Source organism: Macaca nemestrina, chromosome 14 (assembly GCF_043159975.1).
Source record: "Macaca nemestrina isolate mMacNem1 chromosome 14, mMacNem.hap1, whole genome shotgun sequence".
NCBI classification, from domain to species: Eukaryota; Metazoa; Chordata; class Mammalia; order Primates; family Cercopithecidae; genus Macaca; species Macaca nemestrina.
This window is the reverse complement of record NC_092138.1, coordinates 43,215,671-43,287,433: the sequence shown is the minus strand read 5'-3', so window position 1 is coordinate 43,287,433 and position 71,763 is coordinate 43,215,671. Positions and strand designations below refer to the sequence as shown.

The following is a 71,763-nucleotide window of genomic DNA, read 5'->3' as shown; positions in this document are numbered from 1 at the left end:
TATGTTCCTTTCCTTAAATTCACTCTGCAGTTTCTTGTCTGCTTACCTCTATTTATTCTATGCCTATATCGCCCATCTCTACCACTCTTACCTTTTGCATTTGTACATACACTGCAAAACCTGATCAATTACCAACTACTCTACAAATCATTGCTTTTTTTTTCTGCCAATTGGGATTAATCTCTCTTCCAGATTCCCTTTCCTTTGTACTTGTTCATCTAGTAGGAAATGCTTCAGTCAATTTGGATTTAAGTATATCTGTCCATTTTCACCTCTTTACTGAGATTTCCAAGAAGACAGAAACCATATTTTATCTAATCATAAGGGCTAGTTGCACTATAGGTTGCATAAAATGTTTGCTGAATTAACTACAGTGATTTTCTTAACTCCATAAAATAACTAACACTATTCCTCCCAGTAAAAATACATGAAAAAGATCACAGAATTCAGAATTGTCATTTTGGATAAACAGTGGAGCAGAAATCCCTGTGAGATGTTTCAATCACCAGAAGAAGGAGGAAGCACACATGATAAGTGAGAGGGTCTGGTTTCTAAACCCTACCATCCCCATCTCTCAAAAAACCTCACCTACAAACAACAAGAAAATTGCAACTAAAATACTTTCTTATTAACTGCTGGATAAGCACTGGTACTCCTTGTCTTAGCTCAGTTTTTCTAGGAAATATAAAACTAAAGCAAAGCTTAAGCGCTAATATTTTATGGAGAATTAAAATATTTGAATCAGGGCAGCCAAAGTGAGAAAAAAGTGAGGCAGAGAAGCATGAAAAGTACATACAAGATGGCCCTGTTCCACATAGGGACACAGCTGGTATCCCAGCTATATGGGACATCTCTGGTTAGGTTACTGAGCTTTGGAACCATATGTTAGAGTAGGACTGGACAGGGAATTTTTCTGTAAGGGTTTATTCATGGACTTCTAATTCTATCCTATTGATTTGTATGCTTTTCCTTATGTCAGTACCAAACAGTCAAGATTAATGTAGATTTGTAGTAAGTTTTGAAATTGACAAATGTGAGTCTTTTGACTTTATTCTCTTTCAAGATTGTTTTGACTATTCTGGATTTCTTCTATATCTACATGAAGTTTAGAATCAGTTTGCCAATTTCTGTAAAGAAGACACCAAGCATTTTGATAGAGATTGCATTGAATCTGTAGCCCAATTTGGGGATTATTGTCATCTTAACAATTTAAGTATTCCAATTAATGAACATAGGATGTCTTTTCATTTATTTAGGTCTTCTTAAATGTTTTCAGGAAGAAGATTTTATGGTTTTCTAAGTATAACTTTTGCACTTCTCCTGTTAAATTTATACCTAAATCCAAACCATTTTTATTAAAAACAAACCTACTAACATTTAGTTTTTAGTTTTTTATTTCCCCTCACAGTCTAATCTCTTCATGTTAGCATAGGAATTTGCAAAGAAATTGAACTAGTAGTAACATATATTTTCCTTACCAAAACCCAGAAAGGCTGCTCTTCAGATCTAGTGTGGAGAGAAAAGCCTGAGCTTTTATGTTTACTTTCCGATTTTGCCCCAAGTCTTAAGTGTATGACATGGGTTGTTTAATTTCAGAGCCTTGGTTTTCTTAATAGCAAAATAATAGTAGCTAACATAATGTAGTCCTTACTTTCTGGGCATTGTTTTAAGTGCTTTGTACATAGTACATAGTAACTAATTTAATCCTTACAGCCACTCAATGATGTAGGTTCTCTATTTTATCTCCATTTCATAGATGAGGAAACCAACACTCCAACTGGCTAAGTGATTTGTGTAATCACATGGTAAATGCTAGAACCATAAATCAGATGATTGAGGCTGTTTAGCCTCTGAGGTCATGCTCTTCACAAAAGTATATTAATTCCTTCCTTACAGGTGGTAAGGAAAATTAAATGAGAAAAAAATGCATATTGGCCCTGACAAAAGGTAGGCATTGTGTAAAAGTTGTTTTTTACTAGATAAAAATTTCCCCTATTTTGATGAAAGGCTATTGATCTTTTCACTTAATAAAAATGCTTTGCCTTAGTAAGTAATGTTTTAATAAACACGGAGGAAGGAGGATTAATCATGAAACTAATAAACCTTAGGCTTTAAGTTCATTCATCTGCTTGACCCCCTTCCAAGTCCCCATACCTAATTTACAAACTTGTAATCTTTTTAAAGAAGCTCTGTCAAATTGTATAAGTTTTAGATTCCACAAAAGCTGAATCTGCCCCTGAAAGTATATTATCAGGAGGATAAAAGATAACCCAAAGATTTCTAGTTTGGAAGAATGAAATGGGAGTGTCACCTATAACTGAGGCAAAAGGAAAAAAGGAAGAGGAAGAGATTTGGGGAAAGAAGAAAATTTATTTTATATGTCTTCAATTATGAATACGAGAGGAACAATGAGTTAGAGCTGTCCTATTGGACAGGCACTAGAACAAAGATCCCAGTCCAAAATGTCAGCAGTGTTGTGATTGGAAAACCTATGTTAGATTGGATCAAGGAAGAGACTGAAGAAAACATCATTGAGAAAAGGATGAGAATCAGCATTTCTGCAAGGAGAGAGAGTTGAACTGCATTCTAAAAGTATTATGCAGAAATACAAGAAGTACAAATTGGCTCGCATTATTTCCATTGTTTCAGGGCATACTAAAAAGGCCATCATACTGTCTTGCGAGTGGTGTCCACCATCTTTACTCTGCAACTGCCTTGTCAGGGTGATGATTCTCAGATGAAGTAACACAAGTAAATTATGTTCAGGATAATAGAGTTGTGAATAGCATGCAGATGCTCAACATCTGCTAATCCCAAATTGAATAACTCTTCAAATTAATGCCTTTTCGTAGGCCCTGGAAGAGTTGCTGACATATAGACACCCAAATGTCTATTCTGCAAATTTTGTTTTGCATCTAGTGTTAGGGTGTGTCCAGATTTACCGGTATGATTCCATGACACTTACGGTTTAAATTAGTTGCTTTAGAGAGAAATTGAAAATAAATTATTGCATTGTCAATTTTCAGAGATAACAGCAGGGACTATCCATGTGGGTATTGTGAATGGGTAGGTTGTGGGGAAAGCCACCTTATACCCCCCCACACACAGAAAATCTACATCTAAATAGCCCTTTTTCACTATTCCTGATCAGTTCCTTTAGTATTCCTCCTGCGGTGTACATTAAGCCCAAGAATGCATGTGTAGGGCAAGAGAGGGGTAGGGGTGAGATATAGGGAAGGATCCTGACACATTCTTTCTGTATGTAATCTTAAGTCATGATAAAACTTACAACTCTCTTCTCTTCTCTACAATTGCTCCAATTGTTTTTTTAGCATCTTGCCCTCCATATTTGACTAACACTATTGTCTTTCTTCTAACTATGATCTTGGATCTTCTCAATTATATCTCTGATCCCCACTGTATGGAGCTATCTTGTTGTTTTTGTTTCATTTTTTGTTTGTTTTCTACATTTGTTTTGTTTTCTACCTAGCATGCATTACTCTTCTCCTTCTTCTGGTAACACCACCTTGATTTTCTTTTAGGAAGTTACCTATTCAATCTGTATGGGTTGGGTAGGCAGCCCATTCTTCATACTCCAGAACTAGATCTTGGACCTATGCCTGGACAGTTTGTGTATTACATTCCCCTGGCCATAGTGATTAGCCCACAGGTAGCCTTACAGCCCAGGTTAATCCAGAATGATTTAATCCCGGGACATTTTCTAAATTTCTAGGATGCTTTATTTCTGCCAGATTTGTTCACCTGTGAAGATTTCAGTCTGATATGCCAGCAATCATTTATCTTAAAAGGGTCTGCTTGGAAATGAGACTGATAAAGCAGGGCATATCTACAGGATGGAAGGCGAGAGACAGGAGGAAGAGAAAGGCGAAGTAACAGAGAAAAAGACAAAGAATGATAGAGGGAGAGAATGACAGAATTCCGATAAATCATTTGTGCTTTAAGATTCAGGTGGACCTGAAGATCCATTTTCAGACTTTTTATTAGTTAAACAAATGGTTGAATTTTTACTAACTACAGGCAAAATCAACTTGACTAATGCCTTTCCTTGTTTAATAGATAATTCTTAGAGGCACTGGGAATAAACAGTGAAAAGGATGGAAGCAGTTCTCATAGTCTAGTCAGGAAGGTAAATTTCAAACAAGAGAACACAAGAGTACTAACTGCTAAGGAAAACTTACAGGGTGCTCTGGACACACAAAGCACGAGGACTAATCTGGTCAAAAGAGTTAGGGAAACAGTCTCCCAAGGGAAACCCCAATAATGCAGATTCATGCAATTGGCTTAGTTTATATACTCGTTATCTAGTGCCATAAACAATAGCTTAGGATCTGAAAACAGTGGATTTTTTTTTTCACGGTTATTGTGGGGCAGGAATCCAGGAGCAGCTTATGTGAGTGATTCTGGCTCAGTCATGAGGCTGCAATTAATGTGTTGGCTGAAGTGTGGTCATCTCAAGGCTAAGTGGGGAAAGGATCCACTTCTAAGCAGCCTCAGGAGGTTGGCTTCTAAGCTCACTTATCTGAGCTTCTCCACAGAGCTACCTAACAACAGAGCAGCTACCTTCCCTCAGGGTGAACGATTCCAAAGATCATGAGAGAGTGTTCCGAGACTGAAGCCACTGTCTTTTTATAACCTAAGGTTAGAAGTGACATATCTTTACTTCTGCCATATTCTGTTCACTGGACGCAAATCACCAAGTCATGTTTATATTCAAGGGGAAGGGATTATACTAGAGCATGCATACCAGGAAGTGGAGATCACTGGAGGCCGTCTTAGAGGTTGCCTCCCACAGTTAGTGTTATCCTGAAAGTACATCTTAAGACAAGGATGTAGGTGAAAGCAGTTTATTGGAAAACTGATCCCAAGCAATACTGTGAGGAAGTTGGGAGCAAGACAGGAAATGGAGGGCAAACAACACGTGGTCTTTAATGAGTGGATTACAGCTCTGGGCCACTGGGTTCCATCCTGCTGGGGTCTCTGTGAGAGACTGTATGAAACACTGCTCAGAATTGTCCCATCGGCCAGGTGTGGTGGCTCATGCCTGTAATTCCAGTACTTTGGGAGGCCGAGGCAGGCGGATCAAGAGGTCAGGAGATTGAGACCATCTCGGCGAACATGGTGAAACCTCGTCTCTACTAAAGTACAAAAAATTAGCCAGGCGTGGTAGTGCGTGCCTGTAATCCCAGCTACCCGGGAGGTTGAGGTAGGGAAATCGCTTGAACTGGGAGGCAGAGGTTGCAGTGAGCTGAGATCGTGCCACTGCACTCCAGCCTGGCGACAGAGCAAGACTCCGTTTCAAAAAAAAGAAAGGAAAAAAAAAAAAAGAATTGTCCCACCAAGGGGTTAAGAAAACTGGAGTATTTATTCGCCATATCCTGTCCCATGTATCTTTAGGATTACCTGGAGTTATCTGCAAGGATATGGACAAACACAAGCAATGTCTGCTCTAGTTGCCTTAAGGAGTACTCCTGTCTATTATTATTATTATTATTATTATTATTATTATAATTATATATTTTTTGAGACAGAGTCTCACCCTGTCTGCCAGGCTGGAGTGCAGTGGCATGATCTCGGCTCACTGAAACCTCTATCTCCCAGACTCAAGCAATTCTCCTGCCTCAGCCTCCTGAGCAGCTGGGATTACAGACATGTGCCATCACACCTGGCAAATTTTTGTATTTTTGTAGAGACAGGGTTTCGCTATGTTGGCCAGGCTGGTCTTGAACTCCTGACCTCAGGTAATCCACCCACCTCAGCCTCCCAAATTGCTGGGATTATAGGCATGAGCCACCACGCCTGGCCTACTCCTGTCTATTTAACCTGGCTCCTGGGACTTTCTTCCCTTAGCTGTCACATCCCACTCACACGAGGCCAGATCTCATTCAGCCTCATGTGAATGGAATGTGAGAATCAAGGAGGAAAAGTAGTTACCAAACTTGCTCGATCATAACAGTCACCTGGAGTTTTTATGGCCCAGACTCTCTCTATATATCTATATAAAAAGAGAGATTTGGCTCATTTGAAATTACAAAACTCTCCAAATAAAATCTCACCTGTTAAAACATTCTACTTTACTGGAGGAGATAAGGTAGGCACAAAATAGCCATTGCACAAGAGAGTCCAACATTAGCATCAAACATCATAGGAGAGAAATGGGATCCCTTTATGGATAAAGAATTATTTGACTGGATTTTGAACAGCAAGAATATGGTAATCTTTAGATAGAGGCAACTGTGTACCTTCTAGAAAGACCAGAAATATGCTTTGACAAGAGGCGTGATGTGCCAGAGAGATTTATGGGAGAAGAGGTTGGAAGTTGAGTCCAGATACAGGAAAGGTCTAAATGCCATGTTATGAATTAGATTTCACTGGCTGGTGGGGATTGATTAAAGTGTTTGAGATACTTGTCACATAGTCATACATGGTAAAGCAATAATATCTCATCGCAATGAGCACTCACACCTCATACTTAGGGACAATGAACAGGGTGAAAAATGGAATTTGTAAGATTGAATAAAAAGTTATGTTTGATATAAATCGTTTTGTAATTATTATTATATAGTATTATCCGTAAACTCTTTAGCATTCCATATACTCTAGATAAGAGGTTGAAAACTTATTCTATAGAGAGTGAGATAGTAAATATTTGAGGCTCCATGGGCCGTATTGACTCAGTTCTTCTCTTGTGGCATAAAAGCAGCCATGGACAATATATGAATAAATGGATGAGACTATATTCCAATAAAACTTTGTTTACAAGACAGGCCAGATTTGCCCCTTTGGGCATACTTTGCTGACCCTTGCTCTAGATCAATGCTTCTCAAATTTGAATGTGCAGAAATCACTGGGGATTGGTTAAAGTTAAGATTATGATTCGGTCGGTGTGAGGTGGACCTCTGCATTTCTAACAAGCTCCTAGGTGAGGCAGATGCTGCTGGTCCTTGGACCACACTCTGAGTTATAGGAGGGAACTATAGTGAATTTTCAACTACAAATGTTGTTTCTGTATTTGAACTTTGATGTATCTTCCCCCACTTACCTCTAGGACTTTATACCTTATATAGAGTGAAGATACAATAAGCCTGTTTCCCTCAAACTTGCCTGATGTTAAAAGTCATTGAGATACTTGCTTTTTATAGAGATTCTCAGGCTCTTTGCCATGGAGATTCTAACCTATCCAGGGGTCTGGGATGGAACTCAGAATCTGGATCATTAAAGCCCCAGACGACTGTTACGATCGAGCAAGTTTGGTAAGCACTGGGTTAACCATCACAGAGTCATTCTCCATCTCCTGCAATTTTCCTTCACACTCAGGAGTGGCCAGCACTGTGATATAGCCAGGAATAAGGAGCAGTACGAGGCATTGGCAACAGAAGGACGTACAGATGCTGTCTCTGCCTAAATGATCTTTCATCTCAGGCATCAGTGCTACAGGCAGTACTTTCCCTTAGAGAATTCAAAGGACCATACTCTTAAGCACATATTATTTATAGGAATATAGTCACTCAACCACTCCCCAGTGAATGTTGTTTTACTTTCTTCTTCAATTAAAGCCAACCTTGAAAGAATTGGGAGTGATATTTACACTCCTCTAAGGAAAATGGAGGTAAACACACCTAACACTTTCAGCGTAAAAAAAATACTTAACGAATACAACCAGAAATTACAGTACATCCTGGGTACTTCAGGCAGAGACTTTTTGATCCATGTCCAGAGAAAAAGCTCTTTTTAGAGACAGAAGTAATTTTTCTGACTAGTCAAAAATTAGCACTGAAAAAATACATGGGTTTTCTTTAAGACAGATCTTTCCAACCAAAATGCTGGGGTCTTGCAAAAAAGAAATGAATTATTTAAATTATCAGAAAATTATTTATTTAAATAAAAATATATGAATAATGGTGCTTTTGAACAATATAGGCTCAAACAGACCCTAAGAGAAGAAACACTATTGCTCAAGTGGTTTAGAATTGTTTGTCCTAGAATATTCTAAACTCCTGGGAGGAAGTGGGAATCCTCTGCTTTTCCTTGTGAGTATTTGTAATGCCTCTTCAAGATCCTCTTGTCCCTGCAGCTCCACCTAGTAATGGCTTTTTACATACTACAAAGGACAGCTCAAATTCCATGACTGGCCAGGCTCAGTGGTTCATGCCTGTAATCCTAGCACTTTGGGAGGCCAAGGTGGGTGGATAGCTTTAGGCTAGAAGTTTGAGACCAGCCTGGCTAACATGGTGAAACCCTGTCTCTACTAAAAATTCAAAAATTAGGCCTGGCCTGGTGGCTCACACCTGTAATTCCAGCACTTTGAGAGACCAAGGCGGTGGATCACCTGAGGTCAGGGGTTCGAGACCAGCCTGGTCAACATGGTAAAACCCCATCTCTACTAAAAATACAAAAATTAGCCGGGCGTGGTGGCAGGAGAATCACTTGAACCCGGGAGGCAGAGGTTGCAGTGAGGCAAGATCGTGCCACTGCACTCCAGCCTGGGTAACAGAGTGAGACTCCATCTCAAAATAATAGTAATAATAATAATACAAAAATTTGCCAGGCATGGTGGCACGTGCCTGTAGTCCCAGCTACCTGGGAGACTGAGACATGAGAGGTTGCAGTGAGCCGAGATCATATCACTGCACTCCAGCTTGGGCAACAGAGTGAGGCTCTGTCTCAAAAAAAAAAAAAAAAAAAAAAAAAAAAAAAAAAAAAAGGCCATGACTGCCCCTAGAAGACTCCTCAAACATTCAATTCATGGGACAATTACCAAATGACACACTTTCATGTACCTAACAGAGTCACAATTCCTAAGATCAGGCCTTTTCCTAACTTATGCAGCCTCACCTTTGACTAATACCCCACTCACCAGGGATACTTGACTATAGAGATTTCAACTTCTTTGAAGTCTCCTGAGCATGCAATGCTTGACCATTTCTCAGTTGCAGGTGTTCTCTCTGCCTAGAAACCTGCTCCTACATCACTCCTCCTCTCCCCTCTGTCTGCTCAACAAATTTCAACTAATACCTCAAAATCAACTCAAGCACAGCCTTCTCTGTGAAACCATCTCTGATTTAGGAGCATAGTACTATCTCTATGTTTCCACTGAGTCTTATACCTGCTCTCACCAATGCATTTATGAAATCATATTATTTCTATTCATTTGTTGCTTTAAATCTATTTCCAAAGAAAACTAAAAACTTGGGAATATGGATGATGCCGGTTCATCTTTCTAGTTCCAGTTCTGCTCCCCAATAGAGTACTCGACACAAAACAGGCTGGATGCATGTTTGAAAATGCTGATGGCAACGCAGGAATGAATGGATCAACAGGGTGAAGATATTTACACAGAATTAGCTGTCAGAGCTGATCTTGGCTAATTGGATGATGAACAATTAAGCTATTATCCTATAGTTCCTGAAATCACCTACTTAAGAACAAGGTCTGGTTTCCAGGCTTTTAATCCATTAAATCTATGCTTGTACCAAGCAGCTGGCATCTCATCAAAACAGGTTTCCAATACCCTCTGATCAGACACAATCTTAGTCTGAACCACTTGTCCTAACCTACCTTACACCTACACTTCATGTGTTTCTGACCACTCTGGCTCATAGCCTCATTACACATTCTCCTATTTACAAGCTCACTACATTCTTTATGCCTGAACTTGGTCCTGCTTTCTGACTAGTTTGGGTTCTTCTTCTTGACTATAGTGGGCAGCTCTTAGTATCCAGCCTGCCCTCAGAACTTCTTTGACTAGAGGTTTTGCTGGACTCACTCCCAGCCTTCTGAATGGGATGCAAATGCAGGGGGTTACCTTGACCCATTAGTTGAGACACTCTGTGACTCACCTCAATTTCCCAATGCGGGAAATTGACGCACATTGCAAATACTAGGAAAGAAAGGGAGGAAGTTGAGTCAAAAACAGTCTCTACACCATGTCAGCTGGTATATTTTGCTCCATTTTAGAGCCATTTGCATTTGTCCCCAAAAATGATTTTACCATTAGTATTCAGGTCTTTGAGAGAAAGATGCATTGAAATGAAGAAAGAGAAAACAATCTTAGAAGAGTATAGAGGTAGGTGATGAAGGGATGAGTGAAAAGGTGAAAGAAAACCAATTTGGTATAATCACCTATAGTGGCATATTTAGGGTAGAATAGTTTTGCACCTGATGCTGAATATATCTACTAAGCCTGGTCAAAGTCCTATTGCAGAGAAGGTGGAAAAAATGTGGTTAAAGAAAAACTACCGGCCAGGCACGGTGGCTCACGCCTATAATCTTAGCACTTTGTGAGGCTGAGGCAGGTGGATCGCTGGAGCTCAGGAGTTCAAGACCAGAGTGGGTAACATGGAGAAACCCCTTTCTACCAAAAATGCAAAAATTAGCCAGGAGTGGTTGCAGGCACCTGTGGTCCCAGCTATTTGGGAGGCTGAGATGGGAGGATTGCTTGAGGATCACTTGAGGCTGAAGTGAGCTGGGATCACATCACTGCACTCTAGCCTGGGCAACAGACTGAGACTCTGTCTCAAAACAAAACAAAACAAAACAACAACAACAACAACAACAACAAACTACCACAGCAACAAGACAGAAAGAGTCAAAGTTTCATTACTGTGAATCTATGGAATTCTTGCATTTCACTATTACAGGAGACAGAAATAAATTTCTATGTTAAAACCATGACAGAAAGAAACTGTCAGTCTCACCTAAGCTGGCAGAAGTTGAGCAGTTAAGGTTTGGAAGGCCGTTATGATAAAGATAGGAAGAAGACAAGGAGATCTGGTGGTCAGTAGGAAATACTAGTTGAGTCAGGAAGATGTGGGCTTGAATCTCAGATCTGTTCTTTTTAAGGCAGTGGGACTAGAGAAGTTACTTAGCTACAGTATTTGCCAATTTTATAATCTATAAAATTAGAATAAATATATCTAACTTTCAGATTGTTTTAAGGATTAACTATAATAATTCGTGAAGAGTGGTTGATGTAATAAGTGGTTATTATAAATATTATTGAAACTATATACTATATTATTTTAAAACTTGCTTCTATCATGCTGATGTCTGCTATGTCTTCAGAAAAGATGGTGGCTTGTTTAATTTCCACTATTCTGGGCAATGTACTTGTTTAGTTTATAGAATAAGAATAATACCTAACTCTCCAGTGGTCATAACTGTTAGACTGTTATTGATAAACCAGAATACAAATCAACATGTTTTGGTTTTCTTTTCTTAAAATCAGGTTTCATGTATTTTGCTAAGGAATTCTCTCATCAATAATTTCATTGGCAACCCCATTCATTTCAATTATTTAGAATGAATGGAAAAAAATTTTAGATACATCCTTAATTCCTCTCTTTCACTCCATATCCAATTCAAGGGTTAGTTCTCTCAGCTCATCACCTTCACTGCTACCAGCATAGTCCAAGTTGCCAGAATTACTACAAAAACCTCCTGAATAGTTTTGCTGATTTTACCCTTGCTCTCCTAAAGGAGCCAGGGTGATCCTTCAAAACCATCTTTCAGATTCATGCCCCTCCAATGCCCAATATACTCCACTGTCTTTCCATTTCACTCAGAGGAAAAGCCAGAATCTCTCTGATGGCCTTTCAAGCCTCGCACGAGCAGCATCCTGCTTCCTCTTGCACCGTATCCCCTGCCATGTTCATTCTTCCCCCATGCTTACTCCACACAAGCTACACCAGCCTGCACACTCATCCCTCAGCATGCCAAGCATATTCCTGTCTCACAGCATTTGTTCTTGTCTGGAACACTCTTCCTCAAGCTATGTGCATGACTTCCCCATGTCTCTGATGTCTCAACCAAACTGGGGATGGCTACTGTCCTGGCCCGGACAGTAGCACAGGCAAAGAAAATGCTTGAATTCAAGTGGTTTGGGAGGGACTTGATCCCAGGGAAATAAGTCAGGGATGAAGTAGAAAAACCTAAATCAAGGTACATTATGAAATCTGACCAATGTTGTAGGTAACCAGAGTTCAGTCTAGGTGGCTCCCTTCAAGAATCATGTAGAATGCTCCCCAGAATTATCTTCCCAGATGAGAAAAAAAGGAGCATCTATCCACCAGCCCCTCATCTCCAATTGGTCAAGGGTTGCCCCACGCCATGTTACCCTCCTTGAACAAGTGAGCATGTGCATGTACCAAGATGACTACGAGGGATAATCCTCAGAAGGGCAGAGAATCCCCTGTGCAGACTAGAGATGCGAAGTACAACTAAACTGAGGTGCTGTTAGACTGGAGATGCAAAGTAACTAAATTGAAATGTCATTAGTTGATGCCCATGTGAATCTGACTGCTGCAGGGAAGTATGAAATAAGAGCTAAGAAGATATGAGCTGGAACTCAAGAGCTACGTATACTTCCCTACCCACTTTATCCAAAATAGCACCCCATCCCTACCCTGTCACTCCCTACACTCCCTGCCCCATTATTAGCACCGCATGCATTCACTTGCTTATGGGCTCAAAGTTCTCCCCTATGAGATTATAAGCAGAATGACATCAGGGGCTTAGTGTATTTTGTTCATTACAGTATTCTGAATTTCTGCAATGGTGGCTAATGTATAGTAACAACTAATTATGGAAAGAATGTACAGTATCTACAGTATCTACAAACTGGGGTGTGTGTGTGTGTGTGTGTGTGTGTGACGGGGGTGTGGTAGGGAAGAAAAATAAAGAGAAGGAAAAATATCTAAGTATCAGGCTGTCCTTATACAGTCAAAATATAAGAGTGGTTTTCCCCATTGACTTATCTGCCCATCCAACTTTTCTTACAATTCAGAATGCTGTCTTTCCCCTAAAGTGAAGTTAAACTATGCTTACTTCAACAGGTGTCAACAGAAAGCCTGTTATGCACTAGATTAGTGGTTCTCCAGTGCTAGCATGCATCAGAAACACCTGAAGCACTTGCTAAAACACAGTGTGCTGAGCGCCCAGATTTGTCAGGGGCTTCAGAATGTGCATTTCTAACAAATGACACTGAAGCTGCTGGTCTAGGCACCACATTTTGGAAATGAATACATTAGACCATTCTTATAGCCTCTTGCAGTGGGTATCTTGCCCATTACATAGCCTGCCCCAGGACTGGTAAGACCCAAGGGAAGAAGCAGGTTTGTTTCACTTAGGCTGCTACAAAGTTCAGTACAGCTCTGCTTTGTTGGAGAATTTACAAGGTCACCATTCAACATGGGATTTACTTACTACATTCAGCTAATCCCAATGAAGAGTTCAGGCCTGTTTAAGAGCTCTCTTTACAGTCAATACTAGAACCATATTTTTTTAATAAACCATATCTTTCTTTAATTGGCGTGTCTGAGTAGAAGCAGAAAAACAGGATATGCAGACCAGAGTAACAACAGTGAAAATCTCAGAAAACATGAGGAAAATGAAAAAAGACAATCTCAATTTAGGGGCAGGGCTCTTTTATGCTTGACAACTTTGGAGGAATCAAACAGATTTCCTTTGAAGAGAGGAAGAAATCTCAAGACAAATAATTAGCTCTCCATTCTACAGGAAAAGGTAGTTCACTACTGGCAGCAGCCGGCTGCTACTATTGCTTTTAACACCATAGTTCTCAATCAAAACCAGCTGCCAGGCTGGGCGTGGTGGCTCACACCTGTAATCCCAGCACTTTGGGAGGCCAAGGTGGGTGGATCATGAGGTCAGGAGTTCGATACCAGCCTGGCCAACATGGTGAAACACTTCTCCACTAAAAATACAAAAATTAGCTGGGTGTGGTGGCGGGTGCCTGTAATCCCAGCTACTCAGGAGGCTGAGGCAGGGGAATCGTTTCAACCCGGAAGGCAGAGATTGCAGTGAGCTGAGATGGTGCCATTACACTCCAGCCTGGGTGACAGGATGAGACTCTGAAAAAAAAAAAATCCTGCCAGCTGTGCTGATTTCACTGGGTGATTTGGGGACAAAATCAGATGTGAGAGACAGCAACGCAGTATGTTAATGGTGGGTCTACGACATTGCTTTCCACAGTGGCCATTTAGGACGTGGAAGAGATACAGGATGTTATTCCAGAAAATTAAACATCTCATACCCTGCCATGCCCTCCCACACATTCCACCACCTTGGTTTTATTTTATTTTGGCTTTATTTTATTTTACCGTATTTTTTACTTAGCCTTGACATGAAACTCAATTAGCCATATTTTAATAGGGTCTATTTCTGGGTTAGGTTTCACTAGTGTTAGTATTTTTCAGCAACAAATGCTGTTTGTGATTCCATGAATAGAAAGTCTCTGATGGCACAAGATTAACAAAGCTAATTATTAGGGAATATAAAATTAATTTACTAGCGATTTAGCCCACTAGCTAATCTACCAGAGAGTTGAATCTCTCTCTAGCTAGGGCAGTTTTTATTCCTATTGGTTATGATAAACTTGGGAATTTCCTTCAAAGATTATTCTAATTCCAAAAACATCTTCTGAGCCTTTTTTATTCTGAAATTCTGGTGAAATTGTGTATCACTTTGTATACTAAGGGTTTGAAATTAGAGTTATTTACTGAGCCTTTTTAAGCAAAAATATACTTATAAGGTGCATATGTGAAGATATCTATATATAATATAGATATATAGGAACAATATACTAGATAGTTATAAATGCTATAAAGATGCAGCATAAAGATGCAATTCTCAACCAATGACCTTTCAGCCAAACTGGAACTTTTACATGTAGCCCTTGCAATTATCCTCTGAAATCTCTGTCAATTCTTTAAGGCATGTCTCACTTTCAGAATTTTATAAATAAGTATTATTACCCCATTTAAGTATAAAAAAAGCAAATAAAACTGTAAACTCGGTATATTTTTAGAATAATATCTAGAATTCTGTGTTAGGCTTTATCATGTGACAAATTCCCAGACAATCAAACTTAAAATTTTGCAAGACTTATACTTATTTTTTACCTATCTATTTACATTTTCCAACAAAATATTCTCTGGAGAAGTCTCTTTATGTCTCTTTATTTGTATTCTTTAATATAACAGTATTGCTTGATTTCATGTGATCATAGCCTTGCCTTAACAGAATTTGCCTATATGGGGACTGTCCAGTCTTCAGTTCTAGTGGCAGATGTGCCCTCACAAGCCCTTACTGCATTATTTTATTTCCTCCTGTTCCCACACTGAAACTGAGCTATTCAGTTGTTCCAAGCAGGGAATGACAAAATAAAATCTTCCTTAGTTAACTGCTGGAGAATGACTATCTTTAATTGAAAGTGCATTTATAAAATTGGAGACCTTTTGAAAACTCTGAGACCAGGCTTGGGTCAGCATGGTGGAATCCCCAGAGGTACTGCCAGAATTATGCCATGTGAAAATCTCACCAGGCAGCCCCTCCCAGGTGACACAGGGTCTAAAGGGTGCCCCCCCAACAAGCATTAGAATACATTGAGATGTGAAGAAAATAAAAGTATGCACTCTGAACACTAATGCAACCCTCTAGTTAAATATACACAAGATCTTTTTCAATATTAAGCAAAATACATGGACGTTTAGTCTACTTCAGTGTAAACCCCCACATCTCAGAACCATTAACACTGAAGTGGTGTCTAAGGACCTATACAAAACAACTCTGGAAAATGCTTCTTGTGCAAAAAAGCAACTCTCAAAGCAGGATAGCAGAGCTCTACCATTTCATTATTGTTGGTTTTGTGCTCACTTTGGCAATAAATAAGAAGCAAATTGCAAATTGAATACTTCTAGGACTCGATTTTTTCTGTGTGCTTGAAGAACCTAACCAGTTTACAATAAATAAAAACTCGTGTGTGTGTGTGTGTGTGTGTGTGTGTGTGTGTGTGTGTGTGTGAGATTTACTCATTAGATACATAAGGAGCTGGTGGCTTCTCATTGCACATTTAGAAGCCATAGGGTAATACTGCATCACCAACCACTGTAACACATCATGAGTCCTGTTGTTGCATTGCATTGCGAGCCCTCATTGCTTATATCCAATTCCACAGCACTGTGCATCTGGTTCACAGGGCCTCATAGCCTTCTTCTCTACCTCAGTGTGGCCAGGACTCTTTGGTGTGGGTGAGTCTCCTCTAACATAATGGATTCTGGAGAAGCAGTCAAGTGAATAAAAGGGGATACAAATCAGAAGTGGCTTTTGTCTACACACTACATAATCTTCATGGAGCCAATCAAAATTTTAAGAATAACTTTAGAAATGCCCCTTTCTTTGGGGTTCCTCTATATTCTTACGTAATTTCCAGAAAAATTAAGACTGCTATAATGTTTGTAGAAGGAAGAATTTTCAGCCATGGACAAAAATTAAAATTTCTGGTAACCAGAGAGAATTGGGTGGCACTGGGGAGTTTGGAAGTAGATGGAAGTTAAGTTTGGAGGTTTAATAAATTATCTAGATAGCAAAAACACACATAAACTTTGTTTTTACTTAATAACATATATTTGGCCTTAATGAGTCAATGGGGCGGATAAAGGAGACAAAAGTCGTAGGAATTGTGGCTTGGATTTCAGACTCTAGTTTCCGGAGATAACAAAGGGTAAATTTTCCAGGTCCTGAGTTTCTCGTCTTAGGATCTCAACTTAAGGAAAGTCGACCGGAAACCTCCAAGTTTCCTTCCAGCTTTCAGATTCCATAATTACAACTTAAATAAACTTATGATTCTGCTGCCACCATTTCAGGGCACCAACACTGATTTATCTGAGAATCAAAAGTAAGAGAATAGAAAACATGCGTTCTGCCTCATTTTTCTTTACTCCTTAATATTATAGCAGGTCCATGGCTCTAAGAATACTTACAGGATCTTCAGTTTACATGTCCATTCAACAGACAAGATACGTCTTGCAGAATAACTATTCTTTTTCTGTTACTGCATCATGTCACTATATCTATAAAATATTGTGGTAGAATCATGTCATACAATGAAATGCAGTGACACATGAAAATGTTCTTTGCTTAGTTTGGGTCACTCTAGCTATCCAGGTTGTTGCTATATAATCCCCCAAACCAACCGCATCATTACACCATCGTAGGCTTTAACCACTCATTAGGAACCTGGTCTTTGAATTTGAATACAAACTGTATAAACAGCAATAATGAAGAACAAAATGAGGCAGATTCATGGGCCTCATTAGTTGCTAATCCTGATCAATGACAGGCTCTACTATATGACTTAAATATTTCTTCTTCTAGATAGATGTTAATAGGAAAATAAATATTATTCTTGAGCAGTACAATAATTGTATATTTAAATGTGCATATATGGTCTGTATATACTAAGTGAATAAATATTAAATGCCTACTACATTCAAAGCATACCTGAATCTATTAAAATGTTACAACGTTTTTCTTCACCTTCTACAAAATATCATTCAATATCATTTAATCAACCAGCTACATGTCTATCTTAATTGCAGACAAAGACTTTCTGGACAAACTGTCATTTTCTTATTCTCTTGACACACATCAAGTGGGCTTTTCCCATGAATTGTGTCTAAACCTGCTGGGCCCATGGTGGAAATTGTGCTTAGAGGAGCACATGCTGTTGTTCAGAAGCATGAATACCTAATATTGCAAACTATTCTGCCATATACACACATAACACACACACCAAACAAAACTCAACATCTCACTCTGAACATTTTTACGTCATTGCCATGTTGCAGAACACATTCTGCTTCTCCACATTTTAATTCTGAACTACAGCTAATGAAGTGCCTGCTTTCTTCCTGGCAGCAGCAAAATCTAGATGTGCAGCCCCATGGAGGGAATTGCTCCAACAGTGTCATCTGGGGATCACCTTCCACTGTCTGGTTTCCCCAGTAGATCCCAATGTGGCGATGCTCTGTATCATGCCAGTTTCAATGACTTTCACACCATTCTCCCAGAAATGTGAGGAATTGGTTCCTTTATATGTCTCAAAACTGAGATGGAGCAAACCACAGGTACAATTAATTGTCGCTTTTAAATAATTGAGAAAAGGAAAAACGTTTTCCCTACTTTCGTGTGTGGTAGTATGTTCTATTCTTATTTCAAGGTTTGGGCTGAGTGCTTGTAGGCAGATGCATAAGCTGCTCTGGACTGAAGCCGAATTCTTAATTATTCTGCTCTAGGTTGAAATCACACAAGTTTGTGTGTAATAGCTCCACCACGGGTTCCTCTTAGACAAAAGAGCCATTGTTTGTGGTTTAGGCCCCTGAGTCTCTTGAGCTTCTGTGGTTCTAGGCAGAAATAGTAATTCAATCAGTTCAACTATACACAAAATAGGAACTGATTGTGTCAAATTTCTCTGTTTCAGACATATTCAACCCTTATTTGAAACCATTTTGCCCAGCTTTCATGGAGGCTGTATTTTAATGGCTTGCATTACTTGGATATTATATAAAGGCAAAGCCTTGATTTTCTCTAATAGGTTTGATATTAAAGAAGCAATTCCCATATGATCTTACCAAATCAATTGTCCTACATCTTCATGGCTGCTATAACTAATGGGCCATATTTACTCCAAACATCTTTGAAAATTCTTTGAAAAAGGAAATAAAAGAAGGGCAAAAGAAGGATGTTTCAGAACAAATTGGTGCAGTAACTGAATGACACTTCCTTAAAGGTACACTGGTATTATCCTTATGATCCCAGGAACAGCATCTCCTATACTTTCTCTTGTTGTCCTGGTGTCAAGTTGTTTCAAAACAGTGTGATGTTGCTACAGATGGGGTCTATCACTATTTTCTAATATTCTTCACCATACTGAACACTAAAGGTGTGCATAGTCTGGTGGGTAGATTCAATGGTGTGGTATTTCTCAGCTCTTCGATATTCACTGTTACATGTGATTTGGAGAAGATACTCACTATCCTAACAGTGAAAATGGGACAGATGTGATCAGGAGCTTTAAATTTTCCTTTTTCCCTGTCAATAGCTAATTCTAGGGTCTCAAGCAAGGTACTTAACTTCTCTTTGTCTCATAATTCTTGTCTGTTAAAGAGGTTAGTATTCACCATATTTTTTAACATCCAAATTCATTTACTAAATGGAAATGCTTACATATAAAGCAGATGAAAGTAATTGAGATATTAGTGCTCATTTTCTAAGTTCAAATTCATATGGTTGACTGGCCCTCCAGCAACTCCTAGGACCATATAGACAAGAAAGCCTCACTCTAGGTGTGATGAAATCTTCAAAGGATGCTGGATCTCTGAGGATTTTATACTACTGCCTTATCTGCACTGCATCTCCAACTTCTGAGATTTTTACAAGAGAATGAAACCTTTAGTTTTTAAGCCACAGTTATTTAGATTTTATTTCCATGCAGCTGAATCTAATCCTAATTAAACAAGTTGTGTTCCCCTGCAAAAAAGCTGAATTACCTTTCCTATTTTTATAAGAAGTATCAGGAAGGGAGTCCTGCATTTAAAGTAACTGAGACTAGAGGGATTAGATGATTTTCTGTGCAACCTTATCTTCCTTACGCTTCTTTTTGTCAACCGTACCACTGAAGGTCTTACATATTTGCAATGGTAAAAAAATCAAACTAATACTCACTTGTCCAGGGCTTAGAGAAGAAAGGGAAGATGTAGAATTGAGAAAAGAGAAGGAAGAGAGTGAATGCTTAAAAAGGAAACAAATTATATATCATTGATTGGGGACTTTCAAGGTCATACAATATATCCAATGCCTAATTCCCTGTAGACTTTTCACTCCACCCTAGTGTAGCAGGTAGGAAGTGTTAGATGTGTAGAAATATGTATTACTCATCTCATTTTACCCATGCTCAAAATAAATGTATAAGCCAGTGGGGTAGATAAGCTCAGAAATACATGCCAATACTTTATCCCTCCCAAATTGGTTAACCAGTCTCTACTGGAACATTTTCTGTGATCTGCTCTCATTAGCCTCTGCCTCAAATGTACAGGTAGTGTTGATTGGTTTCTCTATCCAAAATAGCACTCCACCACTTTATCCTTTTTTCTTTATAGCACTTAGCACCTCCTGACATATTGCATATTTTTGTTCCTCTATTTATTGACTCCATACTCCTCAGCTACCAATGAAAGCTCTATAAGAGCAAAAACTTTACTTTGTCCACTGCTTTATTTACTGTGCCTAGAAAAATACCTGGTACATAATAGGTGTACAATAAATATTTACTGAATAGTTCAATTTTTAAGAAATGCATTTTTACTATTGTGCCCAAACACGCCATGATTATTTAAGTCTATTTCACTTCAATTTATAGCTGGATTCATTTTGTGTTGTATTTCACTTTATAATAGTGAAAGAAAGCTATTTACGTCTCATGCTAATATCTTGACAGTGAAATCAGATGCCAAATGGCAACTTCTTTGTATTAATCCTTGATAAGTATGCTAAAATCACATCAAATATCTTTAATGCCTTTTCCATATGACAGTTTGTCAATTACTGGGAGACAGTTATCATATCCAACCGTACTATACCTCACCAATATTCTCTTATTCAAACTAAAAGTCTGCAGTTCCTTAAACCATTTTTCATATGGCTTATCATGTCTCTTCATTATTCTTGCTACTTCCATTCAGTTGTGCCCTAATTTGTCAAAACCCATTTTGAAACGTGGTGCTCAGTCTTGAATGTAATGCTCCAGTTGAATTTTGTGTAGCATAGTGTAGAACAAGATCTCAACTCCTTTCCCCACATTTCTATTAATGTCTCCTAAGAGACACTTACTTCTACTGTTAAGTCATGTTTTCCTCTTTTTTATATCTTAAATATTATAAAATATTTTTTGAGTATAAAAATGATAACAGTTGGTTCAGTCCAATCTCTACCAGCTAAGCCAGGAGGAGGCAGCTGAATCCTGAAGGGCAGAGAAAAGCAAGCCTGGGGGAAGCAGGAAATAACTAGCCAGCCTAGAAAGGTCTCCCGGTGGGAAGGAGGAAACTGTCTGCTGCACACGGTGTAATCGTTCGCAAATTATGATGTCTTCTACAAACACATCTTCCAATAAGAAATGAGGCTGTTCATTCAATACTGACAAGTGTTTAAGGCTATCTCCACAAGATACCAAAACATCTGGAAGAAGAGAGGTGGAAATCACCCAGATGTTTGAGGAATGATAGGGTTGATATTGCAGCTAGTTGCAGCTGCTGTAGTCCTTTTTGGCATTTTTACAAGATCTCGTTGAACTTCTTATGTTTCTTCAACATACCAGTTTTATAATATGTGTGCACATGCATGCATGCACACACACACACACACACACACACAGAGAAAGACAGAGAGAAGTTGTAAAAGATTTCCATAGCTTTTCTAACAGAAGGGAAGGATTTAGATGTATACCTTCAGGGTATATACATTAAGGAAACATATTAGCATGAAAATACTATTTACACTTGAAAGATGCAATACAATCTGGATTTTCATTTGTCAGTGTCTTTGAACGTTCAGAACTTCTCTTATACCAGAAACATGTTGGTTCCCATGATGACAAATATCAAGTGCCTATTTCTAGCACTTTCAGCTTTCGTTTTGTCAATTGTCTCATCTGCAGCTGCCTGATCTCTAAGGTTCTCTAAGCTGTGTTCCATGATTCTGGGAGTCCATAACACAGAATCATGATCTTTCACTACTGTGGTTATGGCTTTTTATATAAATCTAACACCTAGGGAGAGTTCATACAATGAAATATTAAATTAAATATTTAAATTATGTTCTTCCACAGCATTCCCATTAGTTGAAGAACTATGGGGAAAAAGAGAGACCACAAAGAATGATATATGGGTCTGTTTCCATAAATAAACTCTTCTGTCAAAAATCATATAGCTTCCCTTTATCTTACACTCTGAGTTATGGTGAGTTTTCTGTTGGAAAAGAGACAAATCACAGTGGCTAACTGCAGGATTTTTTTTTTTTTTTGGCCGTAAAAAATCATACTATGATAATAAGGAATATTTCTAATGCCACTGAGGAATGGAAAGTAAAATGAACATATTGCTTTGAATTAAAATGTGGAAATTTATAGCACCACCTATTGGTTTCAAAATAAATATTATTTTTTTCTAGTTTTAGTAATTATAAAGAACAGTATAAAGATGCATTATTATTATTTTGAGACATATGAAGATTAATTTTTTTTAGTTCCTTGTGAAGCTATGAAAATTTTTAAACCAAAACTCATATTCAGGAGATATGCCAACATGACTTTTTAAACTAATATAAATTAAAGCTGTTATATGCCAGGGAAGTAAAATAGAATTGGGATTTTTATGAACACATTACTTGTGCCATGTTACATAAAAATTTTCAAAACTCCTTTTGATTGCTGTTCCTAAACTGATGATGTGTGTTGGGCTCCGCTTTTTCTAGTGTCCAAGTGCAACAGAAGAGTTAAAATACATCTGGTCTTTAATTCCTCCATTCATGTCTTCTTCCCCTAAAATCTGGAGAAGATGCTGAAAATCTCTCACTAAAATAAACTCTCATGGCATTGGCTATTTTAGATTCTGATTCAGATAGTCCTTACCCTTTTATTTAATCCAACTTCTATAACCACGAAGGGGCTGGTGCAGGAATCTTGAAACAGTGTCATCTCCGCTGCGCTTTCAGCCTGTACCAGTCTGCATCTTTTTCCAGAATGCATGACCCCTCCTAGAGAACAGGGGAGGAAAGAGCCATTCTTTCCCTTTCCCACATGTTAGGAAGCATATGGACAATACTTTATGGAAACTCCCTTCCCCACCCTCGGGAGAATTGAGTTTATGAAAGGATCACTTTCTGTAATAGAGCTTATAAACACATTTGTCTTTCTGACCCTAATTCTTTTACATGGATTATTTTTAAAATCAAGTTGCCCTTTTTTCAAAACTTGAAGAGAAGTAGAGGCCTTGAGGCCATCAAACATGACATCCTGGCCCTAATATGTGCAGTAGCCAAATGATCTGGAAAACTGAGCGCTATACAGAGGCCCCCTGAATAGAAATTGAAGGGAAAACGATCTCCTTTAGAGCCCACATTAAACACAGGTTTCAAATGGTTTCTTTTCATTTAACCAAATACTCACTTCTCCAAAATGTTAGCAGGCATTAAAATACGAAAGATGACTAAATGTGAAAGCAGAGGAAAAGAAACAAAACCACATAAAAATAATACTGGACTCTAACAATCACAAGAAATTAGATTATCAGAATTGTTAGGCTGAACTATATAAATTACATTTTTGTAAGTCAAAAATGTCAAACTGTAAATGTCACACATAGTTCAATCTAATATTAAGTGAAGATAAAAAGAATTCAATTATGTTTAGAAACAAAAATGAAAGATACAGAGAAAAGAGCCAACAATGCTAAACATGATCATAGAGTGATAGTTAGCGTTTTAGGCTTTCTTAACCAAAACTGTCAATGTGGCTCACCTTAGTTCCCTCACGACCTGCCTGGTGCTAATTTCTAATCATGGGCACTTGGCTGGACTTTCACTCCAGTGCACTCCTTCTCACCCAGTTTCCGATGGGTAGTTCAAAAATTTCTGTGTTTAAGAACTACCTGTATTTAATGTAACAGAATTTCAAGATGGGATCTATGATCTTCTTTGGGGATTAAAAACAATTGCTTTGTATCTTTTTTTTTTTTTTTTTTTTTTTTTTTTAGATTCTAAGAAGGTTAGGAACATCCACAGCCTGATTAGACTCGGAATCCTTCAAGACCCATCTCATTTTATACTTCCCCATATTCTAAACAGGCTTCCCACTAAGCAGCCTTCACATCCTCCCTGCGGGTCTTACTCGCAGAGCAAGCCATAATAACAAGCTTCCATGCCCTGGCTGGCTTTTTGGCTCAATGGGACAGTTCTGTTGCCAAATCCTGCTTCTAGGGCTGCATGGGTTTATCCTTACATGCACCTTAGTGGCATGCTCTATTTTGTCTCATCTGAGCTCAGGTTCATTTTCCACATCCTCTGGTTGCTCTTCGGGTAACAAAATGTCTACATCTGGAAGGAAAGAAACCCCTAATATATTTTTGCTTTTGCCCTGAAAAATATCTTATTGTTGTGCACGTGGAAAGAAGCATGTTTAGTAATAAAAGAAGGAAATGATGGGTCAGTTGGGACTTTCAGAGACAGTCCAGATGAAATTCAAAGAGAGAACTGCCGCGACGGTTTTTGAGAAAACTGGATGATATTAGTTTCGAAACCTACAGCCCATAATCTGGACTCAGCTAAAACATACCAAAAAGCTTAGCTCAGACCTGCAAGGTTCACTTACTCTAAACATCAAACAAGGAAATGTACAAGATTTGCTCTTTCTTTCTCTTTAATAAAGTACATTTTATGAAGTAGAAACTGGGGAACACAAATCGTTTTATGGAGTAAGAACTAGTACTTTAAAATGAGAAATATGTGTGGGGATAGTATTTATTTTTGTATGCATAAATATAAACACATGCACTGATTATTAATATTTACATACACACACACGTATGGTAATAATTGTCTCTCTGAAAGTGGTTTCAATCTAGAAACAATTGGCAGACAAAGAAAGGAAAACTGAGAACGGTCCAGTCTACGAAACTATCCCAGAGGACAACCTTCCCAACAATAGGGAGACTGATAGCATAATAATCGCCATAAAAATAATGTGGGAGAGGGGAATTAGAAGATTCTTTAGCATGTTTATGGATTCATAGGAAAGATTTTAGAAACTTAATTCTTTGCAAATCAACGTTTATTTATGTGTGCAAAAATAGATTGATAGTTTCAAGTGAAGGTTACGTGGGTGTCAGAGTCTTGGCAACTAGTGATAACTGCAACTTTTGGGTGTGTGTTTGCTAGATGGGGAGAGAAAAAGACAGACAGAAAGCCCTCCCTCCTGAAAAGATATTCCCACCACAAACATGCCACTGTCCACTACAGAGTATGTTTTGTTATGTCTGTGAAGGATTCGGGTTGATTTCCATCCCCGTACAACACGCGCCATGGAATATTTACATGTTTGGGTACATCAACAAAGAAAAAACAAAACAAAACAAAACAAAAAGACGCACACACAACACACACACAAAATGGGATTGTGCCCCTTTGTTTTGCATTTTCTGTAACCCAGATTGCGGTAATTATCTCCCTGGCTTTAGAAGCCTTTTCTTTCATTCTAAAGGCAGTTTTTGGAATCACGTTACACTTAACTCAGTTTAACAAATAAGAGTAGTCTGGCAAAATGGCACCATGTGCTTTCCACAAATATTTGTGGTATAGGCAAGCTCTCAATGTTTTTATTATGCCCAAGGTTCTTTGGTTTTAAAGCAAGTGGAATAATGTAAAGAAGGAAGAGAAGCACGAATTTGGGAACTGGGTGTGTGTTGGATGCACTTTGCAAAGCTTTCTGTGCCAGAGAGCGAACGAGGGAAAAGATACATTTTAAAAATAACTAGGGGAATAAAAAGAGCAAAAAAGGTTTGGAGGCATTTAGCAGAGCACAGTTTACCCTGGCGTGAGCTACAGGCTAATGATAGAATAATAACATTTGGCGCTGGAGCCCCGAGAGGCTGACAATGCGCTCACTGTAGCCTGTGCGTTTCACACATTTGCCGGGTTCTGTAGTCAGGACAAAGAATTGTAGAACAGAGGCAAAGTAAAGAAGGGGGTGAAAGAGAGAGTCTGCACTCAAGTTTACTGTAATATAAATATACATACACTGTGCTACAGATGTTCCTCATTGGCAAAGGCTGGCACGTAATTATGCTATGCGCTTCATAATATTTTAATGAGCCTTTTCTCCAAATAGCAACGAAAATGAACAATAAGAAGCTCTTAGGGAGGGAAAGTTGGTGTTGTTTTTGTCCCTGGGAAAAAAAAAAATCTCATAATAGGTTCCATTAGAATGGCAGAAAAAAACACTGGTCTGGGTTTAAAAATATTGAATTGAATCTAAAATATGGTTTCTGAAGCTAGTTTTTTTTTTTTTTTTTTTCCTTTAACTTTAGCAGTTCATTAAGGCTAAAGGAATAACAAAACAGGGGTAACAGTGTAATACTGGTTGATTGCTTTTCTCCCTGTTCTTCTTTCTCTTTTTAGGAAAAAGAAAAAAATAAAACCTTAAGTGGAACCCCTGCAACAATGCTGTTAATATATTGTGCCAATTAAAGTCTTGAAATAAATAACAAACCACTTAATATGTGTTGTAAATGTCGTGCTGATTTAAGTATTGTTACGCATAGATTACATCTCTTCAGGGGATGGATGACTGGATCCTCAGTGTAAGTTTTCTCTTTGTGTATGTGTGCCCGTGTGTGTGTTCCCTATTGTTATTTTTTAGTTTGCTATAGGGTAAATTCCAAATACAGAATAGAGTCGAAGTTTGAGATCTGCAAGAATACAGCAAGTTTTTAGCATTACTACTCCTGCAAAGAAAATAATTATTTTTGACCATGCTCAGTATTTCACTTTTTAAAAAAACAATTCTATAGCAAAATTAGAGTATGCATCTTATTCTGATTTCTAAAGAACTCTTTCGATGGGATTTTTACACAGACATTTTTCATATTAGGATGAGCTGAATGAGAGTTTTGTATTTGGACATGTGAGTAAAAATATTACAATTACAACAATAACAAAGAAATAACAACCTCTGGATACTGTCTGAGGAAGGAAAACCAAATTTCCACATAGAAAATATTTTGTATTGGGGTATGGAGCATAAATATTATCTTACTAATTTGTGGATGATAAATGTTGGTTGTTATTCAGAAGTTTTAGCTCTCATGTGCAAATCCTATCATTTATGAAGTTTGATGTTTTTATTACTGAAACAATATCTCCTACTCTTCTCCCCTTTTTGTGAATCCCACTGTGGCATGTGAATAAAGTAAAGGTGCAGGTAAATTCTCATTTCAGGGTCTCCAACAGGTCACTAGGCTTAAATAACTCAAATTTGTTTCACCTTTTGCATTTTTAATGTGAGGAAGTGACAGATAGAAAAAGTGGACCCCCAGGATATAGCCATGTGAAATAATTCATAGAAAAGTTCCTGAAATATCATTTAAAGATTCCTGAAATATCATTTAAAGACAGTTTAATTGCCAACCTCTTCTGTATCCATCCTTCTTAGGAATGTAAAATTACATTAATAGGGAAGACTGGAGGCCATTACAAAACTCGCCATGCCCTCAAAATCAGAATTAAAATTAAGATGAATTATGATGAGTACAGTTGAGTGTCAAGTTTATTTCAACTTCAATATTTTTCAAAAGTGCATACTCTATGCATGACTGTTTTGTTAACTTAATTGGTCAGAATATGTTAATAAACTGAGTATTGCTCACTCCTTCCCAGAGAAATGCCCTCTATGTGGTAGTTTTAATGTATACACAGAAACGGATTCATTTTTTAAAAAAGATTTCTGTGTACATGGGTAACTACATGAAAGGCATAAAATGGGCATGTGCGGTTTTTGATGAATTTTTGGTTTCCAATCAATAATCTAAAGATGTAGACTTTTTTAAAAAGTAAAGCAGATTAACAGGAATAAGTTATACTATGTGTGGGCAGAATTAAATAACATGTAGCATATCTGTGTACTTAAAAGGATGGACTCAGTAGTTGGATTACATGAAATCAAATCCTAGTTATGCCCCTAATAGCTCTGTGAGCTTGGGCAAGTCACTCAATCTCACCCTATGTCTGTTTATCCAACTGTAAAATGGGAATAATGATAATACCTCCCTCATACTCTTATGAAAAGAACTATATGAACTCATAAATAAAAAGCACTTAAAACAATGGCTGGTATATAATAAGTACTCAAAAAATATTTACTACCATAATAATCAACATCATATTATTATCTAATACATCTAGTATGTTACTAGTAGATCTTTCTGCTTATCAGCTGACCCAGGATCTAGATGTCCTGGATTTCAGATGCAGCTTCCCCACTGATCAACTGGCTCTGTGATCTTCATTTAGTCACAGTTTCCTGCTTTCTCTACCTATAAAATTAGGGAAAGTTGAAAGATTATTTCTAAGTCTGGTTGTTTATTATAACATAAATATTTAAAAGTAATTCAAAAGTTCCCTGAAGACGTCTATTGATACTACAAAGAAAAAAGTGACATAGAGGAGCTGAAGACCAGGGCAGAAGAACTGAGAAGCATGAAAGTTGTTTCAACATCTCATGTTGGAGAGAATTTTGCCGTCTACATGTAGTGCCGCTATGTCCAGTCAAGGTGCCACAGCATGAAATACTGGGGCCACCATACAGCTGAGTGTCACTATGTTCCAAGGCTGAGTTTACAATCCCTAGTCGCAACTCTTCGCTCTCTCAGAGCAACTGTGACTAAGAGTTCTGCAGTTCCAACCCTGGTTTGTGACAGACCACAGATATGTGTTCAGGGATATATGACTTCCTCTCTCTAGACAATCAACGTTCTTGGCTCTCCAGAGTATTTTAATCCCTTCCATAGAATTAAATTAATCTTTTTTTTTTTTTTAAACCAAGGCACAGTAGTGTATGGAGTTTTCTCTTGGGAGCTGAAGTTATGCCTTTCCCCTGCCTACTGTCCTCAATATCAACACCATTCAGAGCGAAGTGCTTCTCAGCTGAAGTCTTTGCGGAAGTAAAATAGCAGGCACTACAAAGGTTCTCTAGCACCAAAGACTTTTATGGATGAGTGTTGAAAATATTTAATATTCTATCTGCTTAATGGTAAATAACACAGAACAAGTTCTGAGCACTTAGCCTGAGCCAGGCTACTTTCTAAGTGCTTTCCGTATATTAATTCATGTGCTCCTTACCAAACCCTATATGGGCATTTTTATCACATCTCAGACAGCAAACATGATAAAGCATTTAAGGTCACATTGTGAGGAAGCTTGTGAAGAATGTAAGCTTCCTCTAACTCGAGAACCCAGAGTCCTAGCAGCCACACCATGACCTAACTCCAGCAAAAAACACAAACAACACATTTTACAAGCAAAGCCAAAAAAGCTTCCCAACCAGATATTAGGATTTATGACTATTAAATCAGACTATAATATGCATCGATTTGTCACCAGCTAGTTTAATCCTTTACTATTTGAATTGTGATTTCACATCTTGTTCTGATTTGAATTTCCCAATGACCTTGAGAAATAAGAAAAACCTGGGTTTTTAAAAAGTACATGTTAGCCTTGTTAGCCTTTCCTTCTCTTGCCTGTAATTCCTATTTTAGATCATTTCTAAGGAAACTAACCTTCTAATACTTACATACTAACCCGCTATAATACTAGCAAGAAAATCCACTAGATCCTCTAAGAATAGTAAGCCCGGATCCTCCAAATTCGGTAATAATCTTCCCCTGGGATGGATCTCTTAGCCTCTATTTACGTTGTATTAGGTAAGTCTGTATTGGTCTACCACTGTCACCTGCTAGTTCAATTAATAAAAGGAAATCTAGCCCCCTCGAATGTGGCCAAGGAATGAGTAATTCCTTCACAGAGGAGACAGACCTGCTGGATCCACGTTATAGTTGCCCAATCTGGCCATCCTGCCTATATTTTAAATCTCTCTGCATTGCCAGCCTTAGAGGACTGACATTCTATTTTATTAAGGCAGGCAAAAAAGAACAGGCAAACACAGTATGCTTAGGCCCAAAAAAGAAAAGTGAAGCACATTGTGATTTGACACTGTGAATGACTTTTGAAATAGTAAATGGAGTTGAAGCTAAAGATTACCTCTGAATACAGCTCTATATTGTCTTCAACAAAAATAAACAGATATAAATGTGTATGTCCAAAATATATTTTAATATATATTTTAATGTTTTTTAAATATTTGCTACAAGAAAACAAATGATGATGCCAACAGCATTAAGCAGAATTAACAAAAATTAGGGTTCTCTGTTGCAAAATCAACTATAGCTCTACATATAAATGTCCTTGTCATCCAATCTAGAATGGTTTAAAGCAAGACATTTGTTACCAAAATCTTGATCACCATTATAACATCTTAGAAGTTCAATATTTAGCCAACGGAATTCCAGATTACACCAGAAATAATGTGATATATGCATGCACACTGCATCTTGTAGCATCATAAGATAGTATAAATCACATGCAGCCAAGTCCAAGTATTTCAAGACCAGAATTTTTTATTCATTTCTTCACTTAAAACATTAACTTCAGAAGTTAGGTCAAATGTCTTTGAATCCAACATACACCATTTAAAAGCAAGCTGAATTGAGGATAATTATGTAAATGTTTGGGGCCTCAGTTTACTTTTTACTTATCTTTAAAATGTATAATTTCTGCCTCCAAGTTGCAAGGCAGGATTAAAGAAAATGTATGCTTCATTCCCATCAGAGAGCGTGGCTCAGGGTAGGTGCTCTATAAATAGTCTGGCTTCTATTTTTATAATTAGTTCTACCTTACATTCTCTGAAATTCTGTATCCGTTGCTGATATCATCTCAATTCCAGTTAAGTCCTTCCTGATTAAACAGTTCTTCCTTGGCTAGGGATCAAATACTCAAGTGCAAAAAAAAAAAAAAATTGTACAAAGAAAATCAGATCATAAGAAGTGAGAAAGAGACGATCAAGGGAAAAAAACTGGGCAATCTCTTATTGTATTCCTGAAACTGATAGTCAAGGGCTAGGGAAGCACAATGCCATGGTTTTGGTTTCAGCATTAAGAGGCAGCATATTGCCATGCAACTCAAGAAAAGGAGACGTGATATTTAGTTCTTGGTTGTGGAAGAGGCCCTTGGTCAACATGACTCTCTGGAAAATATACAAATATGTACAATTCTAATTCCCTTTTAAGCAATGGATGTTTATGCTCGTGAAAAGAGCCTGTAGGCATTGACTTGATTTCCCTACAAAACAAACAAAAGTCATCCTGAAGATGATTTTCTTGTTATTATTGAGTAGATTAACTTGAACTTACCCATCTGAATGCATGATACTCCAGCATATCCTTGAAAAAAAACTCACTATAATTCAGGGGAAATCTTGCACAATAAGGCCTCTCTCAAAAATCGTGCAATGTGCCAATTTTCCCATTGTCAGGGTGGGTGGAAAATAGTGTGTGGGTGTGTCCCTAGACAAGCAACCTAAGAAGAGAGCGGGAGAAAGCTGAGACACAGATGGCAAATGTCTGGGCTATCCTTCCTGACACAAGTGTGTTTGTGACTGGCTCTGTCTCTCATGCAATGCCTTCAGCTGGATATGTGCCGGGTGCATTGCATATGACAGAGGGAATGGAGAAGTTGTTTCCCACAGAGAGTATGAAGTTTAGAAGACAAAATGAATCTGTGGGGGAAACTTCCAGGTCTGTGCTATCCTGGAAACATACCATAATCCTATTCAGCTAATAGGAGATTCTCAAACTACTCTAAGAAGCTTTCTTCAAAAGAAATCTTATACATGTTTTCTCACTGGAATGGGGCAGGGCAAAGAACATTTTCACTGTAATTAGAGAATATGTTTTGAATTTGCATAAGGAAGAAGAGTCAGGCTTAATCTGGGTGGTTCCAAAACACGTCTTGGTGAATGTTACAGAGAGGGCAAATTCAGCTCAACAGAAAGAAACTTTTGACAATCAAATCTACCCAGGCCGGGCTCAGTGGCTTACTCCTATAATCTCAGCACTTTGGGAGGTTGAGACAGGTGGATCACTTGAGGTCAGGAGTTCGAGACCAGCCTGGTCAACATGGCAAAACCCCGTATCTACTGAAAATACAAAAATTAGCCGGACATAGTGGCGCGCAACTGTGGTCCCAGCTACTTGGAAGGCTGAGGCAGGAGAATCAATTGAGCCCAGGAGGTGGAGGCTGCAGTGAGCCGAGATTGTGCCACTTCACTCCAGCCTTGATGACAGAGTAAGACTCTGTCTCAAAAAAAAAAAAAAAAAAAAAGCAAAACTGGAATGAACCAGAGGAGCACTTGTTGAGCACATTAAGGATTTTCACGCCTTGGAAAAGAGCTGAGCTAGAATCCTGAGATTCTATAAAACCATTTGATAAAAGAATGGGAGAAGTCATGGTCTATGGGAACACTGAGAAGCAGAGTTGCATAAATTCTAAAGTAATACATGGAAAGCAACTAAACTGCTCTACTTCTTCGCCCCACAGTCCCACTCAAAAGCACTACCATAAATACATGAGCTTGGTACCAAGAAGACAGGATTCTACACTGGGGACAGCTCATACTTCCAGTGACTTCAGGAGGAAGCTGGATGGAAGGAAGACCTAGATGACAGTTAAGTCATAAGTTTCTAGTGGCCTAAAAACACACCAGTTGTTTTTTTTTTTTTTTTTAGCACTGGTGGGATTGTGCCTATAGTTCTTGCAGGCCTCCTCTGTTGTTTTGCAGACTTCTAGACAGAGGGAGTTTTCTGCAATCTATAATCATAATTTAGTTGCTTTACCGCTCTTAAAGAGAATGACTCAGTGAAAATTATGCCAGAACTGAGCTTAATATCTCTCATAATAAGAACTGCTGATGGCTTCTGTTTCTAGGTTTTTATCATCTAAATGCCGTTTCCCCTTTTCTCCATGTGGCCACCTCTGCCTGATACTTTAATTCCTTGAATGCTTCCTTGGTCTTTGTATGAATCCCTACCTGGATGTTCTTCCTTCTCTGTACTTCTACTCTAGACCCCCACTTTAGAACATGGCACCAGGACCAGCTATGAAATTTGTGCAGCCAAAGCAAAATGAAAACGTGGAGCCCCTTGTTCATAAATTATTAAGAATTTCAAAATGGTGACACAGAACATTAAACAAAGTATGGGGCCTGCTAGGCATAGGGCCCTTTGTAATTGCAAAATCACATGTCTGTGGAGGCAACCCTACTCATGGCACTGTAATCAGTTTCTGTGTTACATAATATTTTGTGTTGACTTTGGGTTATTAATCACTCATCACTCTTTATTTTCTAGTGGCAGCCATAGTTCCCCCTTTCTCTGTCTCTGTCTGCCTTTTTCTCCTCTCCCCACTCTCTGACTTTCAATCTTGAGAACAAAAATAAAAAAAACAAGCAGGGAATTTTGAATGCATTTGTACACCAGCAGTGCCCTCCAAAACTGTTGAGAAGTTCCTGATACCCAAATCCTTAGATATGTGCCTAGTTCTTCCTCTCTTTTCAAGCCTGATTCTCCAGTGTTCTAGTCGATCCTCTGAGTTTCTGTTGCCTGCAATCAAAGAACCCTGTAAGTGACAGATGTATTGCATTCTCTCACTGGACTGTGATTCTTTGGTCTAATTAAAATTACAGCATGCGTGCATTAAATACTGCACACCAACCAAGTACAAAATACTTCATGTACAGTATTTCATTTCATTTTCACAATGAGCTTTCAAGGTAGTTAATATTCTCCCTGCTTTTCAGATGACAAAAATTATATTCTGAGACATCAGATAATTTTCTTTATGTCTTAGACACAGTTACTAGTTAGGGACCAAGATTTTCTGACTGAGTTTTTCTAATTTCCAAGACCACATTTTCCCACAATGACTTATTTTTTTCAGATCCTCATTGTCTAGCACATTGCTTGGCACATCATATTCCCAATAACTCTTCAGTGAGTGAGTGAATAAATAGAATAAGAAATATCCACGTCCATGTCTTCATCAGTTCATCACCAATATAAAATGGCCTACAATTACAAAGTCACATTTTTATCCTTTGTCTCTGTCATCATAAAATTTTATTTGCCATTTAGTACTATGCAAACATTGGCAGATCTATCATCTATTTCTAACATTGCCTTAGCATACCAATAATCTTGTTTATTTTATGATTGTTTCTGAGCTTAATTGTGACTGCCACTTTCAGATCAAAAGCACAATTACTAACATGCATATATATCAATTATTGATGCTCAAGGAATAAACTAAACAACTTGAATTATGTTTGCCTCTATTTAAATAGAGGCATTCTCAAACTATTGCCCTTTATCCAGAAAAATAAGTGGAAGGTATAAAGGTGCGTAGAGGTAAATACTTGGCCTAAAAATGTAATTGTGCCATCCTGCATAGCGTTGGCACAAGACATGCAGGTAGTAAGAGCAGTTGCAACTTCCATGTGGGGTCTATATAACCATAGCATAAACAGAGGAAATACACTTGGCATGTAAAAACAAAACCCATTATTTCTCCTGTTTAATGTGTCTAACAACTCAATGCAAATAAGATGTCACTGAGCAAAAGACTAATCTTTGCCATTCATCCATTCATTTACAGGTTCAGAGGTAAAAAAAAAAAAAAAAAAAAAAATCAATTAATCACAAAAGCTTCCAAACAATGCAAACAGCATTAAGCACAGTAATTATAAGATAAGCATTCAAGCAATTTTCAGTTGATTGGGTGTGGGTGTGCTGAAGTAAACCTACAGTTTGCCTGCTGGTGCAAGAATGGCTTATATACCAATTAGTGGTTATTGCTACTAATTATTAAAAACATTTTTAAGAGTAATTAAAAATTAAATGCACCTGTATGATGGCTCATAACTGTGTTGCGGTAAATCACTCAGATTTTCCATATCAATCACACAGGAAACGCTCAGTGAGATGGAGAAGCCTTAGGACACCAAATTTCAGAAGCCACACTACATATGCATTGCCCTCCATGTGGAAGCAGGGCTGAGATTTGTTTTTTCTGTTCAGAAGTTTCTATGAATGAATGCTACTAGGCCAAGATGAAGATGATAGTTAAAGGTTTAATCCTTCGTTTCTGACATTAGTTTCATCCTCATTGCCATAAAATACTGCTGAAAAGGAAAGATCAGCTTAGCCTCATCTGAGAACTCTTTCCCTGTTAAAAGGTGTGGTAGGAAGGAAAACTCTGAAATTCTAAAAGGAGTACTGGGATCCCAGTCTTAATGCCACCATTAACAATATGACCAGAGTCCACTAACCTCCTGGTTTCATCTTCTTTACCTTGAAAGCACAAAGATTTGAATTGACCTCGAGAATTTTTTCCAGTCATAAAAATCTGCATCCTTTTTAGGCTAATGTTCACACCACATCGACAAGGAAAGGTGGAAAATATTTAGTGAGTGCTCATTCAGTTTTAGACTTTTCCACCAGTTGTTGAAATCCTTGGTTGCACACTAGAATCACCTGGGGAGGTTTTAAAACCTGTAATGTGAAGGTCCATTCCCCAGAGACTTGAATGTAATTGGTCGGAGATGGTAACAGGGCATCAACAAATTGTCAAAGCTCTCCAGGTGATGTTAATGTCTTTAGAGGGTTACAGATTACCATGCATGCTTCAAAAATATTAGATCACTAGTTCTGAACTTTAACAAATATTCTATGTATTTCTGTCCCCATTTTACAGATAAGGACATATATTTAGGAAGGTTAAACATCAAGGTTAAATGTCACTGTAGCACAAATGTAGCAGAGACAGGATTCAAATCCAAGTGTCTGTGATCCAAAGATCCTGGGTTTTCTTAACTTTACATAGACTATCAATTTTATAAATTGTTGATTAATTTCCTGCTGATTCTTCTCTTTGATTGCTATTATAGCATATATCCTTAAATACTTTTTACTTAAATGTCCTTATAGTTCCCAGATAGTTATTTTATTTATTTATTTTGAGATGGAGTCTCGCTCTGTCTCCCAGACTGGAGTGCAGTGCCATGATCTCAGCTCACTGTAACCTCTGCCTTCCGGGTTCAAGCGATTCTCATGTCTCAGCTTCCCAAGTAGCTGGTATTATAGGCGCCCGCCACCGCACCCAGCTGATTTTTACATTTTTAGTAGAAGACAGGGTTTCACCATATTGCCCAGGCTGGTCTCAAACTACGACCCAAGTGATCCACCCACCTCAGCCTCCCAAAGTGCTGAGTTTGCAAGTGTGAGCCACCACGCCCAACCCTAGTTCTCAGATATATAAATGGAATAATATACATAATTAGAAACATGAATTTGCCTGTTATTCCCATAAAGGATTTTTTCCTATATACTAAAAACAAAATGTTGGAAGACCAAGTGATAATATTCCAGAAAATTATAGCAATATGGGCTCTTTCAATGACCAGCTGAAGCTGAAAAAGCATCCAGGCTGAGGGGAGGAAATATTATTAGCAACTTCTGCTGTCTCACACTAAAACAAAATACACAAGGAGGAAGTAGAAGTGATGCAAGCAGTGAATGGGAAATCAGGAAAATTTCCATTAACCTCTGCCTAAGTCCTTTAGGGCTCTGTCTCTGTTTTGTTCCTCTTAAGGCTGTCACCTCTATGCCCAATGATTATCTCATTGGTTCCAGGACATTGTTACCATTTATCTCCACTGGACATCTATTTTCTTTCCAAAAGGTAAGAAGCAATTTATGTCCTATTATAACTTTATTTACAATCTTAATTAATCCCACATGTCCAAGGTAAAGAAAGGTAATCATTACCTGTGTGTGTGTGTGTGTGTGTATCTTGTGTGTGTGTATATATATATCTCTTGGGTCTACTGTCTGGTACATTATTGGAGCTTAAGGAAACAAATAACAACAAAAAATCCAAACAACACCCATCATATAGCATTCGCTGCACTTCTTTTTACTGAAAATCCTACTACCTACCAATTCACACCCCAACTGCCAACTCCCTCACCTGAAAGCAAGAAGGAATTGTATTTTCATTCCAGCATATAATTGGCAGATCCATATTTTGTTTTTGCTTGTTTTTTTTTTTTTTTTTCAGCACAGTCAATGTGCCTTCTCCCTGATTTTCTCTGCCAAATATATCAGATTGTGGGAGGTTTATGGATACACAATGCTTCACGGGCAACCTGAAAGGTAGGGGGACTGCGAGGCGATACTGCAAAAAAAAAGTGTGATGGAGAAAGCGTGAGTGACTACTGGAAGACAGACCTGAGATAATTAGTGAAGAGGTGACAGTGAACATTACCATGATTTGTTTCACCAGGTTGTGTTTCAAAGATAATGAAGAACTATTAAATCATTTTCTTTTTTTTCTTTGAGATATTAAAGAATAAATGAAAGGAATGTGCAGATGCTAATTATAAATATCAATTATGATAAGTTTGAGTAGCTACCTACTTTATACCACGCTCCAGAAATATTTGTTATGCAAATGTATAAACTCGACCCAGTGGCTTTATAGATCACTGGCATCAGGTCTGGAGCTAATGTGCAGGAATAGGATGGTGGCTTAACTCAGTTGGGGGTCACTTTATTGCCAGTTTAACTGATGTTAAATTAGTGGGTATTTAACTGTCACTAAAACAATTTAGGGCTCAATTCGCCAAAGTATCATTTTTACTAATATTTTAGTGAAAGTGAAGAATCGTTTCTCTCGATGCCGTAGTATCATGCTGGAGGCACCACTGTTCTCTAGTTCACAGTAATGAAACTTGCATTAGCAAAAGTGAGCTGGATGCCTACTAAGGAAAAAAAATAATCTCCTTGAGAACTTGGTATCCTGCTGTAGTTTATTGCAGTGAAACCATTTTAACATCCTTTTTCACTGAATGAGATTTTTAAAATTTGTAAATCATGAGCCAAAATAGTACAATCCATCCAATATTTCATGGAAGACCTTTGCTCTAAGATTATTGTGTTGAAATCCCAAATTTTTGTTTTAGGGAAAAAACACACACACGGATGCGCGTGCGCGTGGGCGCGCGGGCGCGCGCGCGCACACACACACACACACACACACACACACACACACACACATATTTCCCCACCAACACAAGAAACATGATCAACTCCAAATTCAGAAAGATTTACAAATGCCACAACACAGTTATCTACCAGCAAACATATCATTTCTTTGTTTCATAGGACACTAAGGATGAATAATTCATGAACCCCATTTCACATGCTTATTGTGTCTGGTGGCAAAGACCCCGCCCGCTCAGCCCCAGGAAAGCTCAGGCGCTTTGCTGCAGGCACAGTGCTCTGTGCCATCCAGGGACCAGCCGTGTGCTCTCGAGTTACTGGAGCAGCGCAAGCAGCTCCAGTGGTCTCAGCTGTGGAGACAGCTGTTTGCCCACCGTCTGCGATGGCAGAAATGTGTGGTAGGCTTCCCCCTAACAGCATGGCCCCCCCTACACACCACACACACATGCAAACAACTCCCAGGCCGTGCATCATACACACACCACCACCAAAGGGGTGAAAGAAGCCCCATGATGTGGGGACCAGAATGAGCAGTGCATCACAGTTTAAAAACAACTCTTTATCTTGTATGCTAAACTACTGGAACAGAGGTGGTAGCCTCCGAACCTAAACCTTGTCATTTATGTATCAAAAGATTTGTGCATGCGTGAAATTCAAAATGATTTATTGTTTAGTTATTGCTTTATTTACTTACTTAATGGATTGATTGATGTGCTAGGATCCCACAGACAACAGAAGCTTTTTTTTTTTTTTTTTTTTTTTTTTTTAAGATTGTTTTAAAGGAACTAGATTGCAAGCAAAGTTTCAGTAACACAGTAAGTCAGCTCCTCCTTACTGGTTTGTATTCATAATGAGTTCCTTTTGGCTCTTGCCTGCTACCTGTCTCTGGCTATTCATTGACACGAAATACTGCACCTTGCACACTGTGAGAAGTGGCAGGGATGAAAGAATAAAATATTAAGCACGAAGGAGTAAAATATGCAGAAAAAAATCTGGATCCTGCAGCAGATTTTAGCCAATAGAAGCATCTATAGTAGGTAACTCCTGCATGGTGCTTGGGCTGGAAGCGATAGAGCTGCTTTAACAATGGGAGTTATTAGGATTCCATCTGGCATCATTTCTCCACAGAGGAGGGAGTTGCAGACAGAGGGGTGTCATGATTTCAATTCCTCTTGTAGACCTAGTATCATCTGTTTCTCTTATGGACATTGAACTCACTTTCATTTTATAGGGATATACTACATCCGAACTGGTTCATGTAATAAAATTATCTAAAAACACTGAAATAACTGTTACAAGAGAAGTTCCACAAACCTCTTACTAGCTTGCCTCTTGAATTTTATTTATTATTAGGAGCGCTAATTTTCTAATCACTCATAGTGAATAGGAGCAAAATCAAGGAAGGGGGTGCTTGATTTGTTTATAGGAATTTAGATGGCAAATTTGTGCACAACTCTTATTTGATCGATGTTCTATGCAAGCGACATTTACGTAGGGTCCCTGTAACCTCTTTTCCAAACCAACTCTAATTTGACATAATGCAGTGTAGAATGGCACCAGTCATCGGGCTTGCACCAGAAATGCATTTTATTTGGATTCAATTCAGACTCTTAACGAACTGGTTCCCACAAATGCAGCAGATGGGAATGAGGCAAATGGAAGAGTGTGTGGGGCCTCACACCCAGCACCCACTGCCGCTCCACTGTACTAAAGCCTTTCCTTAGTTAGTTGGTTAGTTAGTTAGCTAATTAGTTAGGCACATTCCAGCTGAAACTTTTAATTATAATTAACATATTTATCCTACCAATCCACCAAATTGAGGCATGACACACTACAGTCCAGCCAAGGCAAGGAGATTCTTTCCTTCTCTTTCTCTCTCCTACTGATTAATGTGGTGAATGCTGCCAGAAGATGGTCCAACGGTTTATAAACCTGGCAAAGCTGAAGCCAGACCTTCTTTTCTAAAGGTCAATTAAAAATGCTAGTTGCACTGTAAACAGAATTCTCCCTAGAAGAATACCACGCAGTGTCCAAAGTGGTCTCTTAATACAAAATATCAATTTGATTTTCCTCAGGAGATTCGCTCTCCTTTTGCAATGCAAATATTTTCAAGTGTACTAAACACGTTTTAGCACCTCAACATAGGCACTAAAACTATTTGCATGCAAAATTACCCAGAGTAGGCAGACAGGCACAAGCTTATGCTAGCACCATATGTGCTAAAGAATTTGAGCCAGGAAACAACTAGTATCTGGACGTTATTTACAATTTAAATTTAATTTTACATTATTATTCAAATGAGAGCTTATATATAAGTCTCTATTAAAATTAATGCTTCACATGGAATGAAATTTCACCTAAAATTATATTTTTAATAGTGCTGGGGGTTTTTGTTCCAGCTAGATTTAAACCATTCAAGAAGTATAATACAGCACTTTTGGTCCTTGTCTTTCAACTCTGTATGAGTGGTTCATTTTTCATTCTAAAAAGTTCTCTCAGAAAGAATAGCAAAATTAATTTTGATTGGAAGGCCCAGAAATCAACACAAAACACAGACCAGGTCCAACACATTAAAAAGCATAAGTAATTTGAGAAAATACACACTTCCTGGAAATAGCACAGAACACTGTCCCCACTCAGTTAAAAAACACCTTTTTTTCCTTTCCAAGAAGCTCCACATGTTTTGTGAACAGGGGAAGTGATTTTGGTTTAGCATTTAATGTGCAAATTGCAATGTGGCATACTGTCCCCAGAAAGTGGCACTTCTTTATGTACTCAGAACACAATTAACCCTATTATCTCTAGTATGCTTTCAGTGTAGCCTTAAGGAGTAATCTTCTTAAATCTATTGGTAACGATTGGGTAGAGTGCTTAATGTTCATTTGTTAATCTGTATCAAAACAGAACACTGCTTTCTTCTTTATCTTTTCAAGTAATTTTCTATTTCAAGTTTGGTAAGATTTCATGTCTGTAATATCATAGATTTAAATATGCAATAGTTTATTTTTATGTTTACATTAGCGAGGGGAAAAATTTAAGTGAATCAGAATGATTATTTCCAACTCTCTCTTCGACCTTTCTCTTACCTAGAGAGTTTACAACTGAATTCTGAGGCCGGTTGAGAAGTACTATTATCAGAGTAATCCTTTCCCTAGCTCTCTGCTAGGTTATCTGGAGATAGTTACAACTTTGTGTGTACATTACATATTAAGGTTTATTGAGATAAAGATAATACTTGGTGAAGTGCTTGGACCTGTCACTTATAATCCATTTTAGTTTAAATCTATTACAAAAAGGAGAAGTATCTTTTAAACACTAGGCTGTGAATAACTGCTTTTTAAACTATAACTGTGGAAATGAACTTGGGGTGAAGGGAATATAAGAAAAATCAATATGCTATATTTCACCACAAGGACGGCATCAAATATACCCAGAACCTTAACTGCAGAGGATTCTTCCTCCTGGATTAGAGATACTCAAACTTATTATCAACCTAATATATACATTTTTTTCTTTTGAAAACTTCAAGTATCATTCTAGGTCAAACATCTTTTTTTGCTTTCTTTTTTTATGAGCTGGAGAAAGAAGCTGCTTTCTTTCTCGACTTGCAATCAGTCTTAGAAATGTTGAATCATTGCCTGGGTACATGAACTCAATTCTGAGCAGCTTTAATTCACAGCAGCCAACATTTCTATAACATAAGCTCTCTAAAAAGGGCCCACAGAAGAACCAGAAATCTGTGGTTGTGTAGTAAGTTTAATGGGAATGGAAAATCTCCACGTTTACACATCTATTCTTGCATATTAATATCATTACATTTAAACTGTGGTTTGATTTCAAACATTGAATTAATTAAGGGAACTTCCAGGTCGAGTTATAATGCCAAATCAAATGCCAACAGCTCCCTCTACTGGTTGCTAGGGGAAAACATTTGATCTCTATCAATCAGAAATTTGTTGTTTACTTATTTAAAAAGCATCTTCACCAAATTAAATTTTGTTTAAAAAATGGCTAAGCTTCTCGGTAAACCTGAAAGATATTCACCTATAATGATAGCAACACAAATACTAAGAATTTTAAAAGTTGACAGTTACATGAATTTTCTCGAACTCTTGGCTTCAGGTGATCCGCCAGCCTCAGCCTCCCTAAGTGCTGGGATTACAGGCGTGAGCCACCTCGCCTGGCCAATTTATGTGAATTTTCTAACATCAGTAAACAACTTCTGCCCTCACTCAAAAATATCTAGTCATTCCCTTGCCTATTACCCTCTGTTACATAGAATTTGGGTTAGGGTTAAAATATAATGAAGGTTAGGTTTAGGGTTGCATTTTCTCTAACCTGACACAAATACCAAATTTGTTTTCCAGAAGCTGAGAAATCTCAATAGAAGTATCAAATTTCTACATGATGCTTCCTTGTCTCTTGATGAGCTCTAAAAAAGACAAGAAGAAAATAAAAAGAAGTATCTATTGTTATTTCATCGAGAATAAATAGATCACTTGTAAATTGTTTACAAGTTTTGAAGCAAAGAAACATTGGATTCTTGTATTTAAACTCTGATATTTGAGGTAACATGTAGTTTAGTGAGGGCAATAAATGTTAAGAAATGTAAAAAGCAAAATGCATTTTCTTCTCAAAGTCCTTGCCCAGTCCTTCATGGGGACTACCCTCCACCACCTGAAACAATCAGTCTCTTTGGTTTCACTCATTTAGAGCTGTCTCTCCCTCAAATCCACCACCCCCACAACTCTTGGCCTCCTTTTCACACAGCTATATTCCCTGAACATAAATGGAAAATGTAATAGCACACTCAGAAGTTTTCAAATCCCACTCATTTCAACAAGTGAGACTTGACAAGGTTGATATGATAGGCTCTTGTGAGAGGTTTTAGAATTTTGACGTAAATGCACTGTGAAGGAAAACCTTTCTTTTTTAGAAAGGAAGAAATATAACCCTACAGAGACAAGATCTTGCTCTATGGATGTTCTCTGCCTTAACGATGAGGTCTTTCTTCACCATACCCTCTTACCATATAAACTTTGAAAACAAACTTGTCATTTTGTTAAACATTACCTAGATAGAATATTTCACTCCTCTCTTTCCCTTTCTTCCTTCCCACCCCAGCCCCCCATACACTGCCTCAAAATATATGTATCCTTCATCTTTGAAAAGCAAATCACTTTTGTTTAAAGAACTATTCCTGCATCTTAAACTTTGTATCTTAATTTAGGAGATTACTGATTTCTTAAAGCATCCATAATTGGTATCATAGCCAAGGAGAATCTTTTTATGATGAGTTCTTCCTTGTTTAACAATGTAATTATTGTTGAATTACAGTATATCCTGGCATGCAATCTTTTTAGGAATTTTCTTATTTCACTAATTCTCTAAAAACACGAATTATCTTTTTAAAGTTGAATTTTTCATACATTATGTTAAAACTTTAGCTTTGGAGTCAGACAGGTCTTCTGGATTCAAACCTTACCTCTGTCATTTATACAATGAGTGACCTAAGGCAAACCATTTAAACTCAGTGATGCTCAATTTCCCCATTTGTGAAAAGGGAATAATGGGACACCTCTACCTCATTGTGTGGTTAATTAAGGTTGCCTTGAGATAATATATATAACATGCTTTAGCAGAATGCCTGGTACATAATAAACATCTAATGTTGCTATTTCTGCTCAATAAACAAGAGAAAGTCTTATGCAAATGAAACAATGTAACTGATTATTTTATTTCCTGGGGAAAAACATGCACCATAGTAATCCAGGGGATCTCTGAATACTGATGACTTTGATCAGAAAACTGAAAAGTAGACACTGTTTGAAATAAGGATTCAAGACCGAGTGCGGTGGCTTGTGCTTGTAATCCCAGCACTTTGGGAGGCCGAGGTGGGCCTCCCAAAAGTAAACTCCTTGATCACTTGAGGCCAGGAGTTCATAACCAGCCTGGCCAACATGGCAAAATCCTGTCTTACTAAAAATACAAAAAATATTAGCCAGGCAAGGTGGCACGCATCTGTAGTTCTAGCTACTTGGGAGGCTGAGGCATGAGAGCCTTGAACCTGGGAGGCAGAGGTTGCAGTGAACCAAGATGGTGCCGCTGCACTCCAGCCTGGGTGACAGAGTGAGATTCTGTCTTAAAAAAAAGAAAAAAAGAAAAAATAATAAGGTTTCAACTTTGAAGCAGACATAATTTTTACCTGGCAGCGCACAGCAGGATATCCTCCCTTTGGTACACTGTTTACAGGAGAGCAACGAGTTAGCCCAGGGAATAAAGTTGTCCCTAATGGGTCACCCGTGGGGAACATCTGCCGGACAATGCATCCATGTCAGATTGTGAAACCCTGGAAGATTCAATCAGTTCAAAATCCAGGCGCTGAAGTGTGCAGATAGATTTTATTCCAACCCCACCTCCAGCACCTACTGGCTCTGTGACCACAGGCCAGTTCCTCAGTTCTGAGCTTCATCTTGCTATTCTACAAAGTGAGAATATAGTCTAATTCACAGAGCTGGGTGAAAATTTGTGACCACGGATTTTTGTAAAAGATCTGCATGATCTGGCTCCTTCCTTCCTTGCAGTCTCTTCTGCTTTAACCCTGATTCTTGCTCTGTCTGATGTAATCAGACTGACCTTTTTGGAAGCCTGACCCTCACGCTTGCCTCCTTCCCTCACACTCTGTTAAGTATTTAATTCCCGTTCCTTCATCATATCTTAGCTCCGTCCGCACTTCCTTGTGGAACCTTCCTTGATCTTGCTAAGTAGATCCCTTCTGTGTGCTCTTCAACTACTGAAACAGAAGCAGTTCCCTTGTCCCCATCTCAGGGCAGGCGATGGGGATGTGGCTCACTTCTTCAGCACCCCACTGCTAAAACCCCTAAGGGAAGCAGGCAGACGGGCAGGTTGTGGGGCTGAGCCCACGGCAGTGTCTAGGAGTGAATGTTTACAGCTCCTGAGGCCCCAGTGGGAGTGTGTTACCAAGTCCTCTTTCAGTTCAGCTGTCCACAGTTGGCTTGTGTTTATCAGCGTAATTAGACTCCTGCCTTATCACAAGGACAGAGGGCTTTCTGTATCCCAGGGTTCTTGCCTTGGTGTACTGGAAGCATCGGATAACAAGTGGGCTTGGAGAGTGAGTGCAAGGTTTTATTAAGTGGAAGTAGCTCTCAGCAGATGGGGGACTCAGAAGGGAGATGGAGTGGGAAGTTGGTTTTCCCCTGGAGTCGGGCTGCTCAGCAGCCAGGCTCTCCTCCGACCGCCCCGGCCAAACTCCACGTTGTTCTCCCTGCTGACTTCTGCTGGCATGCTCATATGCCAGCGCATTCCTCTCAACGTCCAACTGCTTGAATCTTCTTCAACCGATGTGTTCCTCTCAACGTCCGGCCGCTTGTGTGCATGCCCGCTAGGGTCTCCAGGATTTTATAAGCACAGGATGGGGGCGTTAACAGGCCAGGGTGATCTTGGGAAATGCAACATTTGGGCAGGAAAACAGAAATGCCTGTCCTTACTTAGGTCTGTGGGCACAGGCCCCGGGGTGGAGCCCTACCCAGGGACCAGCCCTTGCCCTACCCAGCACTTCCTTGCCCTGCTCCCATATCACCACCATATACTTCTCCTGCACTGTGGCACAGATTTAATTGTATTTGATTGACCATTTATTTGATTGAGCATTTCTCTACCAGACTATGAGACACCTAAGGGCAAAGCGTGTCCGTTCTGTTCAGCATTGTATCCGCAATGCCTAGCAAAGATTAGATACCTGATAATTATCTGTTAAATAAGTACATGGAAATCCAGCGCATAATAGGTATTTGGAAAACGGTAGTAATTACTATAAAATCTTAGTATCACAGGGATGTTAGACATCTTCTAGAAGTTACTCCAAACCGCTTTTCCTTCAAAAATGTCTCCAGTAGGTTCACATGTTCTTAAGATCAGTGAGCAGGAAATCAAGGCCTCAAAATCAGTGGGTGCCTATTAAAATCCAGGCCTATTATCCAATGGCATCCTCGTTTCTCTTGGTTCTCCTGAATTGAACTCCTTTTTATAATTAAAACAATCTCTCAGCTGCAAAGAGCTACACATGTGATGACAGTAACTCTGAACTGTGCACTCCAACATGTGATTTCATACAGTGATTTACTTTGTGAAGAGAATCCTGTTGGGATTTCTGTGCAAGTCTTTGTATACTGTGAGAGGCTGTGTATCTTTGTGGGGGTGCGAGTTCCTAGAACTCAGATATTCCTTAGTTCTCTATTTGCATATTTACTCCACTATATACCTCCTTTAAAATTCTGTCACTGGATGGAAGTGGCAAAAATGTCTGGGAAATATTTTAATGCCATAACAAACATCGCTGGAAGTGTGGCAGCACAAGAAAGAAAGCGTAGTGGCAAACCTGGAGAACATTTCATTTTTTTTTCCCCATACATTAAAAAAAAAGAAAACCCTAGATGAAGGGTATGAAGTGTTGCCACTTTATTGGCCTTTTAGTCACATGCCTTTACGGACATATCCCTTAAACCTGTGTTAGTAATATTGATCCCTCAGGGCCCAACACAATTTCTGCTTCCTCCCTGTTCTGACTACCCCAGGATACTCTGACCATTTTTCTGAATTCCCATCATGCTTTTTGCTGTTTCATTCTTTTGCTAGTGATTTCAGAGATTTATTTTTCTCACTCAACTGCCTAGAAAGGTAGGGACACAGGGAATAGGGATCATGCCTTTGAGGAGGGGTAGGTAAGAAAAGTGGAGACCACTGATGCATGTTTAGATTTGGAAACAGCAAGACCCAATTGGAATTTCATTTCTTAACCCTTAACAACCAATGATAGCCTGGTCCAGGATCCAAGCCTCATTTATAAAAGCAGACAGGGAGCATTCCTTATCTTACCAAATTATTGTTAAAATTAAAATAGACTAAGGCTTGGCATGGTGGCTCATGCCTGTAAGTCCAACATTTTGGGAGACCGGGTCAGGAGGATCCCTTGTGCTCAGGAGTTCCAGACTAGTCTGGGGAATGTGGTAAACCCTGGTCTCCACAAAAAATACAACAATTAGCCAGGCGTGTTGGCTACTCAGGAGGCTGAGGTGGGAGGATAGCTTGAGCCCAGGAGGTCGAGGCTGCAGTAAGCCAAGATTATACCACTGCACTGCAGTATGATGGACAGAGTGAGACCCTGTCTCCGAAAAATTAAATAAATAAATAAAAATTAAATTAAGTTAAATTTAAAAGACTAAAATGTGGCAAACCAAAAAAGTTTGTCTTACCACACTTCCTCCTACCAACTCACTGGTTAAAAATTTAGCTAAATTAATTCTCTCACTTTTAAATACTTTTGTGGATTTATTTCTATTTTCTGATTATAAAACAAAAACAAAGTTTTTAGAAAATGTGAAAAGTGCAGAAAAGTATAAAAGAAAATTCAATTAACAGCTGCCATATTTGAAGAATTACTGTGTGCAATGACCATACTGTTTAATAGATTTTAATATTTACCCTCTTTAATTTTGGCAACAGTCCATGAGGTAGCTCCTAATATTAGTCCCATTTCATATGAAACAGTGAAGGCAAAGGGTACCTAAGGGAACACAACAAGTGATGGACTTCAGAGTCAAAGTCAGTTGTTCACTCCACAGCATAACTACATGCCAGCATAGCTCCCAAAATCATTCATAAATCAACTATGTCCCATCATAGAGCAAAAGCACACACTATTAAGATATTGTGGGTTCCAATATTTCCTTCCAATTGTATATTCTCACACACACACACAACTTACATATACACACACATACATACACAGAGCTATCAGGTATTTAGTTAAACAAAATTGGGATCATGCTATATATGTAGTTTTTTCCCATTGCCACTTTACTGGTATAAACATTCTTTGGATATATGCTTTTAGTGGTGACTACATATTGCATTTTTTCTCCTCATTGAACCATCCCCTTTGACTTTCAAATGATTCTCAATCCTTACTGTATAATTTTTCTTCAGGTTTAATTTACCACAAATGAGGATTATGCACATTATAATTTTCAACATGCAAATTATTTATTATCGTAAGGAGATAATTCTGTAATCTCTCAAATGTAACATTTGTGATTCAGACCTTGTAAGGAAAAGGCTTTCCTAATCCTCCTTCAGGTCCATTTTTTAATAATGTTTGAAAAAAATAGACAACTCTGTTAAATTAATTCAGCCCATGGTACCAAAATATATTAGCAAAACACCAAAAGGTCAAGAATGAACCCTCCTGTGTAATTTCAATGAGTTTTGTCACTGGTCTAAGAAAGACATGTGATCTAGCTGGACGAGGACACAAAAGGTCTGGGATCCTAACCATAGTCACTACTTACTACCATGTGACTCTGAGCAAGTAAATTGAACTCTGGGAGCCTCCGTTTCCTTATTGTAAATTATAATAGCAATATTTTCTCCACTGTAGGGTAGTGATGAGAATTAAATGCTAGAACACTTTGTACGTCACTATATTTTATTGTTATTATTACCTAGACTGGCCTAACTAAACGACTGTACATTTATCCAGAATGAAAAATCACAGAAAATTATTTACTTTATCCTTTTAAATGCATAGAAATGTCTACGAAAGTCACAGAGGTTCTCTCTGTTCTGGAATAAAATTAACAGATCATTTTTGTCTCACAGAAGGGAAGAACGTATGGAGAAAGGGAATTGACCTGTTATTAATTAGACATATCTGATGATGCTTGACTTTTTTTCCAGCATTGAATTCTATTTGAAATGTAAAATCGCTTCCGTGTTTTTAATCATTTTGACTTTTCCTTTTCTTGGCTCCATAACACAAAACCTCATCCTCCTTAGCATACAGAGTAGGCAAAACAGAACCATAGTTGCTCCCTTAAATGGAGGCTTGGTGTCTTCTGTGACTGTGGCTTATACAAGCCCTTTTGTGCCTAGCAGCAGAATGTCTTACCCAGAAAGCGGAAGACCTTCAGTAGGCTTTTGGCATGGATGAGTTGGGACCTAGCTCTCTACTCCATTGTCACTTTCTTGGTCCACATTCTCTTGGCACCTGTGTATTGGCCTACTGTGTAAATAGCCACATTACATAAAAATCCAGTAAAGGGTGAACTTAGTCATTTCTATTGGTTTTTGCCCTCCTTCTCATAAAAATCTCTGGTCAGAGAATCATATCCCAACTGATATTTTAGCTGCACTTTCTGTTCTCTTTTTTTCTGAAAATTTCCTTGTCACATTATTTTTGTTCTCTTACAGGTTTTAGGGGGATATATCCCTCCGGAAGTTGAAAATTCTTCTAGTGCTATCAGAATGCAAATCTGAGCCAACATAATATGATTTGGGTTTGATTGCTTTGTTTATTGAACTTTCCTTTGCTTTATTTCAGTTGAGTTCATATCACAGTGGCTATGGTTCCACCAGTCCCATATTTCCAAATGATAGATTCCTTAAAAAATCTTCCTTTTCTGCATCTTTTGTTCTTAAATATCTTATGTTTAGCTTTAGCAGTCTCCTGAAAAATGAATCTGGCTTTCTGGAGTCATAACTGTCAGCAGCATCTGTCCCTTCCCCACTATAATAATGAGACTGTTGTCTTATTTTTTAACCTGAGCTTGAAATCCCAGGAGTAACATTTTTCTTACACTTTGTGCTGCATGTGTGGTATTCCTGCACCATGAAGTAAACAATAATTATGGTATACCTCAGTAATATAAGTGTTTACATAAAAATTAAAAGTAAAAGAAGAAGGAGAAGGAGGAGAAAATCTCGTTAGAGTTGACTTTCCACTTGGTTCATAGTTTACATGCCCAATTGCAGGTTGTAACCCACCTCTTTAGGAGAATTTCAAATCCTGTGGTTACTTGCCTTCAAACATCAAAACATCACTATTCATTTATGTTTATAGCCTTCTATTATGTTTAAATGAGGAGAAAACATAATAGCCTTCTATTATGTTTAAATGAGGAGAAAGTCAAATACAAACTGTTAAGGCAATTTTATTTGAAAATCAGGTTTAAATATAATATACTGTCTATCTCTTCTCCTTCACTTTGGAAAGGTTCTCTAGACTGCCATGCATTCAGGACATAGGCATGGGCAAGGACTTCATGTCTAAAACACCAAAAGCAATGGCAACAAAAGCCAAAATTGACAAATGGGATCTAGTTAAACTAAAGAGCTTCTGCACAGCAAAAGAAACTACCATCAGAGTGAACAGGCAACCTACAGAATGGGAGAAAATTTTTGCAATCTACTCATCTGACAAAGGGCTAATATCCAGAACCTACAAAGAACTCAAACAAATTTACAAGAAAAAAACAAACAACCCCATCAAAAAGTGGGCAAAGGATATGAACAGACATTTCTCAAAAGAGGACATTCATACAGCCACATGAAAAAATGCTCATTATCACTGGCCATCAGAGAAATGCAAATCAAAACCACAATGAGATACCATCTCACACCAGTTAGAATGGCAATCATTAAAAAGTCAGGAAACAACAGGTGCTGGAGAGGATGTGGAGAAATAGGAACACTTTTACACTGTTGGTGGGATTGTAAACTAGTTCAACCATTATGGAAAACAGTATGGCGACTCCTCAAGGATCTAGAACTAGAAGTACCATATGACCCAGCCATCCCATTACTGGGTATATACCCAAAGGATTATAAATCATGCTGCTATAAAGACACATGCACACGTATGTTTATTGCAGCACTATTCACAATAGCAAAGACTTGGGATCAACCCAAATGTCCGTCAGTGACAGACTGGATTAAGAAAATGTGGCACATATATACCACAGAATACTATGCAGCCATAAAAAAGGATGAGTTTGTGTCCTTTGTAGGGACATGGATGCAACTGGAAACCATCATTCTCAGCAAACTATCGCAAGAACAGAAAACCAAACACCGCATGTTCTCACTTATAGGTGGGAACTGAACAATGAGATCACTTGGACTCGGGAAGGGGAACATCACACACCGGGGCCTATCACGGGGAGGGGGGAGGGGGGAGGGATTGCATTGGGAGTTATACCTGATGTAAATGATGAGTTGATGGGTGCTGGCGAGTTGATGGGTGCAGCACACCAACATGGCACAAGTATACATATGTAACAAACCTGCACGTTATGCACATGTACCCTAGGACTTAAAGTATAATAAAAAAATAAAAAAATAAAAAAAACAAACTTGGAGCAAGACATTCTTCTGTTATATGAAGGAGGAAAAATCAAAGTCTTATGACGGGGAAAAATAAGAGTTTTGCCAGCTGTAATCCATACTAGTGAAATGATTCTGAGCAAGATAAGTAATCTCTTGGAACCTCAGTTTCATCACTCATAGAGTGTGAATAATAGCAGGACCTGCTTCTGAGGGAGTTTGTGGGCATTGGCATGGTAGGTGAGCAGATCTCCCGGCCATGGACAGTTTCCCACTCCAGGCCTAGTAGTATATCTGAGAGTTTGCCATGGAGGGGGCTGCTTGGGCTAAGGTCCCCTGTGCTGAGCAATGGTGTAAGGGAATCAGAAAATGGAGGAAATCAGAAAAGTAAGGAGTTGAGGAAAATGGAAACGTAACTGTAAACCAGTACTTGCTGTTTCGTCACCTTTGGTGAAGTTGAACAAAGTGAAAGAGTGAAGGTAAAACAGAGCTTCCTGGCTATTGCCTTTATTAGTTGCAAGCATGGGAAGAGGACCTATAAGGAACTCACAAATAATTGATCAGACTTTTTTGAGCAGTTGCTTTTGAATATTTGATGATTAAATATTAACCCATATGATGTTTTTCCTCCTATCTTAGCTTAACAGAGTAGCTGGCAAATTGTGCACACTAAACAAAGTTTTTGAATAAATACATATTTTAAATATGTCGAGGAATCAGTCTTTTTTTTTAAGTACACTGCAATTCATTTAAAAAATAGAAATTAAGTTCTTATGTGTAAACACTGGAGTATAATACTCAGTCAAACACTGCTCTTGCACTAATACATTTTTTTTTTTTTTTTGAGACAGAGTTTTGCTCTTGTTGCCCAGACTGGAGTGCAATGGTGCAAATCAGCTCACTGCAACCTCTGATTCCCGGGTTCAAGCGATTCTACTGCCTCAGCCTCTCAAGTAGCTAGGATTACAGGCACCCGCCACCACGCCCAGCTAACTTTGTTTTTTCGTTTTTTTGTTTTTTGTTTTGTACTTTTAGTAGAGACAGGGTTTCACCATGTTGACCAGGCTGGTGTCGAACTCCTGACCTCAGGTGATCCACCTGCCTTGCCCTTCCAAAGTGCTGGGATTACAGGCATGAGCTACTGTGCCTCGCCTTGCGCTAATACATTTGGAGAAGAAAATGTGGATGCTACCAGAGTGTGCTAGAGCTGACTCATGCCCACTCGTGAAAGCCAATTGTTAAATTGTCAGAAATTTTGCAGGCCAGTTGCTAAAAACAGCCATTGTTAAATACTAAATATTAAATTAAATGTAGATCTAAAACAAAAGGCAATACTCAAACATCATCACTTCTCAATTATTTTACTACCCTCTACTATTATTTATGCTCTTGAGGAATTGACATCTACTGTATCTGTACAATGAAAACACTGCATAACAGTGTATTGCTGTGAATTCCAAGTCTGTATTCAATGATGTCTCTTTGGTATTTTAAAATCTGCCGTGTGGTATTTGCACCAAGGAAGTCAGCAAATGCTACAAATCAGAGCTATTTTTTCCTGGAGACCTGGTTGTTAAATGGGCACACCACTGGCTCTATCTCAATACAAGACTGAAATAATAGTTTGAGACCATATTACCTGGCCTATTTATAATATCTAAGTTCAAAAAATGTTTCATATGCTTTCATATGCATTATACCATTTCAAATAAAGAAATAGAAGCTTCCATTCACACAGCTCTTGAGAGATGCAGCCAGAAGCAAAACAGATGCTTCCAGATTCTGATTTGACTGCTCCATCATCTGCACCCACTCTGATTGGTAGTGGAATGCCACCTTGAGAAGTCTGCATGGTGTCTTGGCTCAGCAAAGAGTATGGGAGAGGTTGGTTATTAATGTCCTCAGGGACTATGGAGGGGTACGGAGGAACTCCCTTTCTGTTATTTGACTTTTTGGCTTACTCCTCACTGTCTTCTGTGAGACAACATAAATTTAAGTATTTGGTAAATTATATAAACAATAAGTCTAAGCTGAACTGTGGATGTATTTGATTTTGTCTATATTAAATGGAAGGAAATAAAGTTTTGATCAGTTCAGGGGAGAAAATGGAATTTGAATGGAATCCTGAAGAAAAGAAAGGATCCATTTGGGTGAGAGAAAAGGGCAAAACATCAACAGATACATACAGAGAAGGAAATACAATGACCATCCTGGAGAAAAATGAAGTATCCAGTTTGGGTGGAGGGCAGGATTTACAGATGGGAGTGCCAGAGAAAGGCACTGGCAAGATAGATGGAAACTGATTACCAATAATCCTAAATGACAGTAGTAAACTTTGAAGCTAAACCGGTACAGGTTTGCAGGAGAAGGGAAAAGTTGAAGAAGAAAAAGTATTTTAGTGATTGCTTTAAAAAGTTTATGTTTAAATAACGATGCTTACAGTATATACTTAATTGGTAATATATGTCATATAATTTACCTTGATCTATTCCAATTAGACCAAAAATAATACTGTTTTTAGTTTATTAGGAATGAAGAAAAGGTCCTCTCTCAAGTGCTCCTATATCAGGCATCAAGAACTTAATAAACTTACCTATGGCTTACTTCATAAAATATTAATAATATACATCTATTGTGCCATAAACACTTAAAATATGATGCAAAAATATAATGTTTCCATGCTAGTTTATAAAAATTCACTATCTGTAATATTGTCTTGGGGAAATAATGTGTATACGTCTGAAACAATTGTAAAAGATACTCAGATTCAGTTAATATTGCATGTGGATTGTAGATTTACACAAGCCAATATTCAATAAATTGAATCTGAGTGACACCATCAGCTCTGATAATCAGCTGAAATAAACAAGGAAATTCAACATACTGGTCATTGACTTTCTGATTTTTATATAAAATAAAATATTCAGTTTTATCTTTAACTACCCAGAATTGGCAACTATACTATATGGAGCACAGTGCTCTTTCTGCACTCAATGTATGTGAGGAAACATGTCATTGGCTTACCTGACTTTAAGTTGACAAGCACTCATTTACAATGTAGACCTTAAATACACTCAAGACAATCAAAACAATTCCAATGCAAAGGGACCTTACAGAAGAATTTAATGATGGAGAAGGTTTTTGATTTTGATTTTGTTTTGCATTTTTTTCCAAGGAGTTTTTAAAACAAGATGTAACATGATCAATCAGTGGCCATATTCAGAATGAGCTAGAATGGAGTAGTGAGAATAGAAGCAGGAAGATTAGCCAGGAAGGTCTGATTGTGTTCCTGTGTCCCAATTTTTGTGCAAAGGAAATTTTGCTGAGGGCAGGCACCAAGTACAAGTCAGATCTTATCATGCATGATGTGTGCATCTCATTAGTCACTATACCTCACTCCTTTTTTTTTTTTTTTTTTTTTTTTTTGACACAGAGTCTCACTCTGTCACCTAGGCTGGAGTACAGTGGTATGATCTTGGCTCACTGCAACCTCCGCCTCCCAGGTTCAAGCAATTCTCCTGCCTCAGCTTCTCAAGTAGCTGGAACTACAGGTCCGCACCACCATGCCCAGCTAATTTTTGTATTTTTAGTAGAGATGGGGTTTCACCATGCTGGCCAGGCTGGTCTCGAACTCCTGACCTCGTGATCCACCTGCTTCAGCATCCCAAAGTGCTGGGAATAAGGCATGAGCCACCACACCTGGCACCTCATTCTTTTTAATACAAACTGGTTGGGACATAGCTAAAGAAGAATACAGTAGAATGACATAGAGCTCAGGCTCTATTGTCAAGCTATCTGGATTGAAATATGGGCTTATGCTCCTCTTTTCTGTAAGATATTGATAATAATACCCACTTTGAACAGTCAGTGAGAGGAGTAACTTCAGTGATTAATGTATTTAGCATATATTCAGGCACATAGTGAGAAAATTGACTATTAGTAATATTATTTAACTGATGCTGGTGGCCAAAGAAAGTATGCTATAAACAATTTGACCTGACCACAATAAACAATTACAGAAATAATTACAGAAATTAAAGACATCTGGAGCTGCATTTGATGGGTGTTGGGGGAGAAGGGTATGGCAGCAAATAAATGCTTGTTTCCTTGGTGCACCCACCCCAATGCATAGACTGCAATGGTCATGTAACTCTTCTTCTTTTATTCAATTTCTCCCAATCCTGCTGATTCCCTACCTTTCTAAGATGGTTTTTGTTTTCTGTCACAAAGGTCCCAATTTGGGCCCTGACTCTGCTGGAGAGAAGAGAAAGACCGAGAAGCAGCCTACCCTACCTGTAGCTCTGGGTCTGAGGATGACCAGGAGACCAGAGAGCAAAGCAGAGTCAATGCAAGACCGAAGGGTAAGAAGCCAAAGGGTAAGAACAGAGAGAAACCCTGGAGAACAATCTTGCATAGAGTTTATCTAATAGTGACAGAAAAAAAGGAGGCTGTAACTGAAGCCCTCCTGAAAGAAGGTAATTATTTTTCTACTCCACCTTACTTCCACCTTAGATGCTGTATTGACAAACTAAAGCATTCTTTTGCCTCCAGAGAATTTGGCTGGATCAGAGTTTTTAATTTGGCTGGATCAGAGTTTTCAAAAAATGAGCTTTCCTACAGTGTTTGATCCAGTAAAGCTTCATGAGAAGGTAGATGAAATGTGAAATATTTAGATTGGTATTCACCTGCATATTGTACAAGAACTCACAGAGGATGCCTCCTACCAAGATCAAAGCATTGCTATTTATACTAAAAATTGAAATACTGTGGAAATCAACATTACTCGACACAAACTTCAAAGAGAAGTAAAGCCTTCATTTGAAAAATGTTTATTTGGAGATATTTTCCTAATTTTACCTCTCTTATGTCACAACTGTTGAATTTGCTCATTTACATTTGTGTTGAGGATACCATAAGGAGAGGTTTGTTTGTTGTTGTGTTTTTAAAGTCCCACAACTTCATAGTTCCTAGACTTTTATGTTACTTATAAACAGCAAATAAATGATAGTTATTATTACTTATGACTCTACTCTGACCAGTCACTATATACACATTGTTTCTAAACTTTATAGCAATTCTCCAAATATATTATTTTTCTCACGCTACATATGAGGACTCTGAGGATCAAAGTTTAAATTATTTTCCCATATTCATTTGGATAGTAACCAATAGAATTGGAGATCTTCAACCTGTGTTGAATGAATGCTTCATAGACACCACATGCCTGTCATTCTGATTATCTTATAGCTCAGCAACCAGGAACCCATGACTGACTCTAATGATGAAAATCTAGTAAAATATTTTTAAAAACCAAACCCAAGAGAATCATTTTGTTAAAAATGTTGGCTTATGAGAACAGAAGGCAGCAAGGCAAAGGGTTCTGCCCTATATTTATGTAATAAGGACTGTAAGCTTGTGCATATTGCTTAGCTTCTCTGACTCAGTTTCATCATACCCAGTAGGTGCTGACACTGGTATCCTCAACATTAGTCAACAAGTGCACCTTTGATGGACATTCAGGTTCCAGAGCAAATATTCTTTCCAAAGATATCACTTTACCTATGGTGTCTGCAAAGCATTCATTCTGTCCCTGCTCATTCCCTCAATGTGTATTAAGCACTTACCAGAGGCAAAGCAGCATGTTGAGTACAATAAAAGCCATATTATGCAGTGGGCATTTGAATGACATCTTTGACATGAACTTACAGAAAACTCTCATTCCTTATTGCACCACCTAATATTTCCATTCCTGACTCCACATTTCCTATGTTTCCAAAAAGAAATTTTTCAGATGGCAGCAAGATGTGGGAATCTTACTGGAACTCAAAGGCGATATGAGATTTGAGCAGCTCAGATGGTTCATTCCTGTAGTGTAAAGTATTTATCTTCTCAATTTGAAGAGCAAATGTTAACATATTTCCAAGTTGTTGTTATTGAACTGTAGTTACTTAACCATAATCACCTAAAAAAAATCTACAGTAATTGATGTGTGTTTTATACTTGTAGTTGTTATTCAACTTCTGTAATAATCCTTTTTATTTATTTTTACTTTAGTAAATTAGGTAAAATTTAACAGTTTAAATGGTAATCAAAAACCTAAAGCTTACTCCCAGAAAATAGGGTTTTGGGTTTTTTTATTTTTCATTTACTATATTTATATGACTAGGCCCATATCCCATCCCCACCTCCCACATGGTTCCTATATTCACTGCCAATATTTTTAGGAGTAAATATATGATGTAATTTTTCTCCTAACAAGCTGCTGTGACTGTTGGCAGTAGAAAAAAATAGGAGTTGGACACAAAGGAAATAAATGGAAGAACAGTTGAAGAGGCCCAGTGACTCCTATTGGGTAAAAATCAAAGAAAGAGTGTTAGATCACAAACCATATCTCTGAGGTTGCTTCTCCAAATATTGTGAATGCAAAATAATTTCATTCAAAAGCAAATATGAGTTTTGGGATATTTTATTTTACCTGAGGAAATCAAAAGGAATAAAGACAGAAAAACTAATGATTATCAGTACCTATGTTACACAAGGGCACAAAGTACTAGGCCAGAAAGCATCAGGTCGGAGAGCAATTCTTTACCACCTGCCTCCATTTCGTCTAAACCAGCATTTCTTCCAATTGATTGATGCCAGTTTATATGGATTGTTAAATATTTTGAATAGCACAGCTGGCTAGTGCTCTGTAAATGCTGTTTGACTTAATTCTCACCACAAGCCACTAAGGTTAAGTATTATTATCCCAATATACAGATAAAGGGATTGGGAAATGAGGAGGAACATTCATGTCTACACTAGTTTGAGACTCTTCCTCTGGGATCAACTCTTATTTCTAAACAAGTACAGAGCTGTACCTTTTGCATCTCTGTCTCTAGTGTCTAGGAGAGTCCTGCCATGTACTTGGTGCTCAAAAATGGTTTACCCAATTGAATTGAACAGACAATTGTTCAGTTTGCTAGGATGAAGAATATCTCCCCTATGTGTACAAGTTTCACATACAGGTGAAACTTGGTTCACATGTGGGGTCCAACTCAGGATTTTGCAGTCCCACCTTCTCTTTCAGGCTATAACTATAGGAATTTAAGAGTTCTACCAGTTTACCCTATCAATAAATACATTGCAGAAAATGTATTTACATTAATCGTTCTCCTTCTTTATAATGCATTTCTTCTCAAGAAAGAGGCAAATAATGCTACAACTCTACCCTAAGTGAATGTGATACAGATGAATATTTAATACCAATGTATTTACAGCAGTGTTATTTGTATTAGACACTGAAAACAAACTAAATGTCTAAGGATGGCAGAATGGCCTAATTAATCATTGTTGAGATGTATGATAGAATGTTATGCAGTTATGGTGAATCACGTTTTAATTAATTTGAGATTTTGTGTTTAATAAGCTTTTTATTGAAGTGTAATATACAGAACAAAAAGTGCACAAATTATAATTATAAATAATTATCATTAATTTAAAAATAATTAGTAATGAGGCAACTACTTAATGGTGTCTCCCAAAAACTAACTTCTTTTCTCCTCAAAGAGATTCATTATTTTAACATCAAATAGGATATAGGGAAATAGCTATTATCACATAAGTGAAAAAGGATGAAGCAAATTGTGCAGTATTCTCTAATTATGTGATTATTGATATGTAACTAAATGTGCAGAAAAATGCTAGAAGGAAATAGCTAAAATGTTATCAGTGGTTTTATCTTAGCAATCAGAATAGGGGTATTTTTATTTTCTTCTTACAGAAAATATACACGGCACTAATGAATACTTTTCAGGATAAATATTATTTTAAGGAAATAAAATATGTTAAAATCCATTGTAAACATGATTTTTCATATTTGTCAGATGCTGGCACTATTTTTCTAGTCCTAAAATGTAGAAGAGCTCAAAAAGTGGCCTAGAAAATTAGGCTATTACATACAATTATATTTAAAGCAATATATCTCCCATTAGAACATGGATAAAATTATGATATGCTTTTGGTTATACCATGGACATTAATTACTGAGTACTCTAAGTACCTACCATGAAACTACACATGGTATGGTTAATTCTCCTAGCCAGTGTGATTTTTGTGTTGCTGCCAGCACAAACCTTATAAGGTTCTCATTGTGCCAGTTTTGTCACATTCCAGAGAATTTTCTTCCCATCCTTATGGCTTTGCTTGGAAAAGAATGACTAGAAAATGATGCTGGAGATCATAAGGTCAGTCTAGCAGAAATTGTACTGACAAAGCAGCAGAAGTTTCTGGAAACAGATCTAGAGTTCTGGAAATCGGCCGAGGTCCAGGGGTATGTAGATGACATGTTCTGCATTTTGATTAAAATTAACTAGAAAAAAAATGGTATCTGTTTGCCTTTGTTTTTACAGAAGTCAGATAATATATTGATGTGAGGGTAGAGCTGTGGAGGAAGATTTAGCTCCTAAATAAGCTTTAAATATATAATAAAGATTAGCTGGATTCTTTCCTTTCTGTCCTTCCTCCTAATATTTCTTTCTTTGATTGCATGTTTATTTTGAAAACAGATTAGAATTTACTATTCAGAGGGATGTATGAGAACTACAGGGAATGAAACAAGAACTAAATAGAAAACAAATGGAAAGGAATTCAACAAAATAATTCACAATATGATTTATCTAGGAAAAGGGAATCTGAAAAACTTTCCTAATCAGAAAGCTTCCCTCTTGGGAAGCCCATTTTCCCAGAAGGAGCTGGAGAAAGGAACAAATACTTCATCGCTGATGGTAAAAGCCTGTCCTCTATGCACGCAGAGGGTCCTGGTTCTGCTCTGCACTGTGGAGAATTTGCCAGTCTGAGTTGCCCAGGTTGCGGAGAGATTGCAAACACTGAGTGCGGAGAAAAGGAGTGGAAATTGTTAGGAGTAACTATGGCTCAAACTTCATAAATAGTAATGATGTTTGCAAATTTTAAGCTTCAAACTGCTCTCCTTATGGTTCAGAAAGATACATTTTTTTTCCTGGAAAGAAAAGCCCAGAAAAGCAAATGTCTTAAAAAAAAAAATCACTGCTTTAATAGTCAGACTGTAGAATTTAGTGGCCAGCAGTGACCCAAAGTGGTAATTTTTCAAGCCCTGACATTTATTTAATGCCTTTAGTATGGTTATATAAAAGTGTTTCACATATACACTATTAATATTTAGGTGCCAGGTGGCTGCTATGCATAGTGTTTTATTATTTATGAGTCTGTTTCTCTGGTTCACAGGGAGATGAGTGGCTGTCATTGACCCAAGAAGGATTCTTTTAACATCATACATTAATTTCTTCACAGAAAGAATAACATTACCTTATAGTTTGGTGGTAGAGCAAAACATTAATTTTCTAGATAGGGTTAAGAGAATCATATGGCAATTGTGCATCTGTAGCTAGTGAGGACTATAAGCTTGTGCATATTGCTTAGCGTCTCTGAGACTCGGTTTCATCATCTGTCCAATGGGAATGTTAATGATATTTTTTGAAGGAACACATGCCAAATACCTGTCAGAGTACTTTGAAAACAGAACACGCTTAGAATTAGTTTCCTACCTTCTTCCATGAGTCTCTTTTCTCATCTGAAAAGCCAGTGGGTTAAGTGTGGAATGTCAAATAGTTTCATTCCATGTGATAACTCCAAGCAATTGATATGAACTGCTTACAGCGTTCATGAAAAAGGTTTGAAACCCAATGTGGGAATATCATGAAAACGCTAAGTAGTTGATTCTTGTCTACCTTGGATAAAGGAAAAAAGTGGCTGCACATGTGCTGCTGCCCGTTTCTCAACCCTCCCAGATACAAAAGCCTCTGGTTTTGAACTTGACCTTTGTGTTCATGAACTACCTTGGGTAGAATTAAGGAAACCTAATTAGGATCTTTGTTGCTAGCACTTTAAAGCATTACTAATAACATTCAAATACAGCCTGGCAATTTCCCTAGTCGGTTTAGTCAGTTTAGGGACTCTTATTCACAGACATTGCACAGAAGCTTACCTTGCCAACTTGTGACCAGTGAAGCTCTAACTCAAAGGCTGGTATTTGAATATTTGCCAGTAAAAACAACTGTATGGAGTTTTATTACCTTATATATTCCAAAGGAGCCAGGATAAGATCTCTGCTTATCTTATTTCTATAAACCATTCCACGCACCTCACTTCACTCCTCTGAATTTCTTAGGAAGAGAACAGAGAACAATATAGTTGGAAGATATTAGATGTCAACAATCCAATTGTTAATAAATATAACTAAGGGTAGAATTTCAGAAATTAAATGTATTATTAGATATAATTGCTAAATTTGTTGAAACTTATTTTTTAAATATTAAGTTCTATTTTCATGTTGTTTTTTACTTTTATTATTAAAAATAACAAATACTTTGAAAACATAATTTTTAATTGGCTCCAAATCTCACAACTTTAACCTAGCCATCATGATTGGGATTCATTCCATTCTAGTTTTTGTGTATTAGAATATGTACAGGTACCTTTAGTGGTTGTAAATACAATACATGTATAATTTTGAATTGTAATCATTCAGAAAGAATTATATTCTCTCACATTTCCCATCTTCATTATAAACAAATGAGGTTATTTAAATTACAATATAGTAGGTCACTGGTGGTTGGGTAATAATTAGTTAGCATTTTACTTCTGATAGGGATTTTATATTGTCAAGGCCAAATCATGATTTCAACTTAGATCTGTTTTCTACACAATCCAACATGGGAAATCACACAGACTGACAAAACTGTCTTCTCATTCTGTTGAAAAAAACCAATTTGTAAGAAAAATAAAAATAAAAGTCCCATATCCCATTTTAAAACAAAGAATTGAGAATATGTCCTAGCTAAAACGTTTTAAATATATCATATTTTATAATAAATGCAATTTCAGTGCTTCCAAATATTTCATGGATTTTGAATAGTATACTGAATGTGCCATGATAAAATGACAAGATGACATCTGAGATTATTATTATCATCTTAATGTTTGTCAACAACATGAGAGCAGACACTGGGTCGTATCCTATAGAAATGCACCTTGACTGGGCATAAATGGAAAGCAAATGGAATGTGGCCACTAGGGTTCTGCTTATGTGAATGTCTAAGGAACTGCCAAAAGGAATTTTTTTTTTAAGAGTTGAAATAGAGAGGGAAATATCACACACCAGGGCCTGTTGGGGGTTGGGGAACAAGGGAGGGTAAACTTTAGGACAAATGCCTAATGCACGCAGGGCTTAAAACTTAGATGATGAGTTGATACGTGCAACAAACCACCATGGCACATGTATACCTAGGTAACAAACCTGCACATTCACAGAACTTAAAGTAAATTTTTAAAAAAGTCAAAATATAGTTAAGAAGTATAATATAGACTGGTTTCTAAAGAAGACAGCCTGGATGACCTTTTTGTGTGACCACGGCAGAGTCTCTTAACCTGTCTGTTTCTCAGTTTTTTCATCACATGGCTGATTTATTCAACAGAATAAATATGTACAGCTCTTTAAACAGTGGCTGGGATATAAGTACTCCCTCAGTGGGTTTTAGCTATTATACTACAAATGTGGTTCAAAGACATGAAGCGGAACTGGAGCAGACTCTGGATAAGGCATGATGCCTGTCATTCTGATTATCTTCTAGCTCGGCAACTAGGAACTCATGACTGACTCTAAGTATGGAAATCTAGTAAAATTTTTAAAAATCAACCCCAAAAGAATTGTTTTGTTAAAAAGTTTGGTTCTTGAGAAGAAAAGCAGCACGGCAAAGCATTCTGCCCAGTAGATGCTGACACTGGTATCCTCAACATTAGTCAAGTTCATCTTTGATGCTGTCTTTGTCTAAAATCATCAACAGCAGTGCCTTGAGGTAACAACTAGTGACATATATGCCAGTTTGCCACTGACAGAAAAAATGGCACATTCCCAATGAAGCTGGAGAGAAGAAAAAATATGAGATGAAGCACAAAAGAATGTTCCCAAAGTTCTCAAAGGAGAGGGACTATTTCTGAAGGTAGAGTCAGAGCTAGAGGGAAATCATGTTTTGTCGTGCTTATTTTTACCCACAGGCAATTATGATATATCAAAACCAAGTTTCAGGTGGTGTGCACAATGATTTGCTACAAAAGTATAAAAATTGATTCATTCAACAGATACTTACTGAATACCTACAAAATGCCAGGTCTTATGCACTTGCACGAGTAAGTCAGATAGATTATATTGTAGTAACAAAGGACAACAAAATCTCACTCATTAACAACAAATGTTATTCCTCATTTATGCTATAGGTCTCTCACAGGTCAACGCTGGATCTACTCCATCATCATCTTCACTAGGACACCCAGTTCGATTGAGGAGCCTTGACATGGTATATTGACAGAATATTGAGAGAAAAGAGAAATGGTGAATCAAGCACTAATCTCAAAGCTTCTGCACAGAACTACTTACATGTCACTTCCTCCCATGACTATTCCTAAATTCAGCCAAAAGGGGACACATAATCTCTTATGGGGGAGGGCACCACGGGGAGAGAAACCCGAATATTTGGTGAATAGTAACACAATCTACTTTGTTATAGAATCTGTCCTCAATGGTCTTACAGTCCAAGAGCGTTATGTTTAGTTATAGTAGTCTTAAATATGATACTAAATGAATTGAATAGCCAGACATCTGTGAAAGTGAAACTGTGATAATACAAAGTCAGTGTGCTTTTAAGTTTCAGTTGCTTAAGGCTGTTTGGAAGTAAGGATCAAATGAGTTCAGAGCCCTAGGATTCAAAAATAACTCCAGAATCTTTTATCATTCCCCAAAGGAAAAGCAATAATAAGTAAGTTACCAGACGTTCATGTACTCTCTCTGAAACTGTAAGACTAACAAAGGAAAATTTTCAAAAGGCAAAAATACTCTATCATTTATTTGCAATAGAAATTATTCAGCCGGGCACGGTGGCTCATGCCTGTAATCCCAGTACTTTGGGAGGTCGAGGTGGACCTGAGGTCAGGAGGTCGAGACCAGACTAATCAACATGGAGAAATCCTGTCTTTACTAAAAATACAAAATTAGCCAGGCATGGTGGCACATGCCTACAATCCCAGCTACTCAGGACGCTAAGGCAGGAGAATCTCTGGAACCCGGGAAGTGGAGGTTGAGGTGAGCCAAGATTGCACCATTGCACTCCAGCCTGGGCAACAGAGCGAGACTTGAAAGAAAGAAAGAAAGAAAGAAAGAAAGAAAGAAAGAAAGAAAGAAAGAAAGAAAAAGAAAGAAAGAAAGAAAGAAAGAAAGAAAGAAAGAAAGAAAGAAAGAAAGAAAGAAAGAAAGAAAGAAAGAAGAAGGAAGGAAGGAAGGAAGGAAGGAAGGAAGGAAGGAAGGAAGGAAGGAAGGAAGGAAGGAAGGAAGGAGGGAGGGAGGGAGGGAGGGAGGGAGGGAGGGAGGGAGGGAAGGAGGGAGGGAAGGAAGGAAGGAAGGAAGGAAGGAAGGAAGGAAGGAAGGAAGGAAGGAAGGAAGGAGGGAAGGAAGGAAGGAAGGAAGGAAGGAAGGAAGGAAAGAAGGAAAGAAGGAAGGAGGGAGGGAGGGAAGGAGGGAAGGAAGAAAGGAAGGAAGGAAGGAAAGAAGGAAAGAAGGAAGGAGGGAGGGAGGGAAGGAGGGAAGGAAGGAAGGAAGGAAGGAAGGAAGGAAGGAAGGAAGGAAGGAAGGAAGGAAGGAAGGGAGGGAGGAAGGAAGGAAGGAAGGAAAGAAGGAAAGAAGGAAGGAAAGGAGGGAGGGAGGGAGGGAAGGAGGGAAGGAAGGAAGAAAGGAAGGAAGGAAGGAAGGAAGGAAAGAAGGAAGGAAGGAAAGAAGGAAGGAAGGAAAGAAAGGAGGGAGGGAGGGAGGGAAGGAGGGAAGGAAGGAAGGAAGGAAAGGAGGGAGGGAGGGAGGGAAGGAAGGAAGGAAGGAAGGAAGGCAGGAAGGAAGGAAGGAGAGAGAGAAAAAAAGAAAAGAAAAGAAACAAAATTTTCAGCAAATACACACAACAGCATTGATGGCCTGGAGACATACCACCTTCAGTTGTGATCCTGGCAGATGTCAGATGTGATAGATTCTACAAGGTTGAACAGGTTAAATTCTTGCAAGTAAGTCCTTTCTGGAACACCCAAGAATTACAGAAAGTTTAGCTATCTTTCAAATGAGATTTCATTCTCAGTTTTGCTTGTTCCGTGACCCTTCCAAATTACACACAGGATTCTTTTCATTCAGTTGCCTTGGCCAACATTTTATCTCCAACAATCCAATTTTATGTAACTGAGTTTGCCTTGCCCTTTACTGCATTTAGGTAAATGGAATGGTCTTTTTTAGACTTCTGAAACTATTTGTAGACCTTTGCCTTCACAAGTTTGAAATAAATGTGAGGCATTAATTTTATTCAGACAACACTGAGCCCAATTCACTTGGGAAAATGCATCTCGATGTGTAATTCATCATCCAGACCCTGTCCACTATATATTCTGTTCCTCCCTGAGAGTAAATTAGGCACTTTGAAAGGTGCATTAAACTCTTCCTGGCTACTAGGTACCATTTAGAACTGTGGGGCAATAATTTACTTAATAGTACCTTGGTGACCTCAAAAAGTTTATGTTGTTTTGAAAGTTCTTAATTTTCTCCCACTAAATAATTTATGCATTCAGAGGTTGGGTATGCTTATAAATATGTTTTTAGAAAGACAACAGCTATTGAATAGAATAAGATAAAATTGTCATGCTAGTGCAGAAACTAAATGTTCACAAATGTGTTATCTAGCCTATCCATAGAATAAAAGTATAGCTCATAAAACAGTTATTGCTTTGGATTTCACTTTTTAAATTTACAAGACTGTGTTACATTTTATTGTAATTAGTAATGCTTCATAGCTGTAAGGATTTCCAGATCCATATCACTGCATTTTTCCATAGTGCAAAACACATTTATCCAATGTTAAAATAGTGTGCTAAACATTCTGGAGGTTCTGACAGACGCTTATATTTCTCTTCATTCTTTCATTCACAGCGGAGTTTCATCCATATTAAGTGAATTGGTTAAGTTTTGATACCTCCTACTTTAATCACTCATCTTATGTACTAAATATGAATCAAATTAAGCTTGATCCAACAAATAAAAGTGATATGCTTTGAGTTTTGCTGTCATTTGGGATAATTAATAATAAAAATAAATATTGCATTCATCAGTTCTAAGAAGCAAAGATTTTCACATTTTAATGTCTCTAAAATAAGAAGATGTCGTATAATTGATGGTGTTCCTGAGCTTTTTTGGCAGCATTTTTTCTCTCATTGTCACAAAATGATATTACATTTTAGTATTGATGGCATCTTCAATTTTTGAAATATAGCAGGACAACTTATTTTGAAATATTGAAAATAAAGTTCTATGTGAAAATGCAGAATGACTCCAAGAATATGACCATATCATCATTTAGGTGGCAGAAGTTGATAATGTTTTCATATCCATTTCAGTCACCACTGTCCCTCTGAAAATGAGTTTATCACCACTAACCAGTTTTGAAAATGTTTGAATGGGACAGACACTGATCATTTTATGGAAGTAAAACCTATGAGAAATTTTAAGAGAATGTATATGTAGGCTATAACAAAGCAGTGGAGATATTTGTTTTAAAATAATAATAATAAAAGATTATTCTTTCTACTCTCCAAGTGATGGAGATGAAATAGAGAATCACTATTTCACCAATGAAGCATAGCTTTGGGAAGAAGAAATGACTCAATAACGCTTTTACAATGTTGGTGGGAGCGTAAATTAGTTCAACCACTGTGGAAGACAGTGTGGCGACTCCTCAAGGATCTAGAACCAGAAATACAATTTGACTCAGCAACTCCCATTACTGGGTATATACCCAAAGGATTATAAATCGTTCTACTATAAAGACACATGCACACATATGTTTATTGCAGCACTATTTACAATAGTAAAGACTTGGAACCAATCCAAATGCCCACCAATAATGGACTGGATAAAGAAAATGTGACACACATACACCATGGAATACTATGAAGCCATAAAAAAGGATGAGTTAATGTCCTTTGCAGGGACATAGATGAAGCTGGAAACCATTCTCAGCAAACTAACACAGGAACAGAAAACCAAACACACACCAGATGTTCTCACTCATAAGTGGGAGTTGAAAGCAAGAAAACATGGACACAGGGAGGGGAACATCACACACTGGGGCCTGTCGGGGGGTTGGGGGCAAGGCGAGGAAGAGCATTAGGACAAATACCTAATGCATGTGGGGCTTAAAACCTAGATGACGAATTTATAGGTGCAGGAAACCACCTTGGCACATGTGTACCTATGTAACAAACCTGCACGTTCTGCAGATGTATCCCAGAACTTAAAGTTAAAAAAAAAAAAAAAAGTTTTTAACTTTTATCAGAGGAACTTATAAGAGAATGCCTTTATCAGAATAACTTTTATATGCAGCCACTCAGATAGGTTCAATCATATCTAGTATTAATCTCTGGATGTAACACCAACTCCACACCTCAAAGACAACAGGGGGGGAGACAAAGGCAGAACAACAACAACAACAAAATGAAGTAAATTTTACAATATATCAAGATATAAAATTCAGAACCTATGCCCTTGATGTTATCCTGAATGATAAGAAGATATTTACTTGGCCTAAATATTTTTATTATCAAATAATAATAAATGGGATAAATATCCTTTGTTCTTTCAGTAAAATGTGATGCCTAGCAGAATCGTCTGGCTATATTATCCCCAAATACCAACACACGACTGGGAGTCCCACTTCTAATTTATAAAACATGGAAATTTAAAAATGTGATTACATGATTATATAAGACTAATCTCCCAGAATGGGGCACTTTTGGGAGGGATTTGTTTTAAGTTTAAACAATTTATGTAAAAAGTCACAATTAAATATTAACATGGAACATACACAGTTCAATACCATTTGAATTCAAGATTTGGAATCCAACAAATCTGCAAGCTATCGTAGAATAAGAATTGTTGATATATATATATACCTCTCTATAGAATAAACTCCGTTTTCTATGTCTGTGAAGGTAGGAGTTAAGGTAAGGGATAGAATTTGGTAGATGAAGCTGCTTCTGTACCATTTCTAGCCAACAGCACAACACATCTGAATTTGTGTCTATTAAATGTCCAACATATGTTCAGACTCCAAAAACTTCAATAATATTTGTACATCTACAAGTTCCACATTTACCTGATATTACTCTTCAGATTATCTTATTTTCATAATCTTTATAATTAAACAAAAAATAGCATAATTAAGAAATTCTCAATTTCGTTGGAAATTAGGGAAAACAATGTAACTAATGTTTTCCTTAGGGTTCACCTCCATTAACTATAGTAATGTTTGCCTCTTACAAAGATAGCCAGGGGTCTCGTGACATGCAGGAAAGATGATTAAGTCTGAAAAGACAACATTTGAACTCTCGTTTGCTACATATTACTTCTCTAACATCTGGCAAGTTACGCTTCCTTGAGCCTCAGCTTCAGCATCCATAAAATAATAATAATAGTACTTACTTTCATATAGTTTGATGAGATTAAACAAGTTAATGTATGTAAAGCACCTGACATATAAAATATGTTCAATCTTTGATTGTTTAAAATAAATCCTAGAGTAACTTAAAAAGTAGTGATAGCTCATCCTTTTAGTTCTATGTGACTTGAATACACTGGGTAGTTTAGCTCTAATGTCTCAGTATGTTTCATAACATCAGTTTCAAAAGCCTTCAGCAATTCAAGAAAATAAACATTTATTGAATACTGCGATAGGTATAGAGAGGAGGGAAATGATAAAATGCCTCCCGTGGGAGGGTTCACAGAGCAGGCTGACATGTCAATAAACATTCATAATAGAAGACCCTCAAACCCTTTCTGCAGAGTCTTAGCAGGCAGCATGAAACTCCTTGTGACAAAACTGTGGTGTGGAAGATTAATGATAGCAGGTGTCATGAAACCACTGGTAAGAAACATCCAGAAGTTGAGCTTGAAAATACTACCTGAAAAAACTGAAACACCACCCATAAAAAGATTGGAAAATTTGGGAGAAAACCGTGCAATGACATGTTAACACCTAGATAACTTTTAAAATAGATTGCAGACAAGAGGAATCAGCAAACATATCCAGCAGAAATAAAACAGAATGAGACCCTTGGTCACCTTGCTAATTTGGAAGATTAAAAGAAAAGTTAAAATTCCTAAGTCTTTACTGCAAATGACAGATGCCAAATTGACATTTAGCTCATATATTAAAGCCAGTGGATCTTTTGGGGTGAGAAATCACTGTTTCTTGCTTAAAGTCTAGCATTTATAAGGCATGGGATGATTTATTTTATTGATAAAGAAATGTGGGATGAGCTGAAAGGAAACAAAAGTGATCCAAGAATTTATGAATCATGAAAGAGACTCTGATCACATCCTTTCAGTAACCCCAAACCCCCACTTTCTACATTTCTGCCCTCCAGAATCACCAAGTCTTCCTGTCATCTCATACAAAACAGATGATTGATAATTCGCATCTGGCTCCTTTAAAGTTGTAGCTTCTAATCCAAGCAGGCATATCAATAACTTCTCAAATAAATCAGTTTTTTCATGTAAAATAAATTTTTGTGCAACCTGTTAATAGAATATTGTGTTCTTTATTTTAACGCGAAGAATACATTAGCAGTTCTAGTGATTCTCATAGGTTCCTCTCTCTACTTTGATAATAAAAAAGCTTTAGAAAGTAGGGTGTGAGAGGCAATTGAAACTCAGCCATGAATCTTGTGGCCATCAATAATCACCTTGTTAGATATTACTTGTTTTTTAAAATGTAGAAAGAAAAATTTTACCAGGACTCTAGAAAGAATTCAAGAAGACAGAAAGCTAACATTTACCACTCTTCCCCCCCAAAAGAAAGCAGTCGATACAAAGCGCTCTCTCTCTCTCTCTCTCTCTCTGTCTCTTTTAAGAGACGAGGTCTTCCTCTGTTGCCCAGGCTTAGTGCAGTGGTAGTGCACTGTAACCTCTGACTCCTGACTCAAGCGATCCCCTCAACTCAGCCTCCCAAATAGCTGGATCTACAAGAGTGTGCCATCACAAATAGCTAATGTTTGTGCATTTATGTATTTATTTATTTATTTTGGTAGAAATGGAGTCTTGTTGTGTTGGCCAGGATGGTCTCGAACTCGTGATCTCAAGTGATCCTCCAACCTCAGCTACCCAAAGTGCTAAGATTACAGGCATAAACCCCTGTGCCTGGCCTCTACCCCACTGCCCTACTTCCTGTCTTCCTTCCTTTTTTCTCTCTTTCTTGCTTTCTTTTTCTTTCTTCTTTTTCCTTTTTTTTTTCATTAAAAAAATACAACAGAGAAGATGGTGATGAAGTAGGACCATGGTAATGAGGAGGCTGTGTGGATGAGAGAAAGATGAAAAGATTTAGTGCCATCTATAAATAAGAAATTTTAAAAGAGGAAATATTTCTAATAGATATGTATACTGTATAAAACTCCTTTAAGGAATGTTCAAGATTGAAGTTTTCTTCAAAGAGCCAGTAGATACTGCTGTTTTTTATATGTTACACCACATAGAGATTGGACCATCTGGAACCTCAGGTGTTATATGTGATGTAAATTTACATATAAGGAACATATATATATGTAAATGTAAGTTTCTTTGAAGGCCAAACTCTTGTTTATCTTCACACCTTCCACAACACTAAGCATAGCATTTTGCACATGGCAGGCACTCAACAAATATTCAGTAAAGCCAAACAAAGGAATGTGGTTCCCAAATCAGCGTTTACTAAGGTGGAAACATTGTGAAATATTGGAAAGAGTACAGGGCTGTATGACGTGAAAATCTCAGTTATATTCATGGCTTGTTAAACTCAATAGCTTTGGAATCTTCAGCAAGGTTCTTTTCTTCCTTGGTCATCAGATTTCTTCTCAGCATCATAAGGGCCTTGTCTGGGTCATCTCTCCCTGCCATCCAAGACTCTTAAGTCTAATGCTTTAATACTGCAAATTCCCAGATGGTTTTATTTGGCGTGGATGGGTTTAGCACTGTTAGCCAACAATTCGATCAGCTCTGCTCTGGGGTTCTTTAAGATTATGTCTGGTTTTCTACTGTTGTTATAGGTATAAGATAAATACCTGAGAGAATACTCTCAAAGAAGGATGACAGCAAGCACTTGTTTACAACTCCCGTCACTATTGTCTAAACTACTAAAGATGATAAAGTGGCCCTCGTAATAATCATAGACACTGTACTTACTGTGTGTTCCAGGCACTGTGCTCGTCATTTAACAAGCATTTTCTCTCTTGCTTATAGTAACCCTCATGAGTAGACCTCCTTGTCTTAGCTGCATAGAGTATCTCTCCTAGACAACACTTCTTAAAATCACTGTAACAATCACAAGCAAAAATGGTGCAGGTCAGTTGGGATTGAGGATTCAGGACCAACTGAATAACCGCTAATATCCCAGAACAGATTTTGCACAAATTTGCATTTGTAATATGCTATTATCAGCAGGTGTTTTTTTTAATGGAATTGACATCTCTAAAGGAGAGATTTTAGGAATATTTGAATGGATCCTACTTGTACTAATGAATTTTCCTAGAAATTTCCTTTTTCCTGTTTTTAGCCAGTTCTATTGGAACTGCGTCTTCCTTACAAGTAGATGAAGTAAAGATTTATGGTCCTTAGAACATGTGGAAATTAGAAAATGGACTAATGGAATCCATTAACATCCTCTCACCAATTAGATGAATTGTAGATCAATATAGTGTATTAATAGAGTCAAACATATATATATATATATATCCCATTGGGACAGCCTCAGGAAGATAGGACTAATTTTAATTGTCTTGAATCAGACAAAAAAAAAAAATCATACTTACAACACAAAGACCTCCTTTCTGCCTTGTATTTTAATGATTTTGAAATTAAAATGTTAGTCTATAT

General features: G+C 37.8%; 1 long non-coding RNA gene across 1 annotated transcript; it reads left to right on the top strand.

The window, feature by feature from the left end:
- Positions 1-36,145: 36,145 nt before the first annotated feature.
- Positions 36,146-63,713, top strand: LOC105489099 (uncharacterized). The gene is made up of 3 exons (XR_011613063.1): positions 36,146-36,267; positions 54,999-55,129; positions 63,060-63,713. It is a non-coding gene; the product is annotated as an uncharacterized lncRNA (long non-coding RNA).
- The last annotated feature ends 8,050 nt before the right edge of the window (positions 63,714-71,763 follow it).